General features: G+C 42.5%; 2 protein-coding genes across 2 annotated transcripts; one reads left to right on the top strand and one right to left on the bottom strand.

Annotated features, from left to right (window-relative positions):
- Positions 1–8,603: 8,603 nt before the first annotated feature.
- LOC119172083 (glycine receptor subunit alphaZ1) lies at positions 8,604–27,516 on the top strand. Its single transcript, XM_037423063.2, has 8 exons — positions 8,604–8,798; positions 10,622–10,710; positions 13,120–13,187; positions 14,340–14,563; positions 15,628–15,710; positions 17,480–17,614; positions 22,835–23,166; positions 26,833–27,516. Exons 1-8 carry the CDS (start codon positions 8,722–8,724, stop codon positions 27,016–27,018), a joined length of 1,194 nt encoding a protein of 397 aa, XP_037278960.2. The 5' UTR covers positions 8,604–8,721; the 3' UTR covers positions 27,019–27,516.
- Positions 27,517–33,148: 5,632 nt separating this feature from the next.
- On the bottom strand, positions 33,149–71,119 carry LOC119172712 (cell adhesion molecule 4). The gene is made up of 3 exons (XM_075893087.1): positions 70,795–71,119; positions 46,955–47,242; positions 33,149–34,325 (listed from the first exon to the last, which is right to left on the bottom strand). Exons 1-3 carry the CDS (start codon positions 71,117–71,119, stop codon positions 34,249–34,251), a joined length of 690 nt encoding a protein of 229 aa, XP_075749202.1. The 3' UTR covers positions 33,149–34,248.
- Between the last annotated feature and the right edge of the window lie 970 nt (positions 71,120–72,089).

Genomic DNA, 72,089 nt, shown 5'->3' with positions numbered 1-72,089 from the left:
CGCTTGTCGCTGTCGCGTGCATTTTCGCGCTTATGAGGTTTGGCCTTAAATTCGGGCAGCGAATCGCACTTGTGGATTGGTATATTGCTGGTTTGGGTTTTGTTTCGAAGAAAAGAATGAACCCTATTAAAATTCGTGACTCGGTTTTAAATGACGATTCTAAGCGGTTAAAGTAGTGAAGTGACACAGCTGAACATTTGCCGATTGTCGTTTTACGACAAAACAGCTCCAAGCCACACGAACACATACGGTGCCAGAAGTGTGAAGATCAGACAAATCCGTGTACTACCCATCATTCCCATGCTCGCTAAAGCGCCGTGCGTTGCAGGTCCCTTAGACACTAGCGCCAGAGTTCACTCTAGTGTATATTTAGGAAACTTTATGGCACCGACTATGGGGGCGTCAGTGGACGCCAGTAGCGTCGGTTGCGTCCCGCGTTGGAGCTCGCGTTTTCCTATAGCGTAGCGGCGGTTACCAAGCAGGCCATCTCACGCAAGAAGAGATACGTGCGTATCGCGTTCCATTCTGACCCTGTCCTTTGCTCCAGAATGAGCGTGGCTACTACGACGATAGTAATAGCGCGAGAACAAAACGACGACACAGAGACAAGAAGGACAGAAAAGACACCTTCTTGTCTCTGTGTCGTCGTTTTGTTCTCGCGCTATAACTATCGTTATGCCATACCAACTAGCCCAAGCTGCCACACTTCTAAGTTGCTATTACGTCGGGTGGATGGACAAAGCTCGAGCACAAGGAGTAATTTCCTAAAAGTTACTCCAACTTCTTTTACTACTGTCGATAAGTTGAACAAGCAGCACATTCTGACCTTCATCCTGCTGATTCAAATTATACGCATTCTATTACCACCTGTCGGCTCCCATCACTTTTTTTTACATAATTAGCTTTATTGTCTCTTTCCACATTCTTTTCCTTCTCCTCGATTTCTCCTCGAGTCTCTCTCCTTCCCCGAAATTCTCTTTGACACGCCTTTCGCATTCTACACAAAACAAGGCGACGTTAGGCCCTGCTAGCGTACCGAGATAGTCGAGCGGTTATAGGGTGCTCAACTTCGGATGGTGAGTTTGAATTCCGCCTCCCGAAGAAATATTTTTGCCAAGTATTTCTCCTTTTCTCTCCGTGTACGAGTTCTCTAGGCCATCACAATGATTGCATCGCATGCAGCACAAATCAGTGAAGAGGACAAAGACGAAGGGATGGCGCATAGGTTCATGAAGACTATAATTTTTGTTCGTGGCAAACGGTGCTTTTCCGTGCTTAACATCTCTGCCGTTCCAAACGCTTGTGAAAAGATGAAATTATCATTTTGGAGAACCAATAAAAATACACTTTGCGACGAGCTTTGTATAAAGCCCGTATTGCGGCACTAAAATTAAATATACGGGAAGAATAGTTTTATGAGTTAGGCTATAACAATAATGTCACGCTATAGCAACAAATTACGACGGAAGACATCCATCAAAAGTGAGCGCCGTAATTGGAGGAACAGCGCACAGTTCACCGTAGATCTTGGTGCGGGAAAGTTGCGGTGACAAGAAGAAAACAATAAAAAATGAAGCAAATTGAAATACAAGAGTGACAGTTAGTTCCTGGCACTGTCCAAACGAGGCGAGATGCTTGGGGCGTGTACGAGTGCAGCCTTCCTCACGAGAGAAAAACAAAGACGAGGAGAAACGCGCGGATAAATTAGACACGCGTGTGCCTAATTCGATGAGACGCCCATAGTGCTGTGTTTTCCATTACACTTGGCAGGCGCTACGTGCCTTGAGCAGGCCTCCTACCGGGATGAGGCTGTATTTTCATCCTGCATTCTCTATTCTGTAGGACTCCATCGAGGACTCGTGCCAGCTATCTATACAGAGCCTCACTCTGAGCGCTTGTCAATTGTGCCCAACTAGAATACCGGTGTGAAATTTAACCAGGAAACTAAGCTTCCTTGTTAAGAAGTGGTTTTTGTAAGTAAATACTACCATTATGAAACTTTTATGCCCTTAGGATGTATTTTGTTCCATGGGCGACACCCTAAAGTTGTTTAAAACACCCTTACCATAAGATGTTTAGAAAGACCTCTTAAAACGTAGGGTGTAAGCTAACATTATACCACACTTTTGAAGGTCTTTATTAACACCCTAAAATATGGGTGTTAGATGAAGCTACACCCATCGGAGTGGGATGTACCACATAGATTCACGCTTGAAGCGAAGGCAGTTACAGGCATAGCAAACTTGATCGAATTAGGTGCAATTAAGGGGCCGACAAAAGAAGAGAGACACTGGACGAAACTTTTCTTCCTGCGTGCTTCTTCTTTTGTTGTCCAATTTGTAGCACTTAATTCGATCAGACAAGCATCACCAAATGGCCCAAGCATCAATTATTCTAAAGCAGATGCATATGTAAAGCTTCTTCTCTGCCTAGGCTCCGCCAAGGTGGTCTAGTGGCTAAGGTACTCGGCTGCTGACCCGCATGTTGCGGTATTGAATCCCGGCTGCGGCGGCTGCATTTCCAATGGAGGCGAAAATGTTGTAGGCCCGTGTGCTCATATTTGGGTGCACGTTAAAGAACCCCAGGTTGTCAAAATTTACGGAGCCCTCCACTACGGCGTCTCTCATAATCATATGGTGGTTTTGGGACGTTAAACTCCACATATCAATCATTCTTGTCTTCCTTGGGGCTCACATGCAGGGAAAAAGGAAGATACTGGTTTCACTATGTCACTCATTGTAGCTACGCTTACGCAGTTGATGAAATAAAGTGCCGTCATCATTAGCTGCATAGCATCACTGTATGTGCTGCATATCATCATGTGTACGTAGGCTAGTTCAAAAATTACAAAATGAGACTTGGCAGGCACATAACCCACACACACACACACACACACACACACACACACACACACACACACACACACACACACACACACACACACACACACACACACACACACACACACACACACACACACACACACACACACACACACACACACACACACACACACACACACACACACACACACACACACACACACACACACACACACACACACACACACACACACACACACACACACACACACACACACACACACACACACACACACACACACACACACACACACACACACACACACACACACACACACACACACACACACACACACACACACACACACACACACACACACACACACACACACACACACACACACACACACACACACACACACACACACACACACACACACACACACACACACACACACACACACACACACACACACACACACACACACACACACACACACACACACACACACACACACACACACACACACACACACACACACACACACACACACACACACACACACACACACACACACACACACACACACACACAAGAAGGCACGCACAACACCGCAGTAGTGCAAGAGTATAAGCTGTAGCGTAAGGTTGAACGAAGCATAATCTCAAAGTAAAAATAAAGTGAAGTCCATATGTTCATATATGCCTTTATTTATAGAAAAACAGCAAGAAATCTCACAAACAGGAGTCTGACGGAATTCTGCGATATTTTAAAATCTCCCACGTGGCCACTATGTTTCTCGCAAATGTACTAGAAATTCATTGCTTTCTATGCAATAAATCCGGACAACGTATTTCAAAAACTTTTGCGCTAGTCGGGAAAGTGGTTGAGAGAATTTTCGTTGAATGACATATTTGCAACAGAAAAAACAAACGCTTAGGAAGAGTAAGCGAGTGTTCTACTCTTTCTGGAGATTTACTTACAACCCACTATATGTAATAGTATAAATTTCGACATAAAAAATCACAACATTCGTCAACACTGTGTAATTGAGTTTGGAATAATGTAATGTCATTCTTCATACACTTCGTATTGCAAAACCACAGCTCTCACTGGTGCTTGCAAAATAATCTGCAGCTGCTTGAATGACTGGTTGGTTTGAGAGAGTGGGGCCAGGTTGTTTTTCCCTTCTACAGTACATTCGATTTTGGAAAGAAATACTCATGGAGCAATGACCAAAAGTTCCACAAAGAAAGCAACGTACAGTACGCACTCTGCATGACTAACTGCTTTTTTAGTTATGTGTAGGCATAAATTCATTAGATAGCCTGCATACGTAATGGTATTAGGCTACACTGCAGTGATAAATGAAAGAAAGGGTATACTGTGGAATAAACGTCATAAAGAGTGCGCTCCGGCAGACTTTTTATACCTTTCATGCCGTAGATATGACCTTACTTTAGCCCTTTAGATTGCTCCCACAGGCTAATAGAAAGCTGAAATCTCATGATGATGATGCTTCATTAGCTGTATACATCGATCAAATATAAGTTAATGCTAAGTTCTATATTTTGGCATACATCCACACATGCTTATCTGTATTTCTGCAGATCTGGCATGGTAATCATACGATTTGTTTGTTAGGAGGAGTTCAATGTGACAGGCAACTTATAAATATTTTATATAAACGGCACAAAAGCACAATGACAAGCCACTGAGCTTACATGACGGTATGCGCATTCATAAGGTATCCAGTGCCGGTAACATGTAAAATTAAGTATTGTGTAGTTATGTGTTTAATTGCAAATAAACTAGTATTCATCTAGTGGCTCACATTGACACGATTATATAATGTAAGAAATTGTTGTGTTTACTCAATGACCATTGCCTACTGCTGCATTAAGGCCATTAGTTTCAATGATGCGGGTCAATGAAAAAAGCAGAACGCTTTCCTAATGCAGCCTGTGCTGTTCTTTGGCTGTGAGTGGAATTGCCGAGAAACACAAAGCACCGATCATTAACCCTGTGCAATCACAATAAATATGTAAGCTTCTATGACAATCTATACAGCGACCGAAATCTAGAAAGCTTTACACCGCAATTTGGTAATACACAAGAATCATTTGGTGAAACTGATTCCTGTAGTAATTTGTTTGAAAGCCACGATACTGAAAAAAAGCATTCTATAATAATTGTGTTCTCACATAAATATGCTGCCTAATCTTACATTTCGATGGTATCTCATGGATGTATACCGTGTAGTATATATAAAGATAGAGCATTTTTTGTGCAATAAAGAAAATATTGCTATACTCCACATAGAAAAAAATTCGTTTAAGATTTGTAGTACTTGGCAAAGTTAAAAGCCAAAGTGGGCTGAGGCGAATATAACTCGGAATAACGAGAATTTTATAAAAGTTACACAAGGTAAAAACAAGCCGAATAAAGTAAATCGTGCTCGAACGTCAGCGTTCATGCTCAAACTAGTTTTTGCACAGTTAAGGTATAAAAATTTGGCCACACGCACAGATGAAAGGTCCGTTCAGACACAAGTCCGGCTTAACAATCAGCTGCCCATGCATGGCTGTGAGCAGTGTCACGAAACCTACATTGCGGATGAGCGAAAACGTCAGTACGAACGAATTCGGCGAAATGGACCGTATAAGCATGTAGGCGAGCTTCGCGAGGTGCACTGAATATGAAGCAATATGCTGTGTCATCACCCCATGCATGAACCCGGGTATCACGGTAGTTTTAGTGCACAAAACGAATAAGAACTTAAAAGAACGACGTGAACACCACGCCCTTATTTTTCTTCCTCTCACGGTCCTTTTGCACGATAAATAGATACAGCATATGAATTATCAACGTGGCCAAACATATGCGTTTTAGACACGGTTAACGTTTAGAGCTAACATGCGCCATCCCCACGCAAGTATTATTAAAACAAACTAGATATTCATCGCATGCGGGGCGCCAAGCACTACTGCCAATGAACAAGGGCGCCGCTACAATGCTGTGCGAATTCCTCGCTGAACCACACCAGCGCTTGCGCACTCTGCTTCCTACTCCAACAATTCCAAACAAAGAAACACTTGCCCGCACTCACACAACGGTTCCATAATTTCAGTGAAACAGTTTACACAAATATGCTCACTAGGTAAACAAATGTTCAATTATTGTCAACTAGATGGTGTTATTTTTACGCTCACATAGTTAACAAACTGCTGACTTCAGCAACGTGAGAGCAGTACTTATAGTTTCACTTCGAGTGCTCCAATATATGAATCGACAGTCCTGCCCTTCAGTATACTGCATCTTCGTAATGAGCAGCACTGGCAGAGCACACATGACGAGCACATAGCACACGCACGTTTAAAATAACAATACACCGACTAATAAACTCGACTGACTGAGAAGCGACGCGCACCACAGCCACTCAAACAGGAAAGTACTTCAGGTATTTCGCCAGCAAATAAAACGTGCCTGCTTAAAATATATCACGTGAATGTCCATTTTTGTAAGGAACCTGATGACCCGTTGACATGGAAGCTATGGCTGTGCCGATGGGTTTTTGCCGATGGTGGACGTTTATTCCTTAAGCTTTAACAGCTTCGAATATACGGAGGGGGGTGGCTCTCATAGCAACGCTATTGTGCGCAATATTACCTTGGTTCAGGCAAGTTAGGGCACATTACATGTGTTCACTAATCATGCCAACGGCAGAGATGAGAGGAACAGATACGAGATAATTGGTCCCTAATATATTGAATAAAAGGCGCTCCTGTTGTGTCTTTCGTCTTTGTAGTTTGTATGCTTTATCGATGAACACTGTGTTTCAGTTGCATTACTTAACATACTGCTTCGATTCATTACTAGAACCGCAAGCAGCTCGTAGTAGGGCCTTGCTGGTATCAGGATGGTTATTGTATACTTAAAAAAAGCTACAGCTTTCCCTCAAAGACGAAGTGTTTAATGCAATAGCAACAAATTAAAATCACACGCTAAGAATGACAATCAGACCAAAACGTTCCCAGCGTCGCTCACGCACAAATGACGTACGAAACGTACTCACAAGTACAGATGAACGCGACTAAGTGTCTCAGTAGTGACTTTGCTGTGCCTAAAAAGCGCGCCCTTTTCGCAAACAGACACCGTGCAGCGAGCGCAGTGACCTTTGTGTAGCCGGTAACTACTACAGAATCATTCTGGTGAAAGCCCAAGGCGTACGATTCTCTCAACCGCGAGATAAGGGCACGCACGCGTGAGCGTCTGCCCCACCCCCCTACCCCTCTACCTGTGGGGCAAAGTACGCGTGGGAGATGAGCGCGTCGTGACCATGTGGCGACGTGCCACAATTGCCCCATCTCGCAGGTAATGCTGAAAACACGATAGTTTTCCCGATATCACCATCGGCAGCGGTAAATAGTAGATATAAATAGCTTGTCGTTTAGACATTAGAAGAGGTGCTCCTTTGTTGCTCAGTGGCCAACGCCACGCACTCACGAGCAAGAAGCCGCACGTTCGATACCGCGCGGGGGAGTCTTCCTAGATTATTGAGTGAAGCTCCCAAAGTCATTGGTTTTTCCTTCTACGGTGACCGGTTCGTCCCCGCTAGTTTAGAGATGTCTTAGCAGCTGGCGCTAATGTGAGTGACCGGCAGATGGACGAATGGACGGACAGACACATAGACAGACGAATGGATTCACGGTTTACCGATAAAACGCTCCGAAGCATCGCCCCACTCATGATCATTCATTCCGTGGTTATGCGGTAATTTTTGCTTTCGTATATCTTTTGGTACTTTGTGAATGATGGTGGTCACCAACGTCGATGTCTGTGACGGCGGCGAAACTCAGCCGAGAGTGTGCATATAATTGCTACCCCAATAATAAAAGCAAAACTACATAAATGTGCATTTGTAGCCTCGTTCATTACACCCCTAATACAAGGGTGCATATTGGGTATTGCAAGGGTGTTTTATCTATGAACATCATTACTGTCAACAGCGAGTGTATTGAGGGTGCTTCGAAAGGTGCTTTTAATGCAAACACTTGTATTACATTCTTAAAGGTGTAAAATGCTTTACTGTGTACACTTTGAACAAACCACCCTTAAAGTGGTTACTTGGGCATTTGATCGTACATGTTGGAAGGAACCAGCGCGAAAAATGAAAGATTAGGCAGAGAAGGCCACATATAACAGCGGTGTTTTACAACGCAAGCTTATTCGCCAAACCACGCGTTATATACATACTGCGTTAAAACGAAAAGAATGAAGAAACAAACATGACTTCTGCCTTGTCAGAAAAGAAGTTGTTTTTCTATCAGGATGATTGCACGCACAATTAACACGTTTTTTGAGGATGATGCTGATATGTAATTCATCTTTCAATTGTAATTTCTGCTTCTTTCGTTCGTTTTAACTGTGCAGGTATATTATGCATGGTTTCACAAATCAACTTCTTATGCAAGTTAGGGCTGTTGTATGCAACGTTGTTGTATGCGCTCTTCTCTTCCCTATCTTTCGTCTTTCGCGCTGTTTCCCCCCCAAAACCACCACCAACGTTGATGCCACTCGCAAAAACCAAAGGAAACCGCCGCCTTTGGGCGCACTCACGGCTTTGCGCCTCCCTCGATTGTCGACGCTTCGCGCCTACGATCGCCGAAGAAGAGCGGGACGAGGGGAAACAGTGCCTAAGAGCAAGGATACGCTGCGCTCTGCGAGCCCGCCCTTGCTCTCCCACGGGGCTGTCGGTGGAAGGCGAGGCGAGCACGCGCGCCTGCGCTCCGAGTCCGGACCCGAGCTCGAGCACGGCTGGGAGCGAAAGGCCCGGTCGACCGTGGCTGCTCCAGACGCGCAGTCGGAGCTCGGTGGGAACGCTGCGAGGACGTGCGCATGCCACTTTCGGCGCTCGGCGTGTGGCGCGCTTGCGTCACGTTGTCGCTCCTCCGGACGACGCTCGCTCAAGAGAGGTGAGTGTGCATTGTTTGATAAAATATGTATGCTGTGTTCTTGAATGCTAATAAGCAGACTTAGATATTGTACTTCCAAAGTTACGCGGGGTTGACCGTAATCAACTATGAGCATTCGTGTACTGTTTGTAACTAGTGCGTAGAACTTCATAGCGTGAACAGGGCCCAATTACATAGATGAAAAAAGTCATTCAGTAATCAGCGCATTTTTTTGGAACCTGTTCTTCTCTATATTGAAAGATTTTGTGAAGTACTCCTGTTTTGTTTGTCGTTGTGTGCATAGTTTCCGTTTCTATGTGCCAGGTTGGTAGAATAGACGGAACAGCGGAGATTGATAAGCTGTTTATATGGCTCATGCTACTCTTCGTCTCATTACTTGCATTGTTACTCTGTAATTAGGGATGAGAAAGAATTTACTTCACGAATTATGCAATCTTGATGGTTACCCCTATGAGCCGCTGCCCATGCTCGTGTATGAAGAGCGCGAACAGAGATTTGCTATGTTAATAACGTGCCCTAACGAGCCTATCTTCTTAGGTGCCTAAATTAAACCCTTTGTTTTCAGGCTATCACAGAATGAAGTATTTCAATGTGTGCCAAGATACTGCATTTACGCTTGAAAAGAAATGAGTGGCTAATATTTACAAGGATCGATAACCTAGCCCGTGTTTTCAGAACGCATTTATCAAAGATGTTACGTGGTAGACTGATCTCATACATAGTTTTAAAAATATACGATAGTGCCACGGTAGCAAGTTCCTTGAGAAGCAGTTTTCTCAGGCATTGAAAACTTCGTATCTGCAAGAACATGTGAGGTGTCGCCGAACTCGCGCTAATTTTGTGTTGCAGAGATATCTCTGCGGCAAGTTACGCTTCGTAACATTCAATTTAGCTGTAGTCGCCATATTATCGACAACCAAATGACATTTGCATACTATCCAATGTTTCGTGCAAAGGTGCGTCTGGAGTTCATCCTCCTTGAGCTAAATAGTTTTGAGGGCAATTATACCTAAACACAAATTTTGATGGTTATAAAAAGAGTGACATTATTTAATCAGTGTTCATAACACCAACACTGCACAGTTATCCTGAAGTGTTTCTCAAACTGTTTCAAAGCTGTGAATTTGAAACCTTTAAGAAAAAACATCAGCTTTAACAGATATAGAAAGTGATGTGGCAAAGCAACTGTTTGTAGAGGTAGAGAATTCTGAAGTAGAGATCGCGCAGATCATGATAATTTTCGTCCCGACATCATTTTCGCGATGACGCACTAAAGGCAATGTTTCAATTTCAGTTAAGCATTGCTTTCAGTTTCACACGTGAGATATGCTCATTACATATGTATGGCATCTTTTGTCGTAAGTTTGTGAGTTCAGCATTCTATTAAGTAATATCAGGCTAAGAAAAAGGAGGATGTAAGAATGGGCTTGCTGGTGGTGACACATCGTGAAGGCTTCTGGCGCATGAAAAAGACACGCACTAAGAAAGAAGACGGGGCGATGCGTTGGCATCCAAGAGAATGCTTATTCGGCAGAGGTGGAACGCACACGTTAGAACAGTGCGTGCGGGCGCTCAGAGTTACGTTCCGCCTCCCCGAAATATACATTCTGTTGGAAGTCAGCGCATCGCGGGCGCTGAAAGATACGTTCCACCTCTGTCGAATAAACATTTTGTTGGAAGTCAGCGCATCGCCCTGTCGGCTTTTTTAGACCATGTCTGTTTCATACGTCACAAGTTTGTGCGAAAAAAAATTGGGAGCACATAAGCATTTTCGCGAAAATGTATTGCTTTGTGGAGCACTAATATGTAATGTCATTTATTAGACGATCAAACGGAGCCCTGGATGACTTGGAGAAACTTGATGACTTGTTAAGAACCTATGATCGACGTGCACTTCCCACAACACATTTAGGTATGTCTTCTTTTCTAGTGCGCCCTTTTGATGTCTGTGCATGCATGAGAACCAAGAAAGCAGTCAAATGACGTGCTAACATTGGATGACCGTTGCAACATTTTCCCCTGTGTTTGTATTTTTCCTGTAAGTCCTCAAATGCCTATTAAATTTGGATAGCTTGTCATCAACCGCTATATTTACAAAAATTTACCAGAAATTATGTGTTGTGATTTATCGGCCAGTATTTTCTCTAAAATAGCCATCTCGCACAACTATAAATTTCAGAATTACCTTGAGGACGAGAAAGCCTTCGCCGTAAACTTTCTTATTCACACTCAATACTGTTACGCTTGAAGGAGATTGTCAGAAGCTGAAAGAGCTTGCTTATTACGTCGTGAAAATGGTCGTGAAGGTGTGTTGAGAAGTGGTCTAGACACCCTTCTGATCCTTTTCTTCTTTCTAACTCGTAGCGGAAAGCACGTTCATCGCGACCTTTGTTGTTTTCGTCCATGTGCGCAACAGTCCTCTCCGTGCAGACGAAGGCCGCTGGACGCGTCAGTCGAGTTGTCTCAGCGTGAATGATTTCAGATGAGAGACAATATTATCGCATGCATGCGTGTATGTAGTCATGGGCACACCAAAAGGTGTACTCATGCTCATGACGTGTCCACAGGGAAATATGATTTTCATTACCTTGTGGTTACTAGAATTAATTGAAATATTACTCAGTCGTTTGAGTACATGTAAAAAAAAAACGCAGTTCGAAACGAAGGCGCTTGGTTGTTCCAAACATTTGCTGAAACTTCCGTTCTTGTGATGTTACACATGATAAGTGAAGTTTGAGGAGAAATTCTCGCTGTTTTCACCTTCGTTCGAGAAATTTCTAAGAAAAAGGAAAAACCACATCAAGTCAATTAGATGTTTACGGAGGAGCTATTATGGAGTTTATGGGTGTCAGAGCTTCATCTTGTTCCTCAAACTTGCACCACAGCAGTACACACTGTAAAGAATAACATCTGTATATTGAACAAGAAATCGGGCCTATTTAAGTAAGTGAGGTAAGCGAGATAGTGCAATGTCTGCACAGAACAAAGCTTAAAGCGACATAATATAGACAGAAACACTGGTGCATGTTTACGGCTGACCAAATCCAAAACAAATAAAAAATTTCATTTCTTGAAGAAGGTTTCAACTGCGACAGCACTCAACCGGGAAGAGTTAGCCTTGTGGCAGGAGCTTTTTGGTTTGATGTTTCCAGCCAACGTCATCGTACCACCACAGACACGGGAAATGAACGCGTAACATATCAAATAAAAATCTAAACCGGACATAGAGTATAGCAAAGTGGCTTGAGTGGCTTGCACAATATACTGTATATGGCTCTTTACGGGGATGGTGTCCAACTATGTAAGTGTAATATTATGGCTATTAAAACACATATGTGTCTGTATCTAGTTTTTAACAACTCCGTGCCTCATTCTGCTCTTTTGTTTTGTTTCCTGGAAAGGTTGGATATACCAAAGGTATATGCAGGTTTCTCTTTCCTGTTCCAGTGAGATTACGTGCCTGTTGTTGTCATCCACGGAGTGCTAACCACAAATTTTCGCGCCATATTCTGGTCACTACTCACAATAGAACATTGTTGTTATTGCTGCTAAACTATAAAGCCAAACTTATTCGCAGTTTCTCAGAAAACTAGGCTCACAGGGGAATTCGCGCCAGCAGTATTGCACGAAACGACAGCGATAAAGAAAGGCTGTACTGGTGAACTGTGAGCACCACGCTTGCTAGACATAGTAATTAAATTATGGTGTTGTAGTTCGCCAGGAAAAAAAAAAGAGGACGAGAGAGCGCCACTGCCAACGCCTGCAGAGTTGGCTGCAATGCCCCGGTCGTGCACGCGCTATTCGCATAAAGAAGACACGTTGTACACGTTAAAAGGGTGCTGGCAGGCGAGTTAAAAGACAAAGGTGCGTGGCAGCGAGAGAAAGAGAGTACATACGAGGACGAATGATTGATCTGAGATGAAAGTCGGCATTGAAATGACATGCCTTGTCAGTCCTTCTTCAGAAGCTCGACGAAGTTGACCAGTGGCGCACGACGCTGTTTGTACAGTATGCGTTGCATATTTCGATCCACATTTATGCCTAGTGCACACATATTGCATATTTATGCGGAATACGTGAAAGAATGGGCCGGGACGGAAAATCTGCAGGTCCAGCGATATTCTGCGCTTGACACCGTGTCCTTTATTACTGCCGAAAAAGGAACGTTTTTCAGAGAACAAATATTCCAGCCTTTGTCATAACTGTTTGTAGCTCAAAGGAATTCGCACTTAACTTCAGTCTAACACAGCATTTCTCAATGTGTTTTGAAGAAGGAGAAGAGATATTATGCAACTTGTGCGTTTTTGTCGTTTTTCTTCAGGAACGCCGACGAAAGTCGCTTGTGAAATCTACATACGCAGCTTCGGGTCTATAAATCCTGCCACAATGGTATGTCGGCCAAGCGTGCATTTGACGTCTCTTCTAGCGTCATTGTCCTGAATCGTCGCTATGGCTTAATTTAAACGCATTTATTATCTTTGTTGTTGGCGATCCCACGAAAGCCAATTCAAGGGTGTCACAAAAAAGGGGAAAATGAAATCTTTAACATAAAGTAACATCAGCGTACTTCACAGTCTTCATGTCTCATGGCCCGCCATGGAATACATTCGCTCTGATATTCTGTTTGGCAAAACAACATTAGCACTGGACTGCGACTGAGACGCATACGGCACTATGCATTCACTTTGCCTCGCTTGAACAGATTCAGAGAATGTCTTGTCTAACCCGCCATTTTTACTACACTTTAATAAAGAAATAACTAGCATCCTGAATTTGCGAAAACACATGCGGAACACTAGCGGATGAGTGTCTGTAATTCTGTCTTTTTTTTATTAGCTATTCGCCAGTATTGCTGAGTGACCATCGGTTAGAAAAATATTCTGAAGAGAAAACGACGTTCAATTTGTTGAATTGTGACACAAATGAAAAGTGACTGCTGTTCCTAATTAATAAATAGCTGAAACACTGAGTGCTACTATAGCGCCCTTTGTAGAAACATGAACTTCCTGTAGAGAATCCCGTTCTAAAAAAAAGTCGTTTTCGCAGTTGTCTATCCAACACATATATTCATTTAGTTCGTGTTTGTATTTTATGTTTTCCTAATTAGGAACCGCGATCATTCACATTCAACGGAATATTTGAAAAGGAAGAATTAAGGGACAAATAAGTAGAGTCCATGCTTCGTTTCAGATTTCAGTGAGTCTTAAGAAATATAGAGACAGTGAATTTATTAGAAGGCAGAAAGATCAGCCTGAGCTTGTTCAAGACTCGTTTTAAGAAATAGAGTTTCTTTCAATTACTTTTGTTCAATAAGCTGTAGCTTTCGAAATGCCGCAAACATTATCGAGCCTCTGCTGAAAAAAAAAAAAGATTTTCAATAACTTTCACAGGATTGGACTGTAGAAACACATCCCTCTAAACTTATTTCTCTTTCTCTTTTTTTGCGAAATTCTTTGTTTAGTCGAGATATTGCTGCTTTCAGGCCACGTGGCCTGAAAGGCCACTTGCAATCTTTACGATGTTTTTATGCCACATTTTCAGGACTACGAGGTTGATCTATATTTGCGGCAGACTTGGCAAGACGATCGCTTGACAAGCCCAAACGTGTCCAGACCTTTGGACCTCAATGATCCCAAGCTGGTGCAGCGGATATGGAAACCAGAAGTATTCTTTGCAAACGCCAAACACGCGGAATTTCAGTACGTCACCGTACCTAACGTACTGGTTCGCGTTAACCCGAACGGGAAGATCCTCTATATGCTTAGGTAAGCTACTTCACTTTAGCGTACGTGAATAAACTTGTTTTCATTAAGGCGTCTTAGTGTGAAGTTATGAGCTGACCTAATTCAGTGTTTTTAACTAGCGCTGGACATAGGCAAGACCAATGCATTTATTGCGTTTAGTTCAGCATGAGCATGAGAGGCGTTGCAATGACGTCAGCCATTCAATTCAAGTTATGGTTTTCAGTTAAGTCGCATTTCTGCATACGAGGCAACGGGCTTTAACTACTTCACCTCTCACTGATTTTGATGGCTGCTGCATATTTAACTTTCGCTATCTTGTTTTATAAAATGACTAATGTGGCAAGAATTAGCGCATATTTTGTCGTTCGCAGATGGTTTCTGGGCACTGCTTCATAAATCACTTACTGCGATCCACCTTTATACAGATTTACGATGGAGTGCAACGCTATGGCTGGGGATACGAGTTATATTCTTTTAAAGATTCAGTGGCACATTGCTGTAACTCCTGAGAACTTCGAAAAAATGAGAAGCAAAATAAACACAAAAACTTCGATGTGTAGAGAGAAATGCGAGCAGGTTAGGTGATGACGGATTAGTCTCAGATATTGATGCACACGTGGATTGGTTAAAGTTGCGTAGTATAAAAAATAGAGACCGCCTTTCATGTTGCTACTAGATCTCCCCGAATGGTGTTATATTTCGTGGCAGTTACAGCGAGACGAATATTAAATTCATTTTGTGTTTATTCTTGAAGCTTGTTCAATATAATTTTACGCAGTTTTTTTTTTCACTCTTTCAGCTCATATGCACCCCACGGGGCACATAATCAATTGCAAGTTATTGCAGCATAGAGTTTCGTGTGTGCTTCGCAAAATGTGTAACTCACGCCGTTCTGCGAGTATCAAGTTTGTTTGGCGTATTATGGCAACCCTAGAAATTACCGTGGCTCAAGTGTGCTGAAAGAGGATATTTAGCACGTTATAGACAAGATAAATTATGACCATCGTTTCAGGTTTATAGCAATTATCACCGAGTATGTGCATCGTTCTTTTATTGATCGAGTGGCTTCTCTTTCTTTCATATAGGCTCAAGCTAAGGTTTGCATGCATGATGGATTTATACCGGTTCCCCATGGACTCCCAAGTTTGTAGCATCGAACTTGCTTCATGTAAGTCCAAAGACAAAGGCAGTAGCGAGAATTTTAAACAACGCTTATTCAGAGCTGAAATCAATTAATGTCTGTTAAGATACACCTCCAAATTCCTTACATTTAAAAACTACTTAGGCATAACACATGCGCTGTATAAGAACAAGAAACAGTACTGACTAATGAGCGCTGGCATCATGATTTGGTCTAACAGATTTCAACATAGTGGACGTTGAAAGTTTATCAACCAATAGGTAATATTCGTTTTAAACGAGAGTACTTGGCTATATACGAAGATGCATGAGAGTCTAACTTTCGTGCTCCCTGAAAATTTATACTGGGCCTCCATTAATCGTTTTGTCTTGAATCGGTAAGTTTATATTTTATGAAACATTGCTTTACATCAGGTAGATCAGAGAGAAATTGACCTTGCTCGGCGAAGACAAATTTTAACGCCGTCTTCTTATGCTCGGGTGAACGAAAGTTGTGTGATTGAGTTCTTGCATCTTGACTGATGTACTTACGTCGACTAATCGTCCTTGCATATAAGGATATATTTTGTCAAGTCAAACATTAGTATTTTTCCTGAAGAAATATTGGCGGGTTGTTTGACATTGCAGTATAACTATTTTTGGGCATTTCCTCTGCGTTAGAAGTGTACATAAGCCATTAACGGCCAAGCATAGCGAAAAAGCACCTAAGTACCATGTTAATACTCTCAAGTTTTCTTCAAAAGCACCAATTGTTCGTCTACTTACTAATACACAGCGTTGATAATATACAGCGTAATGGAAACATAGCTGATATTTAATTTATCAGTGGCATGAGAAAGTGTGCTTGCAAAATTACCCTATGTATAAAAAATAATCTTAACAGCAAGCACCATTGCTACATTGACGAGCTGATTTCTTTAGAATAGAGCCTTCGAGGTCCTTTCTTTGAGAAAAACATTCCATTTAGAACGTAAAATAAATGTTATACTTGTATAACTATTTTAGCTGGTTTTAAATTTTATTTGCGCATAAGCAAATAAGCAAATAAATATTACAGAGTATTTTATAAGCTTTCACAAAAAACTTTAACAAATGTTAGAATGCATTATGGCCTTTGAGCTCCTATTCAAGTTGCGACATGAACGCGAGTAGCACGTTTTTTTTCCTATTTTGGCATTTAGAGACCTCCATGGGGCATTTTGAAACTATTATGTTGCACACTGCACCTATCACTTGTTATTACCACACTTTCATTGCGCCCACACAGCAACCGTTTTTTTTTTGTCATTCTACAGCTGTGTAAAATTTATATTTCAGATGTCCTTCTCAGATCTTATTACTATGTGTCTAGAGTTATTTGTAAATAACTTGCACTGACGCAGAAATAATCAATCAATCATTCAATAAATCAATCAATCAATCAAATAAACAATCAATTCTTTTCATATTCACTGCGCCAATCAATGCGGTTATACCATTGAAGTTCAAGACCACTTCTAAACGTTGCTCATGCATTCAATGTAACATCCATGCCTACTATGCTAATGCACTTCATATCAATATTTGTTTGAGCCCTTGAGTTCATCGCGCCAACGACGCAAAATAATAAAGCAGAAATGTAGGCACTTCGTAGTAAATCTTTTCTGTGGAATCAGTACCTTTATTACCTTGGATATACCTAGAATAATTTCCAAAGACGCTGATTTTTTAAATCTTAGCCCAAATACCATCTTGCTATTCGTGCGCGGACTATTGGCCATGCTGTGCTGACATACAAAATGCTCATTTCACTTGCAGTCTCCAAAACAACCGAAGAACTGCATCTCGAGTGGTCTGAATCAAACCCAATAATATTATTTGAAGGCCTCAAGCTACCGCAGTTTGAGATTCAAAACATAAACACGTCGCTCTGCATGGAAAAATTTCACATTGGTAAGTACAGCACGTGAAAACATTCGATGTTGACAAGAAAGAAGTAATTATACAATCAATTACTATTCATGGCAAAAAAAAACGATACAAAAATCAGATTGTGCTGCAAAAAACAAACAAACAACTTTTAGATATGAAGAAAACAGTTCAATATTTCCCGTCGCCAGAGCTGAAAGGGAAGCTCATAAAGTTATCGTGTATGCCAAGCTGTCATACTAACAAAAAAAAAAGTAAAGCAGAGTTCGTAGAATATTTGGTCGGTTGCAAACAAAGCAGATTACTTTCGGATCATGTTGACTCAAAAGTATATAAGTTATTGTTTAAAGCTGCTGCCGAAGCTCAGGAAAAATGGCAGACATGCATTTATGCTCCGGTTGTTATATCTCGGGAACATTCATATGTTTATTTATGCTGGATTCTGAAGGAAGATACATGAAAAAAAAAACACACCAGGCCTGCGCGAAAGGCGCAGCACAGTCACAACGAAAGCTAGAAGAGCTGCCTTTCAGCGCCTTTTCAAAACACTCATTGGGTAGCGACTGCAAGCAAACTTGCTTGATACTTAGTAGGGGATTAATATTAAACTTTTGGGTAGTAGGCCAGCCTTCACTATGCTGTTTTTCGTCATTCTTCTGAGAAGCGTGGTATCTGCTAAACACTTGCAAGGGATTCCGTGCTTATTGTTCACGCAGTGGCTGACGACGAGGATGCATTATGGTTGAAGTGGGCATGTGCAACAGTTAATAGGGGAACAAGAACAAGCTTTTGTAATGGGTTGGAGCATCGGCCGACCCACTTATTGTGCTGTTCGCATTGTGCGACGATTGGTTGTTATTTCGATCTTTTAAAACGCTTTATAAGTCATATTAACGCGATTCCTTTCCCGACATCAAGCCTGCCTAAGGCAAATTTTCCAACAAGTCCCAAGCACCGGTGTGACTCAGTGGTAGAATACTGCATTTTTGAATAAAATATATTTACTTAGTGCGCAGTGAATGTTTCAGAAAGAAGATAGAGCAGAGAGATAGGACAGAGCACACTGTTCTATCTCCCGTTCCCTGTGCACTATATTTCATTTAAAAATACAATATCAACCAGCCCAACTAGCCACGCTTTTGGTAGAATACTAGGCTGGCACCCAGCGGACCCAGATTCGAGCCCCACTGTGTAATTGATGCGAAGTTTTTTTTTTTCTGATTTCACGTGATGTGGTTACGAACACTGGCGGCGGTGGACAACTGCGCGTGAGCCGAGTTCTGATATCATAACAGCTTTCGCTGTAAAACAACATATTGGTGCTGCCATAACACGAGGGGAGGGGGAATCTATAGAACAGTCAGTATATTGGCAGTGGGGGAAGTTTTTTACTTAAACAGGTCTCTCATGCAGGACAAGTTATCGTTTCAAATACTATCTCTTGCTCAGTATTTCATTTTCTTTACATTAAATGGTGATATCACGAAATGTACGCAAGACAAAGCTGAATGCCCAGATGACGCCTTTAGAGGGACCCTTTTCCAAATAACCACGGAATGACTTCTTTAAAAGAGCGCTTTACGAATCTACATCCGCAAGAAATATTTGTACCCGCCAAGTACAAGGAAAGTTTCAAGGATTTGTCGAACACTGCAAGCGCTTTTTTTTTCTCCTTTCATACCAGCTAATACGTCGTAAGCTACGCAGGTGGATGGGGAGGGGACAGACTTTCTGGACACGTGGTAGGCTTTGTCGTATGTAACCACTCCTAATTCCTTTTTACATGCAAATTATAAAGTGCATGCATAAAAGTTGAACACTGATTCATTCCAACGAGTACACTCATGAAGTCTGGTGAGGTACGAGTGTTTCAAGCTTTAGGGACAGGATATCAGGAACAATCACCTTTGCATAATATACAGATATCTCTGGTAATGTAAGTGCTGGTATACGTATGGCCTTGAGGCTTTGACCTTACACGTTTCCGGAAAGTGACTTATTACCTTTTGTAGTCATATAACATACCTACTCGATGAGCGTTTTCGGTCAAATGGTGTTACGTAAATCACAAAAATCAGAGTACACGAATACCTAGCGACCATGTCCTCGGCTCTAGCATATTATTAGATTCTAGCGCTCATTTAGAAGCCGTACTACTACAGCAGTGACTACTCTGTTTGGGAATTATTTTTGTGCAAAAACAGTAGCTCATCTGCCTCGCCCACACTTAGTTTTTGAAAACTGGGTCCTCACCCCATTTTCTTAAATATTTTATGTCAGGGTGACAGCGTGCATGCCACTGCAAAACTGGAAGTTCTGGGCGTGGCACGGAGAGAGCAACTGCGTTAGGCCCTATTAAGCCAATAAACCAACAACGTGGTTCAAGCAGCGTAGTTTGACTTTCTCCAAGCGTTCAAATTCCAGCGGTGCGATTCAGTCACCATATGCTAAGGTTAAACTGGTGATCTGCGAGAAGCAGGACTGTGCATTATGCTTCGCAACTGTTGATTACAAACTTTATTTATTCATTTATTTGTGCATTCATATATATACACATAACATTTAAAGTACAATAAAATGGGATATTGAATGAGGGATAAGCAATTAAGGCACATGGCCTGAAAAAAAAACTCTTTCACAGGCATCTTACAATCGAGCGATGCCGGTGATTAGTGCAATGCAAGCAGAAAAAGCATACCATTTTTCGGCGGTGTGTAAAAAAGTGGACATTGAGTAGTATGGGGCTCATGGCAGTCGCACGGCATTGGGATTAATGTAGCAAAAAAAAGCAACGTATAGCTGAAAAAGTTTATTTTCTGCGGCTAGTGAATCAAAAAAGCAAACTTAATTTCGCTATGACATCAACTTTCGACCTTCAAACTATGAAAGAAGCGCAGCCTCTCGACGCGGGGAGGGTTTTAAAAAAACGATTAAGGTTCGCGCAAAGCTCTATCAATGCAAGTTTTTCCTACCTAATTTCGAGAATAAAAAAAAACAATAATTCACATGGTCGCTATATAAGTGTTCGTTAGTCTCGTCGTTAAGTTAGCTTCATAGAGAGTAGTCGCCTCAGGCCCTCATCGCGTGGAACCATCGACGATGTTTCAAAGCTCACCAAATTGATCTAAGTCAAAGTTTGTCAAGCGCATCCTTCGTAGGAAAGTCGGTCAAAGTGGGCACTGTCCCGTGAAGTGGTTCCCTAATTATCTGTGAAGAACAATGCTTTTTTAGTCCCTCATTTTGTCATCTTTATAGGTCTAGATCTACGGCACTTTTACTCAGAGTTAATAATTAGACTCCTCTCACACTGTGTTTATAACGGTTATTATGCCGGGATCAATTGACAAAAACACAGGAAACCTAGCGTAACAGAGGCAATTTTACCCCAAAATATTTGATTAGATTTTATTAAGGGCCCAGTGAAATGTAGAGCAGCACCACCTTTTATGATGCACAAAGAAACAAGCCTTTTATTAAAATTGACAGCTTTATTCCCCCTACCCTCTTCCCCAGCACAGGGTAGCCAGCCGGTCTGAGAACTGGCTAACCTCCCTGTCCTTCCTCCTTCAATCCTCCTCCTTTTCCTCCTTTATTCTAGATGTTGTCTTGTGCGTGCCTAATAAACTCTCTGCGTTATACTGTTTATGCTGTTTTCTATGATGTGACAAACTAATGCTACAAAGAGCAAGCAATTGCAAATCTGCCTCAAGAAAGCTTTGCTTCCAGCTAAAATTTCCGGCTGAGAGTGGTACAATCCTTGGCGATACTGAGCATAAAATCAAGAGTTTCTACTTCATACGGGTTGGCCGCTTAAAAGGTCAAAGGGAAGCGCAATTTTTCTTGCATAAGGTTTGTGTTCATGTTCAAGATCATCAAGTGGTCTACTTCATTGTACGCCATATGCATTTGCTGCCGTGTTTCTTCACTATGTGAAAGCCTAGAGGATTTTTGATGTGATAATCAAATACTCTATTCTGTATACAGCAAATGACGGGACACCAAGTTTTATCAAGGATGAATGGGACGAAACATTCACTCTTTTCTACGACATTCCCACCTAATGTTTCGCAATCAGCTACATAAGTCATGCGTGAGTTAATTCTGCAATGTCTGCGTTGTCTGCCTGTAACATTGTATTGAAACGGCTGGCTTATGCATGCCAGATGCTCAAGTGGCCTATCGATCATCATTCCTGCTAATGCTTATGTTTAAAAACAACGCCACTCACTTCAGTGTACCTCAAGTAGCAGTCCCGCCGCCGTGGTCTAGTGGCTAAGGTACTCGGCTACAGACTCGCACATCGCGGGATCGAATCCCAATTTGGCGGCTGCACTTTCGATGGAGGCGGAATTGTTGTAGGCCCTTGTGCTCAGATTTGGGTGCACGTTAAAGAACCCCAGGTGGTCTAAATTTCCGGAGCCCTCGACTACGGCGTCTCTCATAATCATATGATGGTTTTGGGACGTTAAATCCTACATATCAATCAATCTATCAATACCTCTAGTAGCTGTGTAGGGAGATCAGTTGTTTATTGATTCAGGACTCCTGGGAGCTTGCCCTAACAGTTCCTTCTACCCGCAAGCAACGCTGGGTATTTACTCTACCTGAAGAAGAAACGTTCGAATGGCCCACTATGATGCAGCTACGCAGCAGTGATAGATTTACTTCAGTAATGTGTAGCGTTATGTATTCAAGCCTCCGCGTAGACTCGGGACTCGCGAGATCGAATATCAGTGCTGTCTCTCGGCACAATGGGTCAACGCACTGTATATTTGATATTTAATATGCATGTGTGAGTATAAAAAATACGAAGGAAACCGTCTGATGCCAACCGTCACAAATAAAAACACAGTGCCTTACTACTGTTTCGAAATTCAAAGTGTAATACTAGAGATACAGCGGGAAGGCACCTGAAATCACATAGAAAGAGGACGGGTAGCACGCACTAAAGCAAAGCAGGAAGGCAGACAAAAAATCTTTTGATTGAATATGCGCAAAAATTATCAGAAACGCAGAAAACTTGCAGGCAGTGATGGAATCACTTCGAGCCGAGGATACTTGTAAAATACGGGTTATGAAATCCCCAATTTTCTCTATTACCTGTATAAGTTTTTGTGACGTTAGGGCAGTGAACTGGTCAAAGTGTTGCTGACTTTATATGTTTTACTCCTTTCTTCCTGCTCATCTATAACATCAAAAGCTAGTGATGAGCCATAAAACTTGCTCTATTTTTTTCATTTTCAGGAGAGTACAGTTGCCTCAAGGCCGACTTCCACTTGCAGCGTTCACTGGGCTATCACATGGTACAGTCGTACCTGCCCACAGTGCTTATAGTTGTCATCTCCTGGGTCTCTTTCTGGCTCGACGTAGAATCTATTCCGGCGCGCACCACCTTGGGTGTCACGACGCTGCTGACGATTTCTTCCAAAGGCTCCGGCATACAGTCCAACCTGCCTCCGGTTTCGTACGTGAAGGCCATCGACGTGTGGATGGGAGCCTGCACGGGATTCGTGTTCTCGGCGCTACTTGAGTTCACCGTCGTCAGCTGCCTGGCGAGAATGCAGGCACGAGACAAGGTGACAACGACTGCAGTGTTTCCACAGATGCCTTAGTTCTCGCTGGTCTTAGGCCTCGCTCAGCTTACAAGGCAGTGAACTGATGTTTGCGGACAACGTACCTGTGTGGGCATTTTTAACCATCGCAACTACAGTCAAGCATTTCAGTGTGCTAGAAAGATTGGAAACACGTCGCTCATACGACTTTGGCAGTCACAGGTACTAATGGGGCGCTTCGTTAGACGCCTAAACTCTTTTGGTGTGCCACCCGCCAAGGTGATGCCATGCTTATGGATCTTGACTGATGAACCAAATGTCGATCATTGATATACACCTTGGCTGCCTCGTTCTGCTGGAGGTGAAATTCTATAGCCGCGCTTGTTTAGATTGAGTTACTTATATAAGAACCCCAAATGATCGGAATTTCTGGAGCTCTCCACGTCTCTCATATTCATATTGACACATACCATCATTTATTAACGATTCGCTGATGCCCATTTACATTTTGTGTGCGAAGAAGAAGTCAGATTTTTTTGTTGCTCCTATTCTGTGGCATATATCAACTCCTAGAAGTCAGTCTTGCTTTGGGAGATGTAGCTTTCTCTGAGGTGCTATAAGTGAAGCTTGACATAGCAACGGTACACTTACCCAGTGTCTCCACTAGTAATACCATGGGCAAAGCAAGACGGACCACCAGAAGTTAACGTCTACCCCAGAATTAGAGATACGGAAACGTTCACCTTTTCTTGAAACCGAAAATGTGTAGGAGCCACAGAGAATCGTTCATATATACTGGCATGTGTTAATATCATCGGCTGGTCACCCAAAACGGCTGCAATAATGTATTATTATTATTATTACTATTATTATTATTATTATTATTATTATTATTATTATTATTATTATTATTATTATTATTATTATTATTATTATTATTATTATTATTATTATTATTATTAATATTAATATTAATATTAATATTATTATTATTATTAATAATATTATTGTTATTATTATCTCTTTACGCATGACGCGTGGTAGCTTGTTACCATTATTATCTCTGTTACAAAAATGGATCAAAGAAGACGTGGCATAATAAAGGGGTCCTGCTACACTTTTTAAGCATGGTCAGAAAACACTTCCGATCGGTAGTAGAGGCTCCCGACAACTTGCGAGTCAAATACAACGCAGCACGTTGCCTAGAATCCACGATAAATTATCGAAGTCAGCTAAGAATTGCTTTCTCTTCTCTCGACGAATGACAAAAGACGCTCAAAAATCACACGTAGCAAGCCCATCCATCAGCCATTGGCTGATTTGAACATGGCGCGCTCGGTCGTTACAGAGATCGCCGTGGGAGGCCACGACCTGTCCACGCGTGCGTTTGCGATCACACTAAAAAAGCTGCGCATTCCAAGAAAAAAAGAAAAAGTGCTCAAGGTCACGACGCGCGGGTGACATAGTTTTTTTGCCCCTGCCATTTCTCCCTGCTTAGCTTCCAGTGCTTTTGTCGGGATGAGAGAAGAGAGAATGCAATTGCAGCATGCGACGACTCCACTCGCACTGGGCGGATTCTTTCAAATTTTTTGCGGCGTCAAATTCAGAAGTCAGTAAGTTCTTTCCGTCGATTCATTCCATGGTTAATTGAAAAAGTGTTTCAGGGCCCCTGTAAAATAAAATACTGTTTGTTTTGCTCTAAACTTATTAATCGGCTACGATGGCTACGATATTTGGAACTTGTTTGCAAGAGTGGAACAACATCAGCATGACAGGTAGAAAGCGCCATTGGCGCAATCCCGGAAAAACATAGAGCATACTGAAGCGTAAACGTAGCATGCATCTATTTTTTGTGATCTTGATCTCTTGAGACTTCCTGAAATGGTAGCCCTGTGCCTTTTGGTCTGCCAGATGTCTATAAAATTACAACCAGCTATGCACATGTCTTGGAACACACCGAGGGGACTTTCGTTCACGAGATGTTTTAGCTTCAATATCCTTTTACTTTTTTCGTCTCGGAACAGGCTCTTTCTATTTTCATAGTCGGTAGTCGTGCAGCGTTAGTTAATGTGTTATTTAACGCACGATGTTTACGTGCAGCATTTTTTTCTTCAGTGTGTACGAAAACCCGCACATCCCACTTGGGCCCTGAGCTGCTTGTCTTATCGCTTTTAAACCGTAAAACTAGAGCTTTTCTGGTGCTCGAATCGACTTTGTGAGGGCCCACATTTCGTCTACACAGCGTTTGTTTGCTGAACAGTTTACAACACTGGACACTCCTTGAGCACTTCAGCTCCTCGGGACACGCACCCTCTTCGTCGTTCAGACACCCTGCTGACAGCTTGCGCTTAGCTAAGAGTTCTGATGCGAGAAATGTTGCTGCAGCTCTCTCCTTGAATGGGGAATGATAACCGAGAACATTTATTCCATAAAAGCAACGAAGATGAGACTTAGAAACGATTTCAAGACTCCATTTGTTGAAGTAAAAAATAGTGACACTGAAGTGATAGCGGTAAATCGCAGATACTGCTTCTCATAAGCTATACTTTGCTCGCGCATATCAGTAAGCAAGGAAAAAAAACGTTGCTTTCTGGATTATCTTTAGACAAACATGTTGTCAAATGTCTGTTACACATTTCCTCAAGTAGTGACAACTGGTGGGAGGTTAGCGCAGATGTTTCTCTGTTTGTCCTCACATACTTTTCGCGACTATGCTCCTTGCGTCATTGTTTCGTGACTGTTTCGTGACCGTTGGGCTGCAACATCAAACTATGAGAGGTGATAGATGCTAAAGGACACTGGTATATTTTGATTTAAATAATTTATACGGTGAGGCTGATATTTCGGTAAATCATTCACGAAACATATTGAGAGAAGCATGTCTCGTCGGGAGAGGCACAATGGTTAGCATACTCCCGAGATGTGTTTGTTAAACATATTATTTGTGGCGCAAAGCTTGTAACTTGAAATTGGGAAAGGAATACTGACAAATGAGCGCCAACTAACAACTGTTTATTGACAGAAAAGGTGGCAGGCCAAAAAAACTTCCAAGCATGCGCAGATGCGTGAAGAACAGACGTCATACATGTCATCAGGAAAGCGTTGTATTTTTGGCCTACAGCGTTTTCATCGCTTTCAGCTTTTGCTTTTAATAAACAGTTGGTAGTTGGCACTTACCTGCCTTTCTCTATTTCCCCTCTTCATGTTCCAAAGCTTTGCGCCACAGATATCATTTTAGCAAACCAAGCAAGTCACCCAGAAAAAAGTTCATTTACAGTACTACTACTGAGGTGTGCTTTTCATTTTCAACACTTCAATTTTTTAATTTTTGTAGCGTGATCTCGGCCAACGTTTTCATATTGTTAGAGACTAATCTTCGTTTTCGAAATTATTTTGTCGGTTGGTAGTTGATCGTCTTGAGCTTTTCTCGGTGATCTCGGTGCCATGAGGGGCCGCGCAAAACCTGGATGCTCACGTTTTTTTGTGTGTGTGGAACCAACGCAAAAAAGCTAATCATATTGCTTGCATAAGTAAACTCGCAGAGAAAGAGCAGCTAGAAGCTTCGAATGCCGATGTGCTGTGATCGGTTAGCTTGGTTCGTCCCAGCCAAAAGTTATGTTTCTGTAATTTGCGCCTTTATTGAGAAAAAACAACAACATGTGCGCTAATCAGTGTTCTTCTTTTCTGCAGGAGTCAAGTATTGTTACAACAAAGCACGGAGTTGCGATTGTCAACGCTTTTCCCGAAAACCAGGCATCGGTGCAGTGCACGGTCCGGGCGAAAACGATCGACCAGGTCTGCCGCGTTGCGTTTCCAGCAATCTTCCTTGTCTTCAATGCCATTTACTGGCCATACTTTATGTGCTTCACGGGGTAGAGCGTTTCCTAATGCGGCCTCCAGAGGCTCACCATGACATGCTGACAGTGGCATCAAGACGTCGTTAATGGGAGCGCTAGTGAACCACCGCACCTCGAGATCTTAGCAAATGAGGCTCTCTAGTTTCGGGAAAGCAATTGTTCTTGCTTTACTTTTAATGAGAGAGCCCGCAGTAAACCGTAGTGACTCCGCACCCTTGGTAGATTCCGTCAATTATCTCAGGTAAGGCTAAGTTCCTCTTTCAACCTTTCAGTCCTAAGGGTAACATAAGCAGGATGCCTTCTTACGTGCGATAATATTTATTTAAATACTCATAAAAGTGGTAGTGATTACCGCTTAGTATTTGCAGCGTTTACTGAAAAACACATACAGGGATCAACTGGGGTAGGCTATGTCATTGTTTATTTTATTTCCTGATGCATTTACAGCAAATTACGATGTAAGTGTACGTAAGCGCTTAGTTAAAACGTGAAATAAAATAGCGGTGTAATATACGTCTGTTTGGTGTATTAAGCTGACACATTCAGAACGGCAACATGAAACTAGTTTAGTGACTGCCTAAGATTTTAAAAGATAGTGAGAACTTTGGTTATTGGCGTACTTGTATTTTAAGAAACTGTTATCGTCTTGACACTTATGAATCAGTATTTGAGGACATTGTATGGAAACTTCATTCAGTGGCAGATGTTTATATTGCAGTCTGAGTCTTGCTCTTTTACGTTCTCAATTAGCCTTTCGTCAGAGGTCTGCTATACCCGCTTATTTTCCCCCTCGTTCACTGCAGGCCAAATTTACAAACGCTGTCGCTCCTACGTTGTTTTCGTTTTACGTTTACACTACAATCAAGTGGCTGATTTTTTTCATTCACCACAATGTCTCACAATATCAGTGCCCCAACTAAATACCCCTAATTGCTTTTAGCTTTAGTAAGTCTATGTTAAATTGTGGAGAACAAGTTATTGCTGTTGAATACAATCCCATGCTAACTTACCTTAATTTCGCAGCAACAGAAAAACATTGGCAACGTCACCGCAGATCAAGCGTTTTCTTTGTTTTGGCTCGCAATGACAGATTATTTATTCCTCTTTGCTGCTCCTGATTTGAAAAAAAAAATACATTTTAAAGCTGCATTTAATCACATCTTAAGTGTCATTAGAGATTTCAGAGTCAGACTTGGTGCTTTGAACGGTTGGCCTACTATCTCAAGCGTCGAAAGGCAGGAAACATTTCTCATTTCCTAATGAAATATGTGGTGGGTAAAACACAGAATAATCTGTGAAAGGTCTTACAATTGCGTCTTGTATTGAGCTGCTTCTGGTACATGATAGTTTGAACCTCTCACAACTGGGACGAGTTGAAGTAGAGGTGATAATTTTTGCCGTTATTTTTGGGCTGAAAACACCGTGCTGCTTAAAATTGCGATCCTAAGCTGAATGTCCTACACTCGATGATCACAGCTAAAGAAATAAATGGTGAAGTCTCGGATCATTTTCTTAGCAGTGTTGCATTATGTTTTTTATGTACAAGACAGCCTTGATGTTGTGATATCTTACTGAAATGGCATCCACATATATGCGCATATAAAAAAAAACAAATGAGATAACGCTGAAAGGAAACGACCGTAGATAGTTGTGCTTGTTTGGTGTACTCTCTGGCATAGTTTGGAAATGCTTTTTTTTGTTTCTCACTGTGCCGTGAAGCTCCTACATGAAAATCAAGTAAGCTTGTGCTGTTGAAAACCATTGTATATTTTCATAATAAAATGGTTAATAACACGAGCATGTTTCTTTACATATTTTGACAAGTTCTGGCAATAGGCTTCGGTTTTCTATTCATATTGATTTTGCAAGACAATATCAAATTAATTTTGGCACTTCACATACTGCAGGAACACAAGTACGAGTCTACGCACTGCAAGTTCGAAGAGATAACCCTGTTGGCGCTATATGATTCTGACTTGCATAATTTTTTATTGCGATAGTAATAATATGGACGCTCTCTCGGCTGATTTTTGCCGTGTCGGCCTCGCCGTTCTCGCTGTTGCCGTCTTGCTCATGTACAATATATATATATATATATATATATATATATATATATATATATATATATATATATATATATATATATATATATATATATATATATATATATATATATATATATATATATATATATTTATATATATATATATATATATATATATATATATATATATATATATATATATATATATATATATATATATATTTATATATATATATGGGTTTAATTACAGAGCCACACAAGTGCATATCCTCCATCGATGGCGAGCTATTTATACACCCGATACACCGCTGGTGGTATGCCGATGTCGTAACTAATATCAGCGTGTTTTCACCTTTCCCAGCGAGATGGAGCGAAGGGCACGCTCAGAGGCCCGCTTGTGTACTTTGCCCTACAGTGTGCGGTCACCCGTGAGCACGCGCACTTATCACGTCATGATAAAGATTTGTACGTCTTGGGCTTTCACCGGAATGATTGAATTGTAGTTACAGGGCGTACGAAGGTCACTTCACTCGCTACAGTGTCTCCGTTTGCAAAAAGAACACGTTTTTAGTGAAGTGACAGCTGTGACCCTTGTTGGTTCGCGATTATCCTGCGTATACCTGTGTGTGAACGTCTTGCGCGTCCTCCGCGTTTGAACGGCGCAATGAGTGTTAAGCTGTGAACGTTTTGAGCCCACAATAGTCTGTGTGAGTTCTTTTTGTGGTTGTTTTTGCTTGAGCAGAACACTGCTCGTTTCGATCTGGTTGCCGCTCTTCACGTGACATTCAGATTCGTTGGTATTGAATTCATTGCTTTGCCCTTGTGGCGAAAGTGTGACTTTTTTTTCATTTTTTGGTGACGATTGACATTTTTCAATAAATTCTTCTAATATAGGAAAAAAAGTACATGTGACATAAATTTTCAGGTTTATTAGTATAAATGCTTGAACTAGTACTCGCGTAAATGCTAAGGGAAATTGCACAAGTCTTAGGACGCAAGTATTGGGTGACCATTAAGCTTTTAAGGTATGGTAAGTCCTGAGGTTCAGTCGTAACTAATGTGGAGTGGCTGCCTTGGATACAGAGGTCGGAAACATTGAGCGCCTGCCTCAATCATGGTTTGCTGTGCAGACAATAACAAGGACGACGAAAACGGCAGAATTAATTTTTTTCGCACATTTTTTTGTCTACCTAGCATCTCATGAGCGATAAACACGAAATATCCGAATCTTGAACTCTGAGTTGTGCCTCGGTCATCTATTTGTGGTCTTATTGTGGATTATACCAGAGCAAAAAAAAAATACCTAGGGAACAGATTATTTATGAACGAGTGACGCTTAAGAGGAAAGAAAAAAAGATATGATTAGTTGGGTATTAACGCTTCTGTCAACAGAAGATCACCTTTTAGATAAATGGGTAAGCTTGGTGGGGAACTGGGAGATATGAGGAAGAATAACTTATGTCCTTTATGATGGATGTGCTTGACTCCATCTGTTTGAGATGAGTGTCGAGATACTCCAAAACCAACCCTTTACTCAGTGTACGCCTTGACCAATGTATGATGAGCACTGGAATCTGTCAATTTTGTTACAGATTTTCATCAGCTCATCTTACCTTATAGCTTCACTGCTAAAAAGGTTAGCGCAGTTCGAACCAGGTTGGGTACAGCACGCGTGAAAAAATAACACAATAAGAAATCATATAACGAGAATGAGTGCCACCGCACCGGCGATGAATGTTTACTTACGTTATACACTCACAAGCACTCGTATTGTGTGATTACCTTTGTTGGCATAGCTCACGTGTTCTTGTTACCATGGAGCACTGAAGTTGGGTAAGGCTTCTTGGCGTGGTTAGGTGCCGTCGTGCTTGAGCATTGTAGGCGAAGATTTTGTTTGTTTTCCTGTCATCACAACGATGCTTAAAAAGGAAAGCAGACCACACCATGCGCGCATCACATTGTACCTGGTATGTTCGGCACGAATGGCGTAATGAGCTTTGTACTTTGTACTAAGATGTCTATCTCGATTCTCTCTAGAGCCCAGTTCGGCCAAGTGGAAGATCTGCAAGAAACGTCTGAATACTTTTGTGCACCATTACATAGCTAATATCTGGCGCCGTGGTATAGGGTTATCGTGGTATAGGGATATAGGGTTATCGACTTAGCTAGGATAATCCACTAAATACGCTTTTCAAAGCTGTAAGTTTAACAACTACACAAAATGGGCTTTAAACATCTATTGCATTCACAGGAATGACAGCCTGATCTCCATGTGATTCTAATGCCAAGAGAATAAGTTTTTTGGTTATTTAAACGCTTGTTAGGCATTCAATAAAGTAGAAAAAAGTGAAATTCTCAGCATGAACGGGGCTGATAAAACCGACCCATGCTTTTTCACAATTTAGCAGCGTAATTCATAGGCACAACGAAGTGTTATCGTAATCTTTTAGGGGCTGGTTGCTATTAGCAGATGACCTTTACATTTTATGGGAAAGGAAATACACAGAGGAAAAGGTATCTTGCACTGTAGTGACAGATACCTTTCGGAGCACCGAAGCATACACAGCTATCTAAGTATTTAATTATTTTAACTTTACTCATTTAAGCTTTGCACCTTCATATAGGATAAGCCGTAGAATTGCGTGAGTGTTTTCTAAGCAACACTAACACAACTTTTACGATGTTGCTAGCCCCTTTCTGACTGAGTATTTATTCAGTATTACCCTGTGTTCGAGTCCAACATTGTTGCTCTGAGTTGGACTTGAGCACAAGGTAATACTCAATAAATACTTGAATAGAGAAATTATTGACCTAAATAAAAGCCTCCTAAGTGCATTACCACACATCAAAGCGCAATTTTGAGCATCAAGAACAGATTACTAACCAAGGTATCACGCGAATTTTCAGTAAAAAAAGTTTGTCTGTGTTGGACATGTTCCTGTCTAACCGTAGCGAACGTATCTGTTTTAATAGTGGAGGAGGGAAGTAAGGGAACGAGGGAGAGGGTGGCCTCTCTTTGTGCTAGAGCTAGAGGACGCCCCTTGCAAGAGTTCCACTCCTTTAAAATTAGTTTCCGAACTTCATGCCTCAATCGCTCGGCAGCTAAATGTAGCGTTCTTCAGTTTTTAAAACGCTAGTTTAATTCACACTACGTTTGTACGTGGGTTTAGTAATCTTCAGGTGCATGAAGATACACCGAATTTGCAACACCCGTTAGATATGTACGCACTGCAATGCAACTGCCAAGAGCACAGTGCAGTTACGATGCTCGTTTTTTAAATTTCATTTCAAAGCATGATTAGAACGTTTGTATGATTAAGTGTGAGGCTTACATTTAAAGAAGACTAAAAGACATAATAGCCGTCATAGCCTGATGTCTGTCCCCCTTGAGTTTCTGCTTAACTTACGTCACTTCTCTTTCTTTCCATACACGATGCCTTAGTACACTATAAGCATGACGGTGGCCTGAGAGGAAATTACTGGGTTTATGCAACAACTCTATTCTAATAAGTTGCCCGTGTGCGCTTCGATAGTCGACTCGTACAAATGCCATCGTAGTGGTCGAGCAGGGTCAAGTGCAGGTAGTGAATGAATAGAATTAAGAGAGTCGGCTCACGTTCTTTTTGGAATGCAAGAGTACTGCGCTGAAACCTCAAAGCAAGGGCACATTGAGTGTATGCATGGAAGATGTGTAGAGCTCGACTGTACGTTACGCTATTGCTTTACCAGCATCCACTGGATGAAAGAGTAAGCACACTGCTCGGTAAAGAAGTGTCATCAGAGTCTTTTTGTGGACTCCAGACTTGCCACATACATGATTATCTTTAAAGAGACACATGTAATATATTTAGTTGTCTTTACACTCTCCTCAAAAAGTCACGGAACTACAAAAAGAGAGTTAATATATAACTTTAAAGAGAGTCTCATATGTGGTAAGCTGGGAACTACCGAAAAAGGTTGCACATACTCTTGTTTCTTATCAAACTATTACTCCACACAGTGGTTTGCTAAACTTCTGTCATATCCCTTAAGATAATATTTTTTCTAAAATAATAATGGTGCTTTTGCCTCATAAAACAACTTGACATGAATAAAACACACGAAGTATATTGTAGCCCAAAAGCATCTTACACAACGCAGACACTGTCTTTATATCGGCTTTTAAATAAACCTAGCTGGACGCAACCATAGGATGGTGTGCAAATTCATTTTATATTATTATGCTATCATTTTCTGCGTTGTACTACAGTTTATGATAACACGAGCTTCAGGAGCCAAGTATTGTGTAGGGGTTAGTCGAGTTTAGAGGAGCAGACATGAAATTGTACTTAACATCGCATGATTGGTTTATCGCTAGAGTGAGAGACATGAGTGCAGAAAAGAAACAAGAAGATGAACACTAGTAAGAACTGGCTGGGCATTGAAATTGCTATATTACACAGTATTACACAAATAGTAAGTACAAATGCTCAAAATGTAAAAACTATATTGCATGTCATACAGATTGGCTGAAAAAAATTATTAAGGAGAAGATACTTGCCCATAGCAAGCGACACCTATGGGGTGCCACTTACACAGAAATAACCTATTAATAATGTATAACATGGATGCATTAGCTAACTTGCTTTCAACCATTGTGCACTGCCAAAATAGGCGCCACAACACGAACGTGACAGACAGTTACGGAGTGCCCATTCTTCTTTAAAAAACTCTAAAATCAGCAGAATTTCATACACGTACACTTTTCCAGGATGTCTAAAAATCTACAGGTCTGCGACAGGTCAAATTCAAGTTTTATTAAAGTAAATTTCGTCTGAAAACAAAATTCTTGGTGCAGACCTTTACGCTGCGAGAGTGACAATTCATACGACCCCTTTTCGTGAAGTCTTGTGTTCGCTAGTGTTTTGTTTTACTTACGGATACCATAAATGCGCTTGTTAATTTATTACAAAATTCAATCATTGAGAACACGTACTCGAGAACATACATTGAGCACACGAATGAGAACACAACAAAACGGCAATGCAATCACTACAACGGTATTATAAGGTCTACGATTATGCGGCGTTTGGTTACTACATGCGGCTTTTTATCACATATAGCCATTTGAAATAAAATCTTAAGCATGGCACACTCTATAACTTCAACATTTTTGTTAACACGTCTTATTTTGTTGAGTGCTTCTAGTTGTTCTTGAGCTCAGCATCATGCTGCGGTCCATATTAGGCTCAGTAGGCACAGATGTATCCAAGGCCAGCATGCCATGTGTGGTGCCAAAGAACCTGCAACAAAAACAACTAGTTTTCGTATTAGGAAAGTATTACAAAATCAGAGAGTGTGTTCACATTGCTGATAGGTTACATTATGAATCTTAACGTAAAGCTAGTTCTTTATGGGAGACCTTTTGCGCCAAAAAAGTATTGGTTCTGTTAAAGCTTGGCACTCCTGTAGCTCATACTTTTTACCTTATACTTTTTACAGAATCTGTCAATGTTTCCAGTAATGCGCTAGCTGGAAAGTGTCAGTATTGATACACTTGCACGAAACACTAAAATGCAAGCTCCACAAAAAAGTACTTTTCAACAAAGACAGCGTACCTATTAGCAACAAACAAGCCTCCAGAAGCTAGCGGTACCGTTGAAAATCATTGGGGAAAAAAGGCACATTTAGGCTGATTTTATCTTTGTATTTAACGTCATTGTGCGGCCTTGCGTGTCGCTTCACGTGTGACTTAATCCAAGTCTCTGGAACTGATTTTGCCAATTTGAATGCAGTTGTGCGACTTGACGTATAGTGTAGTGGTATTTTTGTCATCTTCAAAGTTAATGTGACTGATTCTTATGTGGGCTCTAATGATGTGTGACTGGAGGGTAATTCATGCTGTTTCTGGTGTCGCAATGTGAAGGGACTTCATGAATATGGAATATTTGTATAGCTTGACTGACTTTCGCGAACTGTCCGTACGTGTCATAGTATGTAGCACTTTCCAGCACTACTCTCACATTCACGACTTTTGATATCTCTACAAGTGTGTGCATGGCGCTGTCCAGAAAGGCCAGTTGCTTAAAAACACATATTTTAAAGAAACAAAAAACAGGAAATAGAGAGGGGGCCGAAACTTTGTGCGGAAAAATTAACTGGACTCATTTTGAGTTCTGAAAGAACCAATTACCCGCGTGCCAAAAAGGCGTAGTGAGCAGACGGTATTTTCTCGCCCTCATCGTTATAGCATGCTTGCATTTGCGGCCTGTACAACGTCTCACACACAATGTTGCTTATCGCCGAATCCCACAAGAAGGGAGTGGACATGGCTGCTTTTTCAGGCACTCGTCTTTTTTTCTGTCTCTCTATTTATTTTTTATTAAAGAACTAAAGCGTGAAATGAACTGAACTACAGAGATATAGGTTATGAAACTATCCAGTGGAAAGCAGAAACTAGGAAAAAGAAAACAAATCGCCAGGCCTGCGTGGAAGGCGCCGCACAGTAACAATGAAAGCTAGAAGAGAGGCTTTTCAAAGCCTTTTTAAAAACAATATTTGGGTAACTTCTGCAAGCGCACTTGCAGGATACCCACCACACCATAAATACACATAATTTATCTGTAGGGGGGAGGCATTCAATCTGCCATGTTTTATCATTCTTCAAAAAAAAAGCGTGGCACCCACTACGCATGTGAAAGAAATTTTGTGCAATATTTATGTTTTGGCCGACGAAGGTTGAGAATTATGCCTAAAACAAGAAGCTTTATTAGTGAGTTGGAGCATTCAACGACCCAGTCGTTACGAAATTCGTATTGCTTGACGCCTGATTATTTCTTGGTTTCTCTTGAACAACATATTACTCATACTCAGGCGATTCCTTTCTCGACATCAAGCCTGCCAAGGGTCAGTTCGCGACATAGTTTCAAGCGACAGCGTGTTTGTAAAAGAAGGGTATCTTTTTTTTCTTCAGTTATTGTCGTCTGTGCGATCTACCAGAGACAATAGAGCACCGCTTTTTCAGCTGCAATAATGCCGTTCTGTGTTGAAACATTTTTCAACGAACCGTTAAAAACTTTTAACAATCATTCACATCCTACATCTTACCTTCTCCCAACATGTCTTGATGAACTGCCCTTTGGCATGTTCTTTCTTATGGGACTGCACAATCTACATGTGGAAAACGCGCATGCAAGATCGTAATGCAGAGCCAACGACTGCTTCAACTATAAACTTCATGCGTACGACTCTTCATTTAAAAGATATCTATGGAGAACTTCATTTCAGACAAAACTGGCACACCATCTTGATACTATGTTTATGCTTACTAACCTCCTTTTTTTCTGGACTTGCTAAGTATATAGGTATGGAAGCCTTTGAATGCTTACATACATATATATTAGGAGAGGGTGCGTATAGAGGGAAGCGCAGACTCCACACTGACGCGTTGTAATGAATGCGTGACATTAAGGCCTCAATATGAATGACAGGTGACACCTGTTGATTTTCTTCCCTTACTCCTGTATTAGATTCGCTGCGCCTATCGGTGCAATAAACTGTGAAGACACAGACATATTCCGCAGGGCGCGGGTTCGAATCCCGGCTGCGGCGGCTGCATTTCAGATGGAGGCGGAAATGTTGTAGGCCCGTGTGCTCAGATTTGGGTGCACGTTAAAGAACCCCAGGTGGTCTAAATTTCCGGAGCCCTCCACTAAGGCGTCTCTCATAATCATATGGTGGTTTTGGGACGTTAAACCCCACATATCAATCAAATCAGACACAGATATATTGCTTGGGTCGTGTTTCTCTTTTGAAATGGATTCTCCCCCATCGCTGTTCTATTGCACGTGAGGTTTACAAAACGATTACGCTTGTGTAAAGACGTATTGAGCTTCAGACAGACACGAGTAAACGTTGAGCGTCGCTTTTGACTTTAATCTGGTGCCGCATACGGGCGATATTCCCGCTTGAGTTTCCAGTGCACCATGCTCACTGACGCAACGTAATTGTGCGATGAAGTTTGTCAGAGCAGGCTACTGTCCGCCGCAAACGAGAAATTTATACTTTCGCGAGGAGAATCCGCACAATTGTATTCAGAGATCGGTTTACAGCGATCAGTTCTAGAATCAATTGGGAGAAAATTATGACTGCGAAATGCAATAGTACTGCCCTTCATTTTTGTCTTTGATTTTCGCGTAAGTTCAAGGAGTGAGATGTTCGAGCACAAATAAAACTCACCCCACCCATTCATTAGTTTCACGTGTTCTCACAATGAAATCACGGCTTTTAGATGAGATGTCTCAGAACATACCAAATTTACAACCTGGAATTCTTGCTTTAGTTTTAAAGAAGGGCATGACGGCTCGCAGTAGGGAGGTGCCTCATCACAAACACTTTTATTAGTTATTTATCGTAAGTGAGCTTCGAGCTTGTAAAGTGAGTCTAAGCAGAAACTGTTCACGTGTGGGGAGGAAACGAGAGAGCTATAACGATCGTAGGCACCTTAATTTCCAAAACCTCTGTAGAAGCTGACGATGTTGATGTCGCTTTGCGTACTAGGTGTACAGGTAAAAAATAAAAAATGTTACTCATCACCGAAAAGCTTCAATTGATTGCCGCAACCGTATGTGCTTTAACAGTCGCATTGCTAGGACCACAAATGCGCGCTGTAGGAACTGGAACATAATCATGTGTGCTTGTCTTCGAAGCAGTGATGGTAGGTTACATATATATATATATATATATATACATATACGTAGCGAGGAAGGAAGGAAGCACACTGGCTCCGTAGTAAAAACGGAAGCGAAAAAGCACGACTAACCAGGAAACACACTTTTATTAATCGCATACGTTTCGGCTGGTGGGCCGGCCTTCGTCAGTGTGACCATATATATATATATATATATATATATATATATATATATATATATATATATATATATATATATATATATATATATATATATATATATATATAGTTAGTGCTACAGAAAGAAGTGCGTAAGAAAAGAGGTTTTCCTGTTTTACCTATACGCTTCTGCTTCTTCCGGTGGGTTAGCCTTCGTGAGATTGAATGCACGCATTACATTTACAGACAATATTTATTTATAGGTTGTAAGATAATACTGGGGAGCAATGGATCACAATCAGACGCTCTGTGCATCGAGAACTACATACAGTTTATTGTGGTTCTCGATACACCGAGCGTGTAATTATCGTACACGGCACTCCGGTGTAATCATAGAAACCTATAAATAGTGCCCGTAACATGTACTGCATTAATTCTGATGAAGTTCAACAAAACATACTTTCGTAAGTGCGTCATTTTGTTACCAGTATGTGCGCGTGGTCTTGTGCTGACAAATGCTTCTTAGATTTTAAAAAAATTTGTTTTTACTTGCTGTGTTTCTTTAATTTTTACTTGTTTCTCTCTTTCTTTTCTCGTAGAACGATGGTATAAGAACAGTTTGGTGCGTCGTAAATTCTGGCTCGCTAAAGACCAGTCTCCACTCACAACGTCCATTAACAGTTTTTCATAAACGTATACGTTTTTCCAGTTTGCTTCTCTCTCTTTCATTCTCTCTGTTTCTCTTTATATATATATATATATATATATATATATATATATATATATATATACTGTTATATCAGCGTGAACTTTCAATTATGTGGTCCATACAGACACGTAGGGAGACAATAAAAAAGGTGGTCTGTGAAAAGATGCGCAGTACACGTTCAACATGAAACCATTTGTACGCAACTATACGCAACGTTAAACGAGACTGCGTATATATACGCTGTAGAAAGAGTGAAATACAATACTACAGTGACTGGAGCGTAATGACTACTGCGCAGAATTAAGTAATAAGCTAGAGCGGAAAGGGGTAGACACAGGTCGCGCAAACAGGGAGAGAGTTATTTGGGCTTCGCCGAGTAATATTCTCCACACGAACGGGCCGCAGTCTGGTGTCAGTTCGGCGGGCTTAGGCAGGACGGCCAATTTAGCGCGTAGCGCAGCGGCGCTTAAAGACGAGAGTGGCGTGGCGCCGACAGGCATTGTGATGCCGGGGCCGCGGCCGCCGAGCGTGAAAATATTACCGAGCCCTGAGCACGGGTGTGGCGGGCACGGTTCTTTAGCAGCACGCTGCCACGCGTGCCAAAGAGCGCATACATTTGGCACCAGCACCGAACTCGTAATAGGCTTAGTGAGAAGCGCATATAAAGAAAAGAGGGTCAAGAAAAGTGGCAGTCAATATTTTCGCGCGAACTTTCAACACGACAATCAATTATTTTTTCCTCATCTCCAGAAGTTCAGAGAAACGCCCGCGCTGCACGTATGTAGCGCCATCTGCAGCGCTAACGCGAAGGCAAGTCAATGGATGCAACCGTATCGAATTTTTAATCACCGCCGAGAGAAGGAGCCTCATTACTCACCCAGAACTTTTGTGGCGTGGCAATGGAGAGCTGCTGCTGTCAAGCAAGAAAACTCGTCACTGATTGAACGGGAGGCTTTAGAACGAGCAAATATTACGTTACTCGTGCGCACGTCAAGGCATCTTAGCGCGATAGAAAAGCAATAAAAAAGAAAGGAGAGAATTTCTATATAAAACCTAATCGATGTAATCATGATTATTGTGTTTACACGCCCTTGCATTTGAGGATACCGGACTGAAAGAAGTGTGGGCGCAACGTTCGCGATAGTGATGCGGCGACGTCATACTCTGGGGGCAAACTTGAGCGCTACTGTGTAATTACCACGTTTTTTTTTTGGCATCGCGAGGACAGAGACTCAGTCGAATTTGTATTATACAAGAGGCCGCACGACACCACTTCCGACCATTCCTTGGCCCTCGGGGTTCATCGTTATTTACCGCCGTGTGGGGTAAATAACGATGAACGCTGTTTTATTACACTTGAGCCTTTAACTCTGTGCCAAAGAGGCCTGCCATAGCACACATGATCGTTGTACTCTGCTTGATACCTCATACAACAGCAAGCTAAGATTACCCTATAACAAAAAATTTCCTCTTTGTACCCTCCCCTCCTCCTCCCGATATTTTTTGTTTGAAATCCAGGTGCACCCACCTCCCTAATCTATGAGCCATTTATTCTCATTTTCTATCACATATAAGGAGCAAGGCCAGCTTTTATACTCTGTTGTAATAGCGAAGGTGGGCGCTGCGGTGAACCTTCGCCTCCGTTGCCCTCTAAAGGGGAATCCTATGCATACTGTGTGATAGCGTCACTTTATAGTGTCACAGTGATGACACGTACAGGTCGACAAAAATGTGGAAAATTATAGTGACACGTCACGAGATGGGGTCATGATGGTGTCACACATTTTCGTAACGTGTGACATCAAGATGTAGTCAAATGGTTACCCGGATATCATAGGTCTCCTAAATGTGGGACATTATGGCGCTATCAATATACAAACCACTGCGAAAGATAAAGCGAAGATTGCAATCCACTACGGTCGTCTAGTAGTTATGGTGCTTCACGCCTCACACGAAGGTCACGTGTTGGATTCCCGGTTGCGTCGGCCGTATTGAGATGGGGGCAAACTGCAGAGAACACCCGTGTGCTGATATATAGGGGCCCATTAACACGAGTTGGCTGCCATTTTCGAAGCCCTCTGTTACGACGTCCCGCATAAGTATATCATACTTTCGGGACAACAAACTCGAACAGTTAATATTGCTATGGGGTGCCACAAATGAACATTGTAGAAAAGAGGACGATGTTTAGGGCGCGCTCGTGCTGACTGGGCTCCATATTGTATGCCTGCCTATTTACCAAAAGTAAAGGTATTTTTCAGACGTCTTCTCCCCGTAACAATATTAAGGTGGTTTTTGTCTTGAATTCATTTGAGGCAAATGCGTACACAACTGCATTATTTTATATATACAACGCTATCCATTGTTTACTTCTTGTGAAGGAAGGCCCTCAGTGAGGCTGCCACCACGACGTCTCTAAAGTAAGCTTATGTTAAGGAAAGAAGGTCGCCACATCAATGTAAAATTTCATAGTGAGACACATTCGAGTTTTGTGAGCGCAGTGAGGCAAAGCCAGCTTGTTGAACTAAGCCTCAATGCTCTCGGTGTCACGAAGCCTTACAGTAGATATTGCCTCGGGCATGCCTTCGGGAAATGGAATTTATTGGTTTTCCGCGGTGGAGACTCCTCGAGTTATGCTTCCACCGTGAAAGACTCACTTGGCTCTTGAAGGTTCGTGTACAGCAGTGTCATAATGTCTGACTCTCTTGCTTGCGCCGTAAGCGTTCATATGAAGTGTGGTACTCCAATAGGCGATACCAGAAGAGCCTGTAGTGGGCCCTCTGTTTGTAAAATTTATATATAGATTATTTTCTTACCAACCTTTCTTGTTAACCTGACAGGATATTTGCAGAAGAATATGTACTTTGCCAAATTATTACTAACCATACTACTTGCCTTAACTTGCAAAGCGAGCTAGATATACTATTTGATTAAAGCAATAAACGTCCCATGACACTTATTAGGACTAAATACAAAAGTTTAAGTGTTTCCCGACACAACAAAACTATTGTCGGGGTCTTTAGTACCTAAATAACATTTCGAAAGCGTCTGTTGACAAACATAAATACCTTGACGTTGACAATTCTTCTCATATTTCTTGGAATATTCCTGTGGAATATTTCCCTAAACGGCACGGGTGGAATGCTCGTTTATCTAAGTCGATTGTAACGCTATAACACGAAAGAGCTAGTTTCGGAATGGTTTCGTCGTTGTCGTTTGTGAGCAAACGTTCATCTTGTTCATGACTAAGATATCGAGAAAAACGAAAATAAGTTAAGTAAAGAAAAATTGGGGAACCCCAGGGCTTATACTTTCAGTTTTGAACGTGATAGTGATATTTTGTTCATAGTGTGCACTTCAAACATTCGGTGCATGATATTTTTTCAAACTTGCAATCCACTTACTACGTGGCCTTAAGGGTGCAGTAACGTATGTGCTTTTTGTAGTAGGTGACTGGTTCAAAACTCTAAGGACCCTGTGATAATCCCGTGTTATGACGCCCGATGACAATTTACGCTTGTACCAAGCACTATTACGGTAGTGTTTTATGTTGTATTGTGAAGCCTGTGTACAAGATGCACGTGTTCGTAAAGCATGACAGTTAAATTCATTGCGCTGCCAAGCAGAAAAGTTATTGTCATTGTATTCAAAAGCAGATGCGTTGCTCTGTGGTGAAACACCCGCTTACCACGCAAACGATCCGTGTTCGATATTGCTGAGATCCAGAACTTTTCATTATCTATTTCATTTCAACTTTTCTAGATTTTTCGGTCAAGCAAGTATGATGATTTTTCGCCCACAACCAGTGACACGGATGACGACTCTGAAATATCTGTGAAACGAGCTCTTTGACGCTATTGGAATAAAATTTATGGGTCCAAGGGATGGTCGAACCCAGGCCGTCTGCGTGGCTTACAGGTGTTCTAACACAGAGCCACGATGCTTGTAGAAACAGTCATGAAAAAAAAAAGCTATATGAATCTCATGTAGGAGAAGGAGCCTCCTTGATGCATCCTATGCTGCGTACTACAGAACGATAGAAAAGTGCCAGGCATCAAAACATATCAATTCAGCAGCGAGTGGGTCTTTTAAAGGGCCACTACTTACACAGTGTCCAGATATTTATTCATCATCAGAAGAAGAACCATCAACAAAGCAAACAGGTGCGTAGGTTCGCGTGCCGCCCTATGGATGCCTGGTGGACCCTTCACTGATCAGTAAATGAAATAAATATGGCGTAGTGGGAACTCAGCAACTGCGCTTGCTATAGGTATGCAATGATACGTTATTACGGTCAATGCTTCGCGCACAGATGCTCGTTTCCTCAGGGCACGGTTCAGGCATGCATCGAAAACCGAAGCAAGTTAGCAGTTTAGACGGCGGTGAGCACGAGGCCCAATTGCACCATCACGACACACGGTTGAAGCCTTTACCCCTGATGTTAAGAGACTGTGTTACGCTATGTTTAAAACTTGGATTATTTCAGATTTGTGTATCACACTTCATGCTACGATAATCTGAACATCAGTGCAGTGTAGCGTCAATTAGAACCAAACTCTGATAACAGAGGGGTTGTTTTACTTTTTTAATCAATTTCCTTTTGTCATAAGTACTACAATAAGGCAAGGAAAAAACTCTAATTACCGTCCCGCTTACAATATGTTTTTGGCTAATTATGTGTCGGATTTACACAATTGTTTCTATCGAAGAAAGAAGCCCCTCAAAAAATCTGTTTTTGTTCACCATGTGATGTCGTAAGTCACTAAGGAAGCCAGTGCTTTCCACTGCACACAAAATACTTCCTCAAACGTAGTTTTAAAATTAAAGAAGCGCATGAGCGAGATTGATGAAAGGTTTTCGTTTACTAGAGCATGACCTGCAAAAGGCCATAACAAATAGAATGATTTGAATGTTTTTATTCGACAACCTGCTCAAAGCATTACGGCAAAAATGCTGTCCAATATTGCTCTGTCTTTTCAAACAACTTTGACCCTATAATTTAAATAATAGATAAAGATAATTCTCTATACAACAGTAATTCGACTGAATAGTCCAAATCATAGAAAGTTCAGAAGACGCGTTGCACTTACGCTCGTCGAAACGTTTCGTTAAAATGGCTTCTCCGAACACGTCCATTGCCCGAGCGTGAACACTGAAAGCGTTGAACACAAGGGAGTGCAACATTGGCTGCTGAACAATAAACACAAAAATGGCCAGATCAGGAAAAGGAGCCTTCGCTTTTCCCTACACACACAGTGCGAAGAACACATCAACGCAACTTGACAGAGCTTGAGACGTATTCGAACGTCCTCCCCCGTACTGAACTGGTGTCGTTTGTCAACGCGACGGGATGCTATTTTGGCGAAGAAAAACGACACTTTCAGGAATCGGTTCAGCAACACTGCCGGGCCCTGTCTCATACCCAGCATGTGACGCCCCTTGTTTGTCCCCGCTTCGCGCCAACGTGTGAGTGCACAGGCAAACCACTTTGTGAGCGGTGCAGGGAAAATTGCGCCTGTCGAAAAAGCTCACTGCCTGTTTGCGTGGTGCTACTTCTTGGGAGGGCAAGGAGTGCCGTGACGCAGGAAATGATTGCTCCGTGACAGTGGCACTGACCTGATGTGTGTGTTACGCCATGAAGAGAGGTATGGTGTATTTTTCAGAGGCCAACGTAACTACACTTGGCGAGAGAATATAAGCGCAAACCTGGTTTAATTAATGTATCGCATAATTTATGCTGTATATTCTGCTGTGAGAGCAAGAATAAAACCAGGTGCCTAACCTTCAACGTCGCAGTGAACGGAGTTAAAAAACTAAACAGATAATATTGATGCATCTCTGGCTAAGTTAGGTGTTAGACAAAATGGTTGAAAATGACGGCTCAACAACGTTCAATTAAATCACAATTAACGAATACTGTGTAAAGCTCTGCTTCGTATTGTTCAAAATGTTCAGCACATTTCACAGCGGCAACTTCGGGAAAACCTTATGGATGGATATGAAAACAACACCGCGAAAAAAAAGTACCAAATGTTTCCAAGAACTGTAGTGGTGGCCTTGCTGTGAAGACTTCGCCCAAGACTTCGCCCAGCTTGCTCATCCCCTGACAGAGTTGCTCCGCAAAAACACCCCATTCCGATGGACCATTGAGTGTGAGGCTGCTTTCGAGCAGCTGAAGCATTTGCTTACTTCCGGGCCCCTCTTGCGCCATTTGGTCCCGGAGGCACTCACGGAACTGCATACAGATGGTAGTGGTATCGGTGTTGGTGCCGTGCTAGTTCAATATCACGACAGCCGGCAGCACGTCGTGGCGTATGCAAGTCGTACTTTGACTAAGGCGGAGAGCAATTATACGGTCACCGAACTAGAATGTCTTGCAGTTATTTTCGCCGTCCAAAAGTTCAGACCTTATTTGTACGGCCGGCAGTTCAAGATCGTCACAGATCATCATTCGCTTTGTTGGCTTGTCGGACTACGTGACCCAGCTGGTCGGTTGGCTCGCTGGGCCTTACGGCTTCAAGGATATAATTATTCAGTGACCTACAAGAGCGGTCGATGTCACGCAGATGCCGACTGCTTATCTCGTCTTCCATCTCCGACTGTGGATGCTGCTGATGATGATTTCGACAACTACCTGGCCGCAACCTCATCCAACTTCCCAAATTTGGATGTCTTCCGTCACGAGCAACAGCGTGACTCTTCGCTGAAACCAATGATTGATGTGGCTCGTAGCTCTAAACGCGCCACGCCATTTGTGATTCATGACGCCCTACTATATCGCAAGAATTACTCCAGCCATGGTTCCACACTACTCCTCGTCGTGCCAGAATGCCTGCGTGTTGCGGTATTCCAAGCCATGCACGATGACATCACGTCTGGGCACCTTGGATTTGCCCGAACGCTTCACCGTATCCGACAATGTTTTTACTGGCCTCGACCCTGAAAGACCACCAAGCACTACGTCGCAAGTTGTGATGTCTGCCAACGCCACAAACAACCTACCACACCATCAGCCGGCCCACTGCAGCCGGTTAAGCCACCGATATCACCATTCGAAAAAGTCGGCATATATTTACTGGGCCCTTTCCCCAAGTCTACCACCGGCTGCCGCTGAATTATTGTGTGCGTAGATTACCTGATGCAGTATACTGAAACGATGGCGGTTGTTTCAGCCACATCATCTGATGTGTCATGGTTTCTTCTACACTCGATCATACTTCGCCACGGGGCCCCTCGTGTGGTGATAAGTGATCGCGGCCGACAGTTTACCGCTGACGTTGTCGAATAGTTGCTACGGCTTTGTGGGTGTCAGTATCGCCATTCCACGCCATACCACCCTCAGACCAACGGCCTCACTGAGCGCACCAATCGTACCATCATCAACATGCTTTCAATGTACGTCGCAGCGAATCGCAAGAACTGGGATGCCGTATTACCTTTTGTTACATACACCTTTATTACCGCGAAACACGAAGTCACAGGTTATACGCCTTTCTTTCTTCTCTATGCTCGTCATCCCCAAAGTTTCCTTGACACCATACTTCTATTTTCGACGAACGAAAACGCCAGTGTCGCACAGACTTTGTGACGCGCCGAAGAAGCTCGTCGACTTGCTCGGCTCCGAACTCTTTCCGCCCACGCTCGCGCGAAAGACCGTTACGACGCAAAACACCCGCCCGTGACTTTCGCTACAGGTGATTTGGTCTGGTGGTGGACGCCTGTTCGAAAGAAGGGACTTTGCCAGAAGTTTCTTTCTAAGTACTCAGGACCATTCGTTATTACTCAGTGCTTAAGTGACATCACATACGCTGTTGCGAAAGTGACAGCTCAGAACCGGCGTTCGCGCAAGACGCAAATTGTGCACATTGCACGATTGAAGCCCTACAACAACCGATCGCGTCTACTCGCTCGGTGAGCTTCGTCTGGCCCGGAGGGAAATGTAACGCGGACTGAAAGAGTGAGGAAGAAGAAGAGATCGGACGCGCTCGAGCGATGGTGATTCGGCAGTGACGGTAGAGTGCTGACATTTTTCATTGTATATAAACCCTTCACATCCGTAACAATATGTTCGGAAAAATATCAAAGAATGCAACAGCCATGTCCACGTACAACTTTGCGCATTATAACGACGTTGTTTACTGCACAAACCAACTATAAATTTATCATAAAGTCCAACGTTTTAAAAATGCTCCACTATGAGTTTAACCACTTTCCCCCATTCACACAGTGCGCTGGAAAAGATCAGAGGGGGCAATGAAAAAGAATTGAAGAGGACATAAAAGTACAATATCTGTCGGTAATGTCTGAATTCTCAGCCGTCTGATTACACAACAGTATCACAATACCGGTCCACTAGGGCGCATGCTCTTTCTTACATTGAGGCAGGAGGAGTGTGTCGCTGTCCGTGAGGCCTTCACTGTTCTCGGCGGTGCAGAGAAATGATCCGGTCAGGTTTGTCTTGAGCGATGAGCGTGAAAGGCGCCTTGAAGGCTCGCCTTCGCGAATGGGACTCTGGGAGTAAACTGTCCTCCCGTTCAGCTTCCACGTGAAACGGCTCACCCGTGGGTTGGCCTTTGCCTCGCAGCGCAAGTGCACCGCAAACGAGCTCGTCTGTGGGCTGCTCCCGCACAAGGATATGACACGCAGGCTCACTTCTGGCTTGTCTGCGTATCCAAGTAAAAAAAAAAGCATATCAAAATATTTGGGTTCTTTTAACCACTTTTTTGAATGGTATTTATTAGGTCTCCCAGCAGATATATCTAGATAAGGTATGCAAGAACAAAAAACGCAGTATTGCCGCGAAGGCATGAATGCGCTAGCAACAGCCCCGAATGTTACACGGAGAACGGCAAGCAGCTCTAAACATGTTACGCGCTGCCCAATGCAAAAAAAAAGGACGTGCGAAAAATGCTCAAGTATCAAGAAGACAAGCACGAACTAACAATTGTCGTAGTAGTTACTTCAAGGAGCCCCTACTTTGGATCTCCTAGCTTTCAGCTCACTCCTTTCACAAACGCGGCCACTGTAGCGAGCGAAGTGGCCATCATGCAGTCCAAAAATTTTACTGAAACTGCGATGACAGCACAAGACATACAAACCTCCCACCTTAAGAGATAAGCACGCTAGCGCAGGTGACAACACCATGTACGTCAAAGTAGAAGTCATAGGCATGCATGGAAAATGCTGCGAAACGGGAGCGGAGCGAAGGGCTGTAAAGCTAGGGCGCCTTGGTGCATGAAGTGACATCAAGACGCCCTATTTCAGGCACACCCTTTGCGCCTATACGCTGAAGCAGTACTGAGCTCTGCGTGCCACCAGCAGCAAATGGTGTACGTGAAATAGCCCGTTGCTAATATGCCATATGCTGTGGGGTTGAATTGTCTGACGTAGCGCACCGCGTAGTGAGGCGCCGCAGGTTCGAAATACCGGTTGCGTGCTTCGTAAAATACTTCCTCTAAGCTGATTGATATGTGGGGTTTAAGGTCCCGAAACCACCATATGATTATGAGACACTCCGTAATGGGGGCTACGGAAATTTCTACCACCTGGAGTTCTTTACGTGTACCCAAATCTGAGCACACGGGCCTACAACATTGCCGCCTCCATCGAAAATACAGAAGCCGCCACCGGGATTCAATCCCGCGACCTGCAGGTCAGCAGCCGAGTACCTTAGCCACGAGACCACCATGGCGGGGCTTTATTTCAAGCTGTTTCATTGTGAATATATATATATATTGTACCGAAGCATTGTGGCGCCAGCTCTGTGCCAGCGTGAACGAAGACGTTGACGTCCGTGTGTGGCTCGTGCTTGCCGGGCTCCTGCCTGTACCAGCTTGTTGCGGCTAACGTTTCTGGAATAATAACCTGTGTTTTTACGCAACCTTGCTCGTTGCATTTGGTGGAAACGTGCTGGGTAACGTCCTGGAGCTCCGCAGCCATAAGCTACCATCTCAGTCCGCGATGACCGAGCGCGTCGATCCCCCACAAGGCTCTTCCACGCTGCCACCTGCCATGTGTTCTGGTGTATTTCATCTGCGTGACCCACCAGTATACAACGGCACTGAAGATCAAGATGTCGAGGACTGGCTGGCAGAGTGCGAGCATGCCAGCGCGATTAACAAGCTGGTATATATATATATATATATATATATATCATGATGACGGCGGCGCTGACCCCCGCCCAGCGAGTGTATAAGTTTCCTATCGCAATGAAGCGATTAGTAACACATAGACGTTTATTTTGCCTACAAGTGCGCAACCACAACTCAGAGCATTACTCTGTTGCTTTAGTTACATAAAAAGTGAAATTTTGTCTCTAACTGTCATGTGCAGTGCTGGAAACACTGTGTTGAATAACATTGCGACCATCATAAAACTGAAAATTTATTTTTACTCACCGCGATGGTCTAGTGGTTAAGATACTCGAGTTCTGACCCATCGCAGTGGCATTTTCGGTGGAGGTCACAACGATACAGGTCCTATCACACAGATTTAAGTACACGTGAAAAAAAAAACCACAGGTGGTGGAAATATCTAGAGTCCTTGTGTACGGCATCTCTCACAATCATATCATGGTTTTGCGACGTTAAACCTGAACAATTATTTTTAAAATTATTGCTGTTACAATTTCTTTTGTAGCCCTGAAAAATAACTCTTGATGCGTAAAGCCCATATCAGACGTTACTATTAACGTTTCCGCAAGGTGTAGAGAATCTTTAGAATTCAAGACAATTCAATCAAAGTTTTTTACGTGCAGGCTACAGTAAGTACATCAAAATATTAATCATCAAATAGGTATGCATCTCGCATCGCTCATTTATTTAACTTATATGTTTAATCAGCATGATCGTACATAAATAAGCCGTAAGATGCAGTGATAAACAAGCTGTGTACGGGAATAAGTTAGGGCAGAGCACACGAATATAAATAAAGAGAAGAGTTGTCACTTTTGACAAGTCATTGCTCTGTGTCGTATAGCAACGGAAGGTCTTTTTCAGGAGCCTAAGGCGTCATACTATTCCTAAAGCTGCAATACACTGGTGTTTTAAAAGTTGCCGATCACGTAACGCTTCAAGAGCGATGTTTATTCATTCATTAGAACACCAAGGCTATAACACATTGCAAAGGACACTGTGTACACGCAACAAACCAACACATGTACAGTTGAAAACGATAGCAAATTGGATAAAGACCTGAGAGCTGCTTATCCAACAACGGCTGCCTGACTGTTTTAGTGCGACATAGTGACAGATAAATACCAAGGTATTTGAGAACAATGGCAAAGCTGTTCTAACATTCAAGCGTAAATGTATGTTTTTTATTCAATGCAGTGTTAAAAACTTATTACATACAAAAAATAATGCATTCTATGCAGTGTACGCCTAGTATTATCGTTATTATAGACTGTCACTTGGTTAGTACAGGTGCAAGGACATTGAAATATGCAGCGTTGGATGATTTTGGTAAGTAATTGTACTGAAACGAGGGCACAAATATGATTCCACATGGCCATGCAAGAGGAGAATCTTTACAAGTGATACTATTGAAGAGACGTACTCATAGAACGAAGAGCAGCAATACATTATAATAAAAAAACTGACCTAACAACGCCACTCTTTTTCTTACAAGTGGACACTGCAGGGTTACATCAGAATAGCCTTTCGGTTCTGCAGCAAAGAAAATGTGGATCGTTCCGGATCTCTCAGTAGTAACGACAGCTTTTCAAACCCTTCACTTCTGTAACAGACAGGAACACTTTTGGCCTAGCAGGTCGCGCGTGGTTAGAAGTAAAATTTTGCACAAAAAAAGACAAAAGCTTGGCTGATCCCTTCTTTTAGGAATCGGTATAACACGAAATTTAAATGTGTCCCCACAGAAGTAGTTCCGCATTCATTGTGTATTGCTTCGCCACAAGGACGAAAAAACGAATGCTGCAGTAACGAATTGCAATATCACGCGAAGAACCACAAGCAGCTCGAAACTTGCAGCGCACACCTGAAACAGAAAGCACGCACGAAATAATCATACGCAAGACGAGCATGCACTAACAACTGTCACAATTATTTTTTGTGCGTGAGCAGCGGGCTCCTTTCGTAGACGCGGCAGTGAACAAATTGGCGTTCGCGCACTCTTTATTAACTTGAAAGAAAACGTGCGATTGAAGCACAAAAGATACAAAGCACCTGAATTTCGAGATAAGCGCGCGCGTGCGAGTTAGCCACCACACTAGACAACATTGCGGCGCGCGTGCACAGTGACACGCGGGTTGGTGCACAACGACGACCTTCAGAGCGCGAGCGCCCAACGCGCGCCCTTCGTGCCAGCTCACTACTGATTACTCAAACACACGAAAGTATCCGAGCTCTGAGGACTACCAGCGGTTAATGGTGTATATACACGGCTCGCCGTCAAGATGCGTAAGGGTCGTTCTGTGGCGTAGTGGTTGCGTCGTGTACTAGAGAACGCGAGGTCGCTGGTTCGACACCACACTGTGGAACCTTTGCATTTCGTTTTTTAAAGACAATAGTTTTTGTTGGGGTACTTCGACGCAAAAATTTTGGTCTGCCTGTATGTCTATCTGTCTGTACGTTTGTGTGTTTGTCCACCATAACGGTAGCCCAAACGAGTCCACATGATACCCAAATGGCCAACCCCATCCACGGCACCCACCAATATTGCTCGGATTTCAGCGTTTATACTTGTGCGATTGTCTATTAAACAGCAATTATTACGTATGTATAAGGCACCATAAGAACACGTCAATATTTTGTAAGTGTGTCTTCATACTAGAAAAGGCATGCATTAGTATTTCTAAGCACCGTAGCGTTTATCACCCTGCACTGACAATGCAACGCGATGCTAAAAAAGGCAAGTGTTTCCGATGCTCTGCTAAGACGACACAGTGGTTGCACCTGCCCGTCACTTTGCCTTCTAAAACTTATCGCCTCCGAGACAGGCATGCACGCCTTCCTTCGTTTCCGTAGATAACTGCCAGATAGCGCTCGTGTCTAACGTGCCTTGATGTGCTCGTTCGCCTTCGCTCCACGGATCGTGACTCTCGAGCGCAGCGCCTCCAGAATACAATTCACCAATTTTTTCGCGAAGGACATCAAATAAATGTACTGTTAACTCTCTCCAGACGGAATACTGTCGTCTTTTGGCGACATTTGCAGTGAAACATGCAGATACGGGGCCAATTTTTTTTCTTTGAAATCTGTTAGTAAATATCTTACAGCGCCATATACATAACAAAAATACGTCTAAGAGCCACGGCGGACCTGGTTATAAAACACTTTCGTGTTAAAATTTGGAAGGAAGAATACGGGAAACAGCGCCGCTCCTGGCACCCTCCCCGTTGAACTGGTCTTTCTCGTGCAACCTTGTATTTTGAAGGCTTCACTCTTCCCTCAACATCAATAGCCACTCTCGTCTTTTCTCTCCGTACACCCGCCTGTGACGTGATATTTTGTTCGGAATTCAGAATAAAGACTTTACCGTAACAATCATAGATGGCGTGGAAGCGGAGGTCCATGAACGCATAAATGGTTGAGAGCAGGCAAGGTATTTCAAGAATGTATGCCAGCAGTGACATTCCGTGTGCTGCAGCATCTTGCGTTCATGGAATGCCATGGAATGCCGGTGCTATAATAATGACTGTGCATTGGATCCTGGACGTGGTAGTTATGCACTTCTCAAATATGTATTTAGCAATCAGCGAAGCAAAGCACTCCGTCTTTTTTTTTTTGCGACAGTCACAGTAGCCTGTTCATTGTTGTTCTTTTATTTAGAAAACAGGGTGGAATATTATCAGCAGCGTCACGAGATGGGACTGCGGAGGTGACATCAATGTCATATGGAGCAGAGTGACAGGGAGAGTAAATACAGCAAAAATAAAAGAGATAAATATTACAACTTGATAGCTTCGAATATGAGAGTATCGGTTAAGAAAATGAGAGCAAGCAGGTTTCAAGTTATACATACAGGATATTTCGGTTAGATTTCCGCTTTTTCGGTTTGTTGGCCAAAACAACGGGGATGTATCTAAACAAAGTTTACGAACACTTAAAATCAGCCCCATTCCAATCCCCACTGCGAAAAACATTTTGAGGATGGTGGGGCTTCTTTTTACGTGCATTTGAAAGGGTCATTTTTATTTTGCAACAATGCACACCGCTAAATTTGTCGATAAAAGCTCCGGTTTTTGTCTGTCACGGTCTCGAACGTCTATTTGTATTGGTTTATAATTATTATCAGAGGGGTAACCTTGTTGCATTGTTTGTGAATGTTTGCAGATGGCCACCGACGATTTAGCCAAGTACCATTACCCAGAAGGCTGGTAAGGTGAGTTTACTGTGTTTTTATGAAGTATTATTACACCCGGAACGGGTCACAGCAAGGAAATGAACAGTTCAAAATTTTGTAATTTTTCCCCCAAGTGCAAACATGCTGACTGCCGAAAAAAATATAATAGTGATTTTGTGAACATGTATGGCGTTCGGTTCGTGTCCAGACTGCACATTTCGCGTTTTCTCTTACAGTTGCTAAGAACGACCCGAGTTCGCATGGCCTTCAATCTCCAAGGCTCCTCTTAAGTGTCGTGGCTACCTTACTGTTAAAACCAAAAACAAAAAAAAGCAAACTTGAGTGAACGTAGAGTATAGGCGAAACCGAAATTCCATCAATCAGGTAGCTACCGCAGAATAACATTTGGGGCAAGCGTTTGCCTCCGAAGGCGAGCACAACGGAGAACACGCTGCATTGCCAAAGCTTCTGGGATTACAAATGAGCTGTGGTCCCATGTTCGGCGAATTCCACCAGACTCAAGGAGCGGAGTGAGCGAAACCAACAGTGTGCTAAGAAGGATTGTAAAGATAAAATATACAGAAGCGGCCCGCAGAAAAGACCAGACTTATAGTGTGCATGCCTTTTTGTTTAGACCCTTTCAACGTTTTTCTCGGGAACAGAGCGGCATGGTTCACAGACACCGCCTGTTCGAAGAAACAGATTCACTCTCGATCAATCTGTTGTTATCCATTAAGTGAATTCAATTTGCACTGCTTTTTCTTCTTCCTTAGACACTATACAAGTAAACTACAAAAAAGTTGGGATGGAGGTATTCAAATGTTTCATGGTGTCCGGTGGACAGCGTGGGCTGGAAACGGAATATGGCTGAGAGTCTTATATTGTTTCTGTCACATTGTGTGTTTATGTTTGTGTAAGTGTGAGTGTAGAGAATACTTGCATGATAACATACAAAACGGGATATTTTACTGAGGAAATGGGGGCACATACCACCATGAAAGGGCCGTGTGTAATAAGTTCAATTGTGCGGTGCTTGCTAAGACGATAAAAATATGCAACATAAATATGAGTTACTGTTTCTTTGCAAACATTGTGATGGTACGTGTAGGTGTATAGTTACGTATTTTGGAATGTGTTATCATTTTTTCCAGACGTTTTATTAGATATATTTAAATAACACGCCATGCAAGTTGAGGCAGCCTGAAGACAGATTCTTGCTTCTTGGGCTCCTTATCATGGGACAGAAATGAATGCCTTAGTGTGGTTGCTAACAATAAATGTCAGACTGAATGCGATGTGAATATTGTCGTAGAAAATGTTTTTCGAAGCTTACGTTTGTACCCAACGTGCAACTTGCTGACCTAGCGAAGTATCCTTCTTTGTCAATATTATTCAAATTAGATAAATAACCAACATAGAATAACCTATACTAAAACAGTGTGTACATTTGCGCGTGTATTATTACGTTTTATTGTGTGTAGACCAACCAGAAAGCTCTGATAAGGGATTTAGAAGACAAAAGAACAGTTTCACAAAAATACGTAAATTTCGCTACACTTCAGAAAAAGTTATTAAGCAACCAAAATGAGCAAAATAGTTTTGCCAATAAATTGTAGCAGCCAATATATTTTATGGACAGCATTGTTTCTTCGCAGAGTTTAAAAAACAAAAAAGAGTTTGCTTGCTTAGAGAGTTCGAGCTCAAGCATAATCTAGGAACACGTAGACGTTTGAAACTCGGGAACAGATGAGTTCCTATAGAATAGAATAGATGCAAGCTTGTTAGAGCGTATCCGCCTAAAAAACAGCTCTAAATCAAACATAGAGTACAAAACATCTAAAGAGGACGAGCATGAATTTAATGGCATGTTCCATAGCACGTGTTTGAATTAGCGCTGTTTTTCAGGTGGATGAGTTTCTGTCTTCCCACGGGCACGGAATAGATGCTATTGCGATCTACTCCACGCCATGCTTTATCTGTGATCTTGTCTGACCATTAAGTACCAGTGGGACTATATATGACCAGTGGCTTTATTAGTTTCATTTCAACGTCAGTTCCAAAGCGTGTATCTGAGCGGTAGCTGCGTACGTAACATTGAAAAAAAATCATGAGTATTGCTTGTTGTATTAAGACGTTGAAGTATAATAAAGTGAAAAGTATTTGATGCAACATATATACAAGCCAGGAATTAGGAAGCATCTGCTTAAGAGAAAGTCAGCAGACAAGCGCAGTTCACTTCATGCGGTGTCGATGACATTATTTGCTTGATACGCCGTATATCTAAACTTTGGTAGGTAGCATGGCGGGGGGCTATCCAAAAGCTTTTAAGGTACACAATCTATGAATAATCATAAACTGTTAGTTCCGCGACATGAACAAACGTTACCCGAATACGACAAATAAGACGTACTGAGATTCGCCGGACAATATATGGTGGTTTTGGGAGGGTGCACCCCACATGCTCTACAAACCTTCTCACTATCACCATTACATTTCAAATCCTCTGATCTAATAAGTAGACTTGTATAAATATCTAGGAGGCAAGCTTCTAATCTATCACGGTGTGCGCATATTACTAAGACTATTTTAGAATTTTACCTTAAAAAAAAAACACTCGGTTTTTTTAAGGGCCTGGCCACACTTTTACAAGTAGCCATGGAATGTATTCAGTGAACAAGCTTATTGCTGCTTCTAGGGTTTTTAAAATCTGTCCCGTACAAGTGTAGTTGCAATTGCTTTCTCTCTTCTCTCGTCCGAACGAAAATGCTGGAAGCTATGCAGAAAAGGATGACACAGAGAAGAAGGTATGTCACGCACGCCTCTCAACCTTAAACAGTCCCGTTCAGTTTATTTACCTTAAGGGCCTCTCGAAGAAGACATTACATAAGGGGTGGTTAACATAACTTTCACGTGATTTGTACATTAAATGGTTTCATATTCATTGTTTACACGTTGTTGGAACAAGGGTGGGCATGTAATGGCAGCAATGTCAGTGGGAAGGTCGTTCCAGTCTTTGGCAGTGCGCGGGGTAAATGAGGCAGGGAAGTAAGCAGTTCGAACACGCGGGCGTGCGACTTGTTGCGGATGAGAGGTGCGGTGAAAAATGCGTGCTGCGGGAACGATGTATGGAGCTTGATTAATGGTGCTGTAAAGAATATTTTAAAAAAAGAGAAAGACTGAAAGTACGTCGACCACCAGAATGCCGCGGTAAACCGGATTCTGCCCTAAGTGCTGAAATGCTGATATTATATGAGTAGCTTGAGTGAATGAATCTAATGGCGCGATTCTGCACAGCTTCGAGAGAATGGATGAGATATGATTGATGTGGGTTACAAATGACTGACACATACTCCAGTTTTAGTGTTACAAGTGACTGATAACCGAGTAACTTCACATTTCGAGGGGCCTGACGAAGATTTCGTCTAAGAACACCTAAGGTTCAGTTCGCTGATGATATGATATTAGAAATATGAGAATACCGGGTCATATTGCTGCAAGGAGCGATTCCTAGATATTTATAGGAATGTACATTTCTTTTTCATAACACTTTTTTTTTCCTTCGATCGCGTTGATTTTTGGTGCTACCGCACATGCACAGGCGGACACGTCGTGACCTTCCGTGGTGGTGTTAGTAACTCGCGAGCACGCCTTGAGAGTTACTCGAGCATGCTCAAACCAGCCAATCACTTCATATTGGGCCTGTGACCCAATCATTTTAGACGGCTTATGCAAAGTTCAGTCTGGTTAGTGGCATAATCACTCTTACTGCGCACGCGCAAGAAATGACCCAAACACTGTCAGAACGCCGTTACTCGCTAGCGCGTTTCGACCTTAGTGAGGGGCTGGGTAAAACGCTGTGGCCTCTTCCCCATAGAGTTTCATGCAATAATACCTAGACGGAAATCTGGCGCTAGTGTATACGCAGACTCCTTGAGCGGCGCTTGTACCCCCATGGGAAATATGGGAAGTACAGGCTTCGGATCTGCTTCAAATGGATCACGTTCTTGATATTCGTGACGCTTTTTTTCCGAGCGTAAAACAAAGCAATATGAACTGATATTTATTTTAAACTTGCCTCATTTTGGTACGCAAACTTTATTGCAAAAGTTTTTGTGACTAGGCAGTAGAAAAGAAACCTGAACAAATTTAACCACCAGGGTATGCATTGCTCTGCCATTTCGTTCCAGTTTCGGCATCAAGATGTAATGAATTATTCTTTACAACATTTCAAAACAAACAATCTTGTTTTGCCTTCAAAAGTACACAATATCTATTTATAGAAATATCAGAACAACATTAAGTGAGGATCTCTTAACGTTTTGTCTGCTGCGATGCCAGGGGCGTCTGTTCAAGTTGTCTGCCCCAACGCACCTGTCGTTTTGTTGTGTAGTCGAGTCAGAAGAGCGTGGCGGTGCGTATACTTCGCGTCGCCTTCGTTTTGCAGTTGATTTTTACAAGTTTCAGAAAGACGCACTCACAACAAATATGAACTCGATGTAATATTCTGCACTGGCATGGGACGCTACATCTGTGCGTAACGGTGAGTGGGGCCTTCGCTTAAACTGTCAAAGTGGGAACTTCGCTTAAACTGTCAAACACGACTCATACAGCTCCGGCTTTGCAGTAAAATGAGAGGCCTAGTAGTTTTCAGTTTCTTTGAACAGCAAAAGCGCAGCTTCAGTCTTTTTCACCCACCTCACTACCCATCCTACGCGAAGAGCGAAACTAAAACTGTAGAAAAAGATCTCTAGACAGGTCGCTGGCTAACGCGACCCAATCCGAAGCCTGTACTTCCCATAATTCCCATGAGGGTACACAATCGCAGTGCGGATTCCTCTCTAGATATTATTGTATGAAACTCTATGCTCTTCCCCTTATACTCTCTCAGCAATCATGTGATGGCGCCGGAAGAACGAGATTCTGCTGACGCGGGACGAACCAACGCTATGTATCCTAGTCAGGACGCGCTGCACGTGCTATCGCATTCGGACCTACGTAAGTGGCTGTGTAAAGACCCCTCCCACTTTCTCAGCACTCACGTGGTGGCGTCGCGGAGCGAGATTGTGCAGACGCGAGATGAACGCACGTGCCCCCGTGTGACGTGACGATAAACCCACGTGGCGTGCTCTAACCAAATAGGATTTGTTCCAACAAGTGTTCAGGACGAGTAACAGCGACAGAAACTACAGTATTCATGATGTGCTTCTCTTGCAAGGACACGTTGACATCGGGCAAGGCGCCCGTGATGAAAGGAACGTTAAGTCGACCTATGCGCTGCTTCGCATGCTGCTCATGGTTCTCTTTATTGGGAGATGGAGTTATTTTTTTAGTCTGCAGCATCATTTTTCGAAATGATGATGCTGAAATATACGTTTAAATATAATTAGGGGAATACTTGGGGAGTTAAAAATATAGTTTGCCATGGGACTGCCATATGAGTCTGCTATGGAACGGCGTCTGCGCATCAGCCTTCAAGCTGCCGCAATTCAACGATCGTGGCCCCCCTCTACTTGACCAGCCATTCATCGACAACTGCGGGACCGTGACGTAATTCACCACAAGAAGTATAAAGCCACTACCCGAGAATTGTCTCTTCAGTGGGCTAAGGTGCAGCAGCAACAGCACGATGTTTAATCGTTGCTTGCTTTTCATGCAGGTATGTTACCTTTCCAATGCTGAATGCATTCGATCCGATGATCGCTTTCTGTTGCTGCTGCCTTGCCCACGTAGACTTGTATTTTTATGCCACGTGTTATATTGCAAAAGTCGTCTCGTTCTGAGTGGTGATGTGGAACTAAATCCGGGGCCTTTGAATAAGTCGGTGAATACCAGTAAAGGCAATACTTCTGGTAATAGACCTGTAACCCGTAACGCAGCTGGTTCCAGTGCTCTCGACGAGGTTACTCATGCACCTTCTACTTCCGTACCTGTTGACACTGGCGCTCCATCTATCTCTGAAATGTTATCTAAACTTTTGGAGGGGCAAACTAAGCTAGCTCATGATATTGCCGACATCAAGTCATTTCAACAGAAGGTCACCTGCCATTTTGATGATTTAGAATCACGTGTTAATGAATTAGAACGGGCTCCCAAATCTAATTAGCATAATTCTGTGAGTGAATTACGTTCTGAAATAAATTGTTTAACTTCTAAGATTAACGAACTGGTCTTAAAAAACGATGTCTTAGAAAATCGTTCAAGGCGTAATAATCTGATAATACACGGTATTTCAGAAGATCCGAATGAAAACGCTAGCACCCTGTTGTGCAGCGTTACTTCTGTATTCACTAATAGCCTGAAAATTGCCTGCCCTCAAATCGAGCGCGTACACAGGCTTGGTAAACCACGTACTGGCTACACACGACCCATTATTCTGAAGCTTTCGAACTTTGGTGAAAAATTCGTTGTCCTAAAAATGCATCTAAACTCGAAGGCTCAAACGTGTTTATTACAGAAGACTTCTCTTCGCGGATTAGACATATTCGGAAAAGAATTTGGGAGGCATCACTTCCCTTTCGCAACGATGGTTCTGTGGTGAAGTTAAAATACGATCACGCCTTCATTGACAAGGTTCGTTACAACTAGGACGACGCCTCAAACACACTAGTGAAAGTCTCAGGTCAACCCCGTGGCCCTTGTTCTTCTGTCCTTACGTCCTCAAATGCCTCTTCATCCACTGCCTGACCTCGTTATAACCGTCAGGAACACCTTGTAGTTCTAAACGTTAATGTTCGTAGCAAAGTTAAGAAACTTCCAGATCTATTATCCCTTGTTGCAACTTATTCTCCTCATGTTGTTGGCATTACTGAGTCTTGGTTACATAATAAAGTTTACGATTCTGAGTTTACTCCGCCCGGCTTTATTGCCATACGTAATGACAGGGCACATGGCATTGGCGGTGGCGTCGCTCTACTTATCCACTCAGATATCCGCTTCTCGGTGTTGCCATCACCTCCAGAGACTGAATCCCTGTGGTGCAAAATTTATCTAAATGATCAATGTATTGTAGTTAGTGTTATATATCGCCCACCTGGATCCTCCCTTGATGTTCTTCATGCTCTTTCCAATTTCATGTGCGATATTAATATAGCTTCATCAAGGTTGATCTGTATAGGTTATTTTAATGCTCCTGACATCGATTGACCTTCCCTGACTGTAACGGGTTCTGATGCTGCTATCTGTCATGAATTAATAAATATTTCTTTATCTTTTGGGCTTACTCAAGTCGTTTCATGTGCGACTAGGTTTAATTCTATTCTAGACTTAGTTTTCCTAAGTACAGATTTAGCTGATAATAACTTTTCTTGCGAGGTAATTGACGGATTATCAGACCATAAATGTGTCTTGTTATCACTTTGCTGTCCCACGTCCAAATCACCCTATACGTTTACTAGTTTCCCTGATTTCACCCGTGCGGATGACAATTTCATTACTGATATTCTAGCTGATCATTTTGATACGTTTTGTGCACTTTCTGACAGGCAGGATATAGATTACCTCGTTAATTACTTTCATGATCTTGTTAAGTCATGTGTCCAAAGATTTGTGCCACTTAAGACAAAGAAAAGCAATACTAATCTTCCTTGGATCACTCGTGACATCTTACATTTGTCTCGCCGTGTCCGTCGACTTAGGCACTCCAGAAGAACTCACGATCCCGTTAGCCTAGACAAATTTCAGAAGGCGAAAAGTGAACTCAATTCTAAAATGAGAACGGCGAAAGAATTCTTTTTTCGCGTCCTGTTGCCGGGCATGTTAAGCACGAACCCACGCAAATTTTGGTATTCGATTTTGCCTCATGATGCCTCACCTTCTTCTTTCAGAATTGATAATGATGTTATTAGTGACCCGTCAGCAATACCGAAGGCTTTTAATATCTATTTCCAGTCTGTGTTTGTTTCTGACAATAACTCCATTCCTTCTCTGACAGGCATAACTCGTTCTGAACCAATCAGTGACATTGAAACAACGAGTGAAGGCATTCTGAACCTTATCTTAAAATTAGACGTAAAAAAATGCACTGGTCCTGACGGGATACACAATGAATTCTTAGTTCGCTACTCCATTTGGTCATCCAGATATCTGACGATCATATTCAACAAATCTTCATCTTCTGGCACTGTTCCATCCTCATGGAAGATAGCAAAGGTACTCCCTCTTTATAAATCTGGCAACAAGCAGTCTCTATTGAATTATAGACCGATATCATTGACTTCTCACTCATGCAAGATGTTAGAACATATCATTCATAAACACATTATGCTCTTCTTGGAATCGCACCAACTACTATCAAACATGCAGCATGGGTTTAGACGTGGTTTCAGTACGACAACACAATTAGTCGAATTCACGCATGATATTTTTTTGAACCTTGATCTTGGCAAACAGGTTGACGCTATATTTATTGACTTCTCAAAGGCCTTCGATACAGTACTGCATTCTAAACTTCTCGCTAAACTCGATGTCATAATAAACAATCCTCAATTGGTTAGTTGGATCTCTAGCTTTTTGTCATCTCGCTCTCAGTTCGTTTCTTACAGGTCAACCAACTCTACTGCCATTGATGTAACATCTGGAGTGCCCCAATGGTACGTTCGTAGGCCTCTTCTTTTTTTAATTTACTTAAATGATTTGCCTGTTTGCATCTCCTCTTCCATTCGTTTTTACGCCGATGATTGCGTTTTATATGAGGTCATTAAAACACACGCTGACCATTACCGCTTGCAAGAGTCATTTGCTGGTTTTTGCGTTTGGTGCAGAACCTGGCAAATGAACATTAACTTTAAAAAAACCGTACTTATGTCCTTTTGTAATAAATCTCCTTCTGCTTTTGATTACTCTTTCGATAACCGTACAGTAAAGAGGGTTCTTGATTATAAGTATTTAGGGGTCATTTTTACTCCTAATATGACATGGTCTAAGCACATTGACTACGTATGTAACAAAGCATTAAAAAAACTAGGCTATCTACGTCGCACTCTATCTAAATTTCCGAAGGAAACTAAGCTTCTCTTGTTTAAATCACTCGTTCGCCCAATAGCAGACTACGCATCTGTAGTTTGGAACCCGTACAAGCAGTGCGAGATTAATAGGTTAGAAGCAATTCAGAAAAAAGCTGTAAGATTCATATGTCATCGCTATGACCGCGACTTTTCACCCTCTTCTATTCTTTCTTCACTGAACTTAACTTCGCTCTCTTCGCGTCGCCGAATAGAGTCATTAAAATTCTTGCATAGCATTGTGACGTCTTCGGTTAAACTTTCAAATGACAAGGACTACATAAACTTTGCACCTCAGTCAACGACAAGAAGCTATCACAACTTAAACCTAACGCCTTACTATGCTCGAACTAACATGTTCAAGTTCAGTTTTTTCCCCCGTTCTATTGAAGACTGGAATTCGTTACCTGGTACTATTCGTTCACGCCCATCATCCAATTTTCAAGCCGACATCCATGACATGCGTCTGTAACATACCCTCATCTATTTGCCATTGGTGTTAGCTCTTGAGTTGCATTGTTTCTTTATTCTATTTTAATTCATGTTAATCACATGTTTGTGCACGTTTGACCTTGTATAACCACACATCTGTATTATGTTACCTGTTTACAATATTTTCATTCCTGTCTGTTAAAATTCCGCGTATTTTGTACACCCACTCCTGCCATCGCGCACTTAGCGCTGCTGTATGTGTAAATAAATAAATAAATAAATAAATAAATAAATAAATAAATATTGTTTCAGGTAACGCTGTTCCAATTTTTAAAATAGTGCTCCATGATAGCTGGGATACACTGTATATATGTGAAAACATACGGAAATGCGGGTATGCAGGCTATGTTAGTGCCTAATATTCTATTAAATGATTGGAGTATTCACGAAACACAAAAAGAAAAACTAGGATTAATATACGGATGACCAAGGAACCTAGTAATCAAGAGCCATTTCTCACAACAAAGTCGTACGGATAGCTTTTTATGAATATAGATGCATCATGACTATGCGAAACGTTCATTGACACCTGTAGAGTATGAAAGGGAGCAATAATAACACTCGAAAGAGTTCACTAAGCTTGTGGTCTTTAAGAAATTCCTAAGAGCGCTCACTGTGCAAAGCCTGACTGTCAGGCCGTGGCCACAGTCCGAGCACTTTGCTAATTGTGGTCACAATTAGCAAAGTGCTTCGAAAGGCATCAGGAAAGGGCTCGAGCGTCTCGAGCAACCAAGGCTGCTCGCGGCTGTTCAACCGGTCACTCAGATGAAGTCGCTGTTATTCGTAGTTAGGGCAATATAGAGTGCGCATTGATTTTATACTTGTCCGACTAATATTTATGCTCATTATGCCCATTTTAAATATTTTAAGCTCTTGCAAGACTACTTTGGGCTCTACATACAAAACCACTAAGGTTATTTTAGTATTTTAGACAAGACGTTACATATCGTTCTGCATTTGGGACTGTATTTGTGTTTTATCCGTGAAAACGAAACATTAACCTGTAGAAAAATTTAATATCCGCCCACTTTTCACGTTCATAAACATCTTCAAAACCCATCGACCGTGTACGGCTGATTCCTTAGCATTACCTTCGAAATACAACAGTACTATCCAACTTATAGAAAATGCCAAAGTCTGACAAAGTACAAGTGTTTAGTCAAAGACACCGTGAAACCGGTTTCTGGGGTGACTTTCTACACAAAGGCGCTCAGCGGGAAGCTTACCACTTTTCACTTTTATCGGTTATACCGGCGCACCAGCCAGTAATACATACGCACTACACGTTTCCCTGACACTCGCTTCTTTCATGAAAACAAAATACCATATGCCTGCGAGAACAAGCGATGTACTCTACTAAAGAAAAAGATGTTCAGCCATGAAAGTTGACTCAGCGCTTCTCGCGAAGCACTTTGCCTCGGTCTGTGGAGCCGAGAACTAATATTTCTTACTCCCCGAAGCGATAAATAGCAGCTCAGACAGGAAAGCAGCAATACAGAGAGCCGAAGAAAGGCGCTACTGACTCTAGCACAAATAATGCTACAAGCTGGGACGAGTTAGGGACTCGTCTACTTCCGGAACAACGTCATTGATCTAACCCCGAGGGCGAAGAAAGAAGCTAGCTCGCCTTCTCTTCACTGTATGCAGGGAGATGTTTTCATTTTTTTTTCTTTTGCGTCAAAGTAGTTAGGAAGCGTCTACGTGGTACCGGGCGTATCACGCGCGAGCGCGCTTGGCATACGTCCGGCATCGAGAACCCGGAGAGCCGAGGAAAATATGAACCAATCGGACATGTATAGATAAGGCAAGGTCACACGGAATGTCGAGTGAAGTGAACGAGCACACTAATAAACAACACTTCGAAGCCAGTCTGTGTGACGCATTTTTATACGAAGAAAAGATTGTAAGGTTTTCCTTCTAAATGGAGTATGTGGATATCAGAAGGTAGTGCGGCCTCTAATTGTACTGCTGGAAAATTACATCTGTAACGAGAGACGTACTGTAGCTTTGGGCGGCGAAAAAAACTTTGGAAATAAATAAACGTGTGTCGCGATGGCGAACGTTTCGAAAAGCGGAATTGTCTTCGTGAAAGGAGCCGTTACTTTTGTTAGCAACGTGTAGAGGCTTCGTACGCTATTTCTACGTTTCACTTGTTTTCACTTTTTTAGCCTATACCTGACAAAGAAGACTAGTGCTGAGTAGATTTGCCATATGTACTAAAACGTCGTTAACCTCTAGGTTTTTGCGTGCGAATGCTGTAGTGTCTGTCCTCTTATTTTGCGCTTCTTTCAACCGCGTGTCTCATGTTATCTGCGAACACTCACCGAGGAATCACAATATGATTGTGACGTATTCTGTGCTGTGGGATTCGGGCCTTAGATAACACACGGTTCAATAACCTGCACCTGGATAAAAGCATGCGCTTCCTTTCGTGACTGTTCTCTGCGAAAATGTGGCCAGTGTTGCCGGTAATTAAACCGGCACCCTCAAGCATAGCACGAAATATCTTAGCTGCATTAGGCTAGCTTAGTGGCTAAAAAGTAATTACTAACAGATGTTCTCACTGCGATTTCCAGGCTTAGCAAACGCATTGTAATTAATAGCTACATTTTATAGCGCTGGGAAAGATGGACAGAAAGTCATGCAACAATGACGAGCGCATATCTTCATGGCCACATAAAACGTGAATTCATAGGTCTAAGAAGCTTATCTAATTATACGTGACTCGTAGAAGTTCATAAGAGTGCTCAAAAAGAGTTCGCCTGCTTTAAGTTTTTTTTATTTTCGTGTATACGTTAGCGTAACACTCTAGGCTTGAAAATCAAAGGGAATGCGTTGTGGTAATTTAAATAGGAGGCGTACGCTTTGACTCAATAAAACAAGGTCATTATTAAGCCTTCGCAACAAAATACAAAAAGAAGAACTTTATATGTTGGCCACCTGCAATTTTTTGTGGCAGTAATTACCAGAAGATTATTAAATGTTTGTTTTTTACCAGGAATTACACTTGAATACCTGTAAATAATTTCTGATAACATATATGTTACGGAATATTCACATATAAGATTCTTTGGAGTCAATAAATTCAGCATTATATGGACTTACACAACAGGCTACACTCTTAAAATATTAATATTATCTGGAGTTTTACGAGCCGAAACCGGGATGTGACCATTAGGCATGCTGCAGTGGAGGACTGCAGAAATTTTGACCACCTGGTGCTCTTAAGCGTAACAACGAACCTCCTGAAAATGGTGGAGAAATTGTGTTATAAAAATTAGCCACCTTACATACTAAGTGTCTCTTGACGGGAAGGGACCAGAATCTTAGAAGAACACCAACATCATCTTAATCCTTAAGAAAGGACACGTCAAGGATTTGAAAAATTACAGGCCGATCAGCTTACTCTTCGTTCTGCACAAACTATTTACAAAAGTAATAGCTAATAAATTTCGTACGATATTAGAGTTGAATCAGCCAATGAATTAAGCAGGATTTTGTTCCATATTCTTACTATCAATAGGCCATATTCATACTATCAATGAGGTAATAGAGAAATGCTCTGAATACAACCAACCGCTATACATAGTTTTCATGGATTACGAGAAGTAGTTTGACTCAGTCGAGACATCAGCAGTAATGCAGGCACTACGGAATTAGGGCATCGAGGAACCCTACATAAACATACCGGAAGAAATCTGCAGAGGATCCACAGCCACCATAGTTCTCCATAAAAGAAGCGAAACAATCCCAATAAGGATGGGTGCAAGGCAGGGAGACACGATCTCTCTAATGCTATTCACTGCGTGTTTACAGGAGGTATTGGGGACCCCGGATAGGGAAGACTTAGGAATAAGAGTTAATGGAGAGTACCTTAGTAACTGGCGATTCGCTGACGATATTGCCTTGATGAGTAACTTGGGGGACCAATTACAGTTCTAGATTACTGAACTGGACACGGAGAGCAGAAAAGTAGGTCTCAAAATTAATATGCACAAAACTAAAGTAATGTTCAACAATTTCGGATGAAAACAGGCCTTTGTGATACTTGGAGAAACGCTGGAAGTTGTAAAGGAATGTATCTACTTGGTACAGGTAATAACCGCGGAGCTGAACCAGGAGATTGAAGTAACTAGACGATTAAAAATCGGGTGGAGCACGTTTGGCAAGCACTCTTAAATCTTGTCTGGTAGATTGCCACTATGCCTCAAGAGGAAAGTATATAACAGCTGCATCTTGCCGGTACTTAGCTACGGGGCAGAAACCTGGAGACTTACAAAGAGGTTTCGGCGTCAATTGAGGACGACGCAGCGAGCGATGGAAAGGAAAATGATAGGTGTAACCTCAAGAGACAAGAAGAGAGGGTCAGGGAACAAACCGGGGTTAAGTATATCATGGTTGAAATCAAGAAAAAGAAATAGACATGGGTCAGAGACTTAGCATAAGCAGGATAACCGGTGGTAATTAATGGTACCTGACTGGATCCTGAGAGAAGACAAACGCACGAAGGGAAGACAGGAAGTTAGGTGGGCCGACGAGATTAAAAAGTTTGCGGGTATAACGTGGCCAAGGAAAGCACAAGACCAGGTTGGTTGGCGGATCATGAGAGATGCTTTTGCTGTGCAGTGAGTGTTGTCATGATGATGATGATGATGATGACGATGATGTTGATGATTATAATGATGATGACATATGCGACCTTATGCAATGTGAATGGGTGCTTGGCAACTATATATAGCTCAGCTCGACGTCGGTGCACACAAGTTGGCGCCTAGCGGCACATCGATCATCGTAATGACTGAAAACCATGATCATGATTTAACCGTTGTGGTAGCTCAATTTTTCAACACGCACCTGCACAAAGCCTCTTGTGTATCCAGCGCAAAGATAACATCAACAAGCACCGGAAGAAACACTGCTACTCAATCTGCACTTCAAAGCGTTGTCAACTCAGGAGAGGAAGAGCACGGGGTGCGCTCCTGAGTAATATGAAAACGCACTGCGCTTCAGCAGCGCGGGAGGTAGATGTTCATAGCTTGAGCCGCAACATCAAGCAGATGTTACACGTCGCACTGGCCTCTGTCTCGTTCCACCGAGGCACGACATTCCCATCTCAACTAGTAAGCAGGATTTCCACCCTGCACTGTGTGTGCGGTGTGCAAACTGCATCTCCTTCTCTCTCTCGTCTACTTCTTAATTACCATCTCCACACGTGCAAGGTTGCAAACTTGATGTAGTCTAGGTAACCTTTCTGCCTTTCTTATATTCATCCCTTCTATTTATCTCACTGCTTATAATGCGTGTATTTTTACGTCATTTTCGCCCTGTCACTTGCAGAATTTTGCAGTGCTTTTTCCATCTTCTATGGCTTACTCGCATTCTGCATTGAATAAGGTTATTTTAGTGCTCATTCCTTTAACAAAATGTATTTTCGTCGTTATTTAACAACGCCTTTATTTATGACTGAGTTGTTGAGTGTTCAATCAAGCACACGCTGTAACAATCGGCAAGTAACGTTAATCATGCACTGAAAAACGTGGGTTCAGCCGAATATAAAGTATATCCTGAAGACAATAAAAATATGTGCGTTTGTTCATAGTTGTGCATAGTTCCACTGAGTACAATAATTACTGAGTTTCTGCAATTTCCCTAAGTGTTTGAGTAAATATTGTCAAAGTAATAGCCTATTTAACTATCAGAAAGTTCAGTGAATTTTGGTTTCTTATGAGCTTTATGGCGCAAGGTGCACCGCTTCTCTCGGATTCTTTTGTTAACATGATTTGCTGTTAGCGAGTACAAATAATTGGCCTATCCCACGCACAGTGGGAATCAATGATATGCGAAGCACGAATAAGAAATGCTGTTTTGTCACTTTAAAATCAGCACAACGTTACGAGGTGGAGGTAAATGATGCCGTACATAACTTCCGTGTCATGATTATCATGTTTCGATGTGTGGTTTACCTTTGTCATCTATTCACATCACGCGATACCAAATTCAGTACATGTCGAGCTAGCGAAACGACCACGAGCACGCTATGAGCGTGGTATGTTGTCATGTTCTTACATGACACGAGTGTCAGGATTATCATGTTTTGACCAGTCATATATTTCGTCATCCTACCGCATCTCCCCTAATTTGATGGATGTAGAGCTAGGAAAATGGCTGCCAGTGCATGATGAAGGGCCCAATATACTCCAATGTAGCGTTGACGCACGCGCACGCTGGGCACAGTGACGCTACGTTAGGAACACGCGATCACACTATAGTCTGACACCGGGTGCGACCAGCGTCCATCGGCGCGGCCCGATGGACACTGGTTCTAAATGTGACATGCTGCATTTCACGCTGATGTGTTACCCATACAACACCGTGTCTCCTTCTTTTCGTGACGGAGGGACGCCGGACGCGCTGAAACGCGCATGCGTCAAAGCAACGCAGCGCGGCGCACGTCTGCGAGTATATGACACCACTGGCGAGTGGCGTGGCAACACCAGCGTGACGCGACGAAATGAACACCGTTGAGCTCGCGCACCGTGTCACGTCGAAATGTATTGGCGCATTGACTGTGGCATGCAGTCATGTTCTCACATGACACGCATCTCATGATTATTATGTTTGCACCAGTCACATACCTTCGTCATCCATTGGCGTCACGTAATACTAAATTTGGCATATGTGAAGCTAGCAAAACGGCCGCGAGCGCATCATGAGTGTGGCATGTAGTCATGTTGTTACATGGCACGCATGTCGTGATTATCATGTTTGAATGTGTCATTTACCTATGTCGTCCGTTCGCGTCATGTAATACCTTGTTTGGTATTTGTGAAGCTAGCGAAACGACCACAAGCGCATCATGAGCGTGAATGTAGTCATTTCGCTGCATGACACGCATCTCATGATTATCATGTTTCCACCAGTCACATACCTTCGTCATCCGTTCACGTACTGTAATACCAAATTTGGTATATGTGACGCTAGCGAAATGGCCACGAGAGTATCACGAGCGTGACATGGAGTCATGTCGTTACATGACACGCATGTCATGATTTTCATGTTAGGGTCTGTCGCTTGTGTTTGCCATGCAATCATGTCATACGATACCAGTTTTGCAACATGCCGTGTGAACGAAACCACGGCAAGAGCTGCAGGACCATGGAATGTGAATCATGACATTCATGACATACATATGATTTTAATGTTATGATTAGTGAAATATGTTTTTCATACAGTCATGTTATGGCATACCAAGTTTGGTATCGATACCATTATCGAAACGGGCATGAGAGCTAAAAGTCACAGGTGGCTAGATAGATAGATAGATAGATAGATAGATAGATAGATAGATAGATAGATAGATAGATAGATAGATAGATAGACAGATAGATCGATAGATAGATAGATAGATAGATAGATAGATAGATAGATAGATAGATAGATAGATAGATAGATAGATAGATAGATAGATAGATAGATAGATAGATACGCTCAAAGTTGCCGAAGTTCGCTAAAAAATGATTCGCATTTAGAACTGGCAGCTGCGCGCGTTGCCTGGCAACCATTTTTCCTTGAACATGGCGCCATCTGCGTCGCTGGTGGCAAGCACCGTCATATGTTCGCGTTGCTAAGAGCTCGCTCTCACTCGCTCTTCCCGACCCAGACACGCCTCACAGGCCCATATATTACAGAATTATTGAGGCATTTAATCATATTCAGAAATAAAAGTACCAAGAAAGTGAACATCTGCGTAGGTCCACGTGTTGCCTTAGAATGCGCAGCGGACCCCTCGCTGATTCGCGATAGGATGCATAAAGCAGAGCGAGCACTTAAAAATTCTACTTAAAATAGGCACTCTAGGATAGGTTACTCTGGAAGAACTTACCAAACAATAATTTAAAACGCCGATTGTTACATGTACAGACGTTATAGACGTGCGGTTGAGGCATCCACTGAGAACCAACGCTAGGCTAGCAATTGAGAAGACGATGCTCATGTATTTGGGTGATGCAATCGCTGTCATGCAATCCCAGCCCAAGCGTGGCTCACGTTTCTAGGAGCGAAGCTCCTTAGGCCTATATTATGCCATGGCCGTCGAAGCTCCCTGCTACGGGCAAGCCCGCCGAGCAAAACAACAGGCGTGCTCCCGCTGCGCCGCAACAGCAGCGCAGGCGTGTCGGGCAACGGCTCGTGCTGTGCTCCACACGCCGTCCACTCACTCGCTAAGTCGTTCCCGCCACCGAACGCAGCAGACGCTCTCCCCACCCGCTCCCGACCCTACTGCCTTCATAAAAGCCAGCAGCAATATCAGGCGCACAGACTATTGCGTTGTATTTGTACACGAGACAACTGATAGTTTTTTTAAATATTAGAATAAATCAACACCCGCTAAACAATCAGACAAATGAATAGCAGGCATTCCTTACAGTAGATGACGAGCCTCCAGTCGTCGAGCAATGAGCTGTTATCGAGGAGAGGGTTGGAAGCCTCGCACGTCAGCAGCTTCCCGTCATGCTCCCGCCGGGGCGTGTAGCTCACCGCCGACGTGGTCGAGTTCTCGTCCGGCGACACGAAGAGGTACGCGTCCGAGAGGAGCTCACCGTCCAACCGCCAACGAATTTCGGCCGGTGGACGCGAGCCGGAAGTGATGCACTCCAGTTCCACGGACTCGCCTTCGAACAGCTGGCCCCTGTTAGTGATGCGCGTTACCTGCGGTACCACTTTGAGGGAAAAGTACACGAGAATAGTCATAAAGAACAGAGAAACTGCTATTGTTTTCACTGAGTAGCGTCCTCACTTTCTCACGCATACAAAGAAATACATGGTTGACGATTTCGTATTAAGAATAGGTATGACATGAAAATTAAACTTGTCTTAACTGAAGTTGTTGAATGTTACTGCACATTTATAGAAGTGATTTTGCAAAATGTCTATTCGTGTTTGACAAAGCATCATTTAACGTTGATGCACCCACGCTGGTGCTCGGTGGTTAGTAATATCCACTGTTGGAGGAAACACGCGAGCTGGTGGTGGCATCTATGCCGCGCGACGCTAGCTGCATGGTGAGATTTGTAAATGCAGCGCATGCGCTAGAATCGTAATCACGGTGCTCACTCAGTTTAATCTGCTACTAATCCGCCTCTGCGCATGAAACCGTTGGAAAGCAGTCCTGCATTTTTACGGTGCAATTTATCCAGCTGTCACTATGTATACATGCTGCTCGTCGGATTTTAAACAAGCACGAAGAATGTGTGGTTTTCTTTGTGGGCGCAGTTCTTTGCAAGCTCTCATCATTAAGCCTGTTGATATCTTTCACATAATCTTCGATGCGAGTGGCTGCTTTTGATAACGAATAAGGCTATAAAAGTTTGTTGCATCGAACATTCTAAGCTCAATTTTTGACCATGAAATATCGGCTTGACAAAAAAATTGAAGGCCGAGTTGGTGTCAGTTAATTTACAAGGGGAAGGAAAATCGCAAGGGCTTGTGGCTTGGTAGAACACGCCGAGTGCATGGCCGGAGAAGTAGCAGACGACGCTGGTCACGCACCATGTTGACGAACCAACGTGCATACGCCACATTTCGAAATCTCATCAGCAGTTAGCACTCCGTGGACTGCCGACCACGAACTTAGTGTTCCCTGATTGATTGATCGATTTGTGGAGTTTAACGTCCCAAAACCACCATATGATTATGAGAGACGCCGTAGTGGAGGGCTCCG

The sequence above is a fragment of the Rhipicephalus microplus genome, chromosome 4 (genome assembly GCF_043290135.1).
Source record: "Rhipicephalus microplus isolate Deutch F79 chromosome 4, USDA_Rmic, whole genome shotgun sequence".
In the NCBI taxonomy this organism is placed as follows: domain Eukaryota; kingdom Metazoa; phylum Arthropoda; class Arachnida; order Ixodida; family Ixodidae; genus Rhipicephalus; species Rhipicephalus microplus.
The sequence above is the reverse complement of the archived record's forward strand: the minus strand, read 5'-3'. Positions and strand labels throughout refer to the sequence as shown.

Excerpts from the sequence above, each read along its gene's own strand:
- LOC119172712 (XM_075893087.1), bottom strand. The coding sequence starts at position 71,119 with ATGACTATTCTCGTGTACTTTTCCCTCAAAGTGGTACCGCAGGTAACG. Across the intron at positions 47,243-70,794 it reads CTGGAGGCTCGTCATCTACT|ACAAGCCAGAAGTGAGCCTG; the intron begins GTAAGGAATGCC and ends TTGGATACGCAG. Across the intron at positions 34,326-46,954 it reads CACACTCCTCCTGCCTCAAT|GTTCTTTGGCACCACACATG; the intron begins GTAAGAAAGAGC and ends TTTTTGTTGCAG.
- LOC119172083 (XM_037423063.2), top strand. The coding sequence starts at position 8,722 with ATGCCACTTTCGGCGCTCGGCGTGTGGCGCGCTTGCGTCACGTTGTCG. Across the intron at positions 13,188-14,339 it reads CTATAAATCCTGCCACAATG|GACTACGAGGTTGATCTATA; the intron begins GTATGTCGGCCA and ends CCACATTTTCAG. Across the intron at positions 15,711-17,479 it reads TAGCATCGAACTTGCTTCAT|TCTCCAAAACAACCGAAGAA; the intron begins GTAAGTCCAAAG and ends TTTCACTTGCAG.